The 60,948-nt window shown below is 39.1% G+C and overlaps 4 protein-coding genes across 4 annotated transcripts; 1 reads left to right on the forward strand and 3 right to left on the reverse strand.

The window, feature by feature from the left end:
- Positions 1–15,191: 15,191 nt before the first annotated feature.
- On the reverse strand, positions 15,192–15,756 carry LOC138910249 (uncharacterized). Its single transcript, XM_070201475.1, has 2 exons — positions 15,442–15,756; positions 15,192–15,344 (listed from the first exon to the last, which is right to left on the reverse strand). Exons 1-2 carry the CDS (start codon positions 15,754–15,756, stop codon positions 15,192–15,194), a joined length of 468 nt encoding a protein of 155 aa, XP_070057576.1.
- Positions 15,757–16,418: 662 nt separating this feature from the next.
- LOC138910250 (uncharacterized) lies at positions 16,419–16,766 on the reverse strand. The gene has a single exon (XM_070201477.1). The coding sequence runs from the start codon at positions 16,764–16,766 to the stop codon at positions 16,419–16,421; it is 348 nt and encodes a 115-aa protein (XP_070057578.1).
- Positions 16,767–33,499: 16,733 nt separating this feature from the next.
- LOC104103546 (O-fucosyltransferase 7-like) lies at positions 33,500–37,452 on the reverse strand. Its single transcript, XM_070200073.1, has 7 exons — positions 37,151–37,452; positions 36,944–37,072; positions 36,721–36,854; positions 36,247–36,460; positions 34,761–34,945; positions 34,586–34,681; positions 33,500–34,065 (listed from the first exon to the last, which is right to left on the reverse strand). Exons 1-7 carry the CDS (start codon positions 37,373–37,375, stop codon positions 33,903–33,905), a joined length of 1,146 nt encoding a protein of 381 aa, XP_070056174.1. The 5' UTR covers positions 37,376–37,452; the 3' UTR covers positions 33,500–33,902.
- Positions 37,453–51,707: 14,255 nt separating this feature from the next.
- Positions 51,708–53,793, forward strand: LOC138910251 (uncharacterized). The gene is made up of 3 exons (XM_070201478.1): positions 51,708–51,738; positions 52,023–52,415; positions 53,447–53,793. The coding sequence occupies exons 1-3, from the start codon at positions 51,708–51,710 to the stop codon at positions 53,791–53,793; spliced, it is 771 nt and encodes a 256-aa protein (XP_070057579.1).
- The last annotated feature ends 7,155 nt before the right edge of the window (positions 53,794–60,948 follow it).

Raw genomic sequence — 60,948 nt, forward strand, 5'->3', positions numbered from 1 at the left:
AATACCATAGTGCGTGAGTTGTCCGCGTAGCACGTGAGTTGACCGTGCGGGTCCAAGTAGTGATACCATAGCGCGTGAGTTGTCCGCGTAGCACGTGAGTTGACCGTGCGGATCCAGGTATTGATATTGATTGAGTGAGGCAGAGGGCCTGGTTGTGAGGATATTAATACCATAGCGCGTGAGTTGTCCGCGTAGCACGTGAGTTGACCGTGTGGGTCCAGGTAGTGATACCATAGCGCGTGAGTTGTCTGCGTAGCACGTGAGTTGACCGTGCGGATCCAGGTATTGATATTGATTGAGTGAGGCAGAGGGCCTGGTTGTGAGGATATTAATACCATAGCGCGTGAGTTGTCCACGTAGAACGTGAGTTGACCGTGCGGGTCCAGATATTGATACCATAGCGCGTGAGTTGTCCGTGTAGCACGTGAGTTGACCGTGCGGATCTAGGTAATGATATGATGGCACGTGAGTTGTCCGTGCTTAGCGCTTGGGCTTTGGGAGCCCCTCCGGAGTCTGTACACACCCGTAGTGAGCGCAGAGTGTTGAGTGTTTTGAGTATTGAGTGCTGAGTACGAGTGATGAGTGATGGAGTGACACTGCTGTGAGGTTGTATTTATTTGTGTTGTTGCTGCATTTAACTGTTAAACTTCTTTGTGGCATTTACTGAGTTATAGAATTTACCTGTTTATTTCCGTTTATTTTTTTAAATAGTGAAAATAAATAACTGGACTGTTTTAGTTAGCTCGTCACTATTGCTCAGTTCCTTAGTTATTTATGTTACTTGCTGAGGTGGTTGTACTCATGCTACACCCTGCACTTTATGTGCAGATTCACGTGAGTTAGAGCGCGACGATCGTTGAATTCTGTGGAGATTGCAAGGTAGCTGCTAGCATTCGCAGGACCTTGTTACGACTTTTATCATTTCTTCTTTTGGATTGTATTGACAGTTAGACAGTTTCATTTCTTAGTTCATAGATTTAGACGCTCATGACTTAGTGACCACCCGATGTTTGGGGCTCGTTTTCGTATTTCTAAAAATATATTTAGAGTTGATTTAGTTATAAGAAATTCAAGTGTTGAAATATTTTATTAAATTCTTATAATCGGGTTAGTAGAAATATTTTGGGAAGTAGGCTTGCCTTGTAACATGATAGGCACCATCATGAGCATGGTCAGATTTTGGGTCGTGACACGTACACAACTACATCAGCATCAGAAATATGCACGCAAGGTGCAGAAGTTTAGTATAAGTACAACCGACCCCGTGCACTCAATAAGTAACAAACTTAACCTTAGGTTGAAAATAGTGACGAGCTGGGACAAGGGTTAGAGTCCAACTCTAATAACTACTAACATCTCAATAATAATACAATTTAAAGCAACACAAGTAGTAAATAATAAAATGCCCAGCTCGTAAAACATTATAAACATTTTCTTTTCAATATAGCAGTAAGACTCAAATATTTTGCCGAAAGTCACTGAAAATATGAGTAAGTCTGAAATATGTGATTTTTCTCAAAAACTTTAACGACAGATAAGAAATATCATTATCAGATAGCATGAGAAAAAATACTTATTTATGCCTACTTGTCAAGTATGCATGTCTAACGCAATGCAACGCAGTGATGAACTCATCTACTCACACTCTCAGAGTACTAAATCTCATAATATTATATATGGTCAATCCATCCCATGGAAGATCCATCCCAAATATATATACATAATAACTGACATTCAGTCACTCAGTACTGTACATGGCCAATTCAGCCCAAGGAACTTCATCCCAAATATAAAGAAATAAGGCAACTCCATGTCCAAGAAACTCCATCCCAAATATAATGTATAGGACAACTCCATACCCAGGGAACTCCATCCCGATTATAATGTATAGGGCAACTCCATACCCAGGGAACTCCATCCCATAAGTGAATATATATGGCAACTCCATGCCTAGGGAACTCCATCCCAAATATATTATCCATTGCGCTCACTGTGGGGGGTGCAGACTCCGGATGGGCTCCTTCAGCCCAAGCACTATAATAAGCCAGGTCCAGGCATAAATAAATAAAAACATGTTACGGCGTGTAGCCCGATCCCATAATATCCTCACAATCAGGTCCCAGTCCTCACTTAATCATCAATCTCTCCAGTCTCTCGGGCTCACTATGTCATGAAACTAGCCAAAATAATGATATGATGTATCAATAAATAACAACAGAGACTGAGATATGATATGCAATGAATGAATATGACTGAGTTTGAAATTACAGTTTAAACATAAAATTTGACAGCAGAAATGACCTCAGTGGGTCCCAATAATACCAGCATTTGTCTAAGCATGATTTCAAACATGAGTCACAACTCAGTTTCTCTAACACATAAAAAATACATGAAAAAATACAAGTTAATTGACTACACAGCTCTACGGAATCGACTGAGTCACAATTTCTACGGTGCACGCCCACACGCCCGTCACCTAGCATATATGTCACCTCCAAACAAATCACATAACACGTATAATCAGAGTTCATACTCTCAGCTCCAAGTTTAAAAGTGTTACTTATCTCGAACAAGCCGAATTCAATGCCAGGCAAGTTAAACAATACTCCGAAAATTCCATATATACGAACACAAAGTTATCCACTAAAGTAAGAAGTTGCTAATTAATGGCGTATAGAAATAGAACGTGTGACACCTAGGTCAATAAATTAATGAACTAGTTAGAAGTATCTTGACGTTATAAATATTGTTAATAATGGAAGAGATGAAGGAATTTCTGGTGACTTTTAGCTCTGTGCAACTTCCTCTTCTGTGCATTTCCTCCCCCTTCTATATATTGCAGCTTGTATTTATTTAGTACGCAGCAGTACTGCAAGAGAAGGGTAGGTAAGAGGAGTAAAGGCTGGATAACAGAAGAAGATGCACAAGCGAAAAAAGTTCAGAAGTGCTTGTTGTGAAACTAGATGTCTACTTATATCAAACTTTTCTTGGTGTCATTTTTCTAAAGTTGGCTATTTAGTTTTACTCTATTCTGAGTTTGGAGATGACCACTTACACAGAAAAATGATGGCGGGGTGAATTTATCTTTATAAACAATAGTGACTCTGTCACTTGGCTTGAAGCAATTATATAACGACCCAAAATTCAACTAGCCGTGATGGCACCTAACCTCACCCGCTAGGTAAGCCAAATAACAACAATCTAATTTAATTAATATTTAACTGACTCTAATACATTCCCAAGGACCGATAGTACAAATCATGATATTCTAAGATTAGAATTTACAAACGTGATGTGAAATACAAATACGTCATTTGTTTGAAATATACATTAACAGATTAAAAATTCTAAAGCTACCATATATAAGAGGCAGGAATGACTGGAACGCAGGTACAACTTCAGATCCATCTCTCGTCGTACGCATCTACATCAGCATCAAAAATCTGCACGCAAGGTGCAAAAGTATAGTATGAGTACAATCGATCTTATATACTCAATAAGTAACAAAGCGAAACTTAGGTTGAAAGTAGTGACGAACTGCGACAAGGGTTAAAGTCCAACTCCAATAACTAATAATATTTCAATAATAATACAATTTAAAGCAGCACTAGTAATAACTCAATAATAAAATGCCCAGCTCGTAAAAAATTATAAACATTTTATTTTCAATATAGCTGTAAAACTCAAATCTTTTGCCGAAAGTGACCTAACATATGAGTAAGTATGAAATCTATAATTTTTCTTAAAACCTTTAACGACAGATAAGAAATCTCATTATGAGATGGCATGAGAAAAAGTACTTCTTTATGCCTACATGTCAAGTATGCATGTCTAATGCAATGCAGCGTAGTGATAAACTCATGTACTCACACTCTCAGAGTACTAAATCTCACAATACTATATATGGCCAATCCAGCCCATGGAAGATCCATCCCAAATATATATACATAATAACTGACATTCAGTCACTCGGTACTGTACAGGTCCAATCCAGCTCATAGAACTCCATCCCAAATATAAAAAAAATAAGGCAATTACATGCACATCCCAAATATAATGTATAGGACAACTCCGTACCCAGGGAACTCTATCCCGATTATAATGTATAGGGCAACCCCATGCCCAAGGAACTCCATCCCAAAAGTGAATATATATGGCAACTCCATGCCCAGGGAGCTCCATCCCAAATATATTATCCACTACGCTCACTGTGGGGGGTGCAGACTCCGGAGGGGCTCCTTTAGCCCAAGTGCTATAATAAGCCAGGTTCATGCATACATAAATAAAAATATGTTGCAGCGTGTAGCCCGATCCCATAATATCCTCACAATCAGGCCCTCGCCCTCACTCAATCATCTATCTCTCCAGTCTCGCGGGCTCACCATATCATACAACTAGCCCAAAATGATGATATGATGTATCAATAAATAACAACAGAGACTTAGATATGATATGCAATGAATGAATATGACTGAGTATGAAATTACAGTTTAAACATATAATTCGACAGCAGAAATAACCTCAGTGGGTACCAATAATACCAGCATTTGTCTAAGCATGATTTCTAACATGAGTCACAGCTCAGTTTCTCTAACACATGAAAAATACATGAAAACATACAAGTTAATTGACTACACAGCTCTACGGAAGCAACTGAGTCACAATTTCTACGGTGCACGCCCACACGCCCATCACCTTGCATATGTGTTACCTCCAAACAAATCACATAACACGTATAATCAGGGTTCATACCCTCAGCTCCAAGTTTAGAAGTGTTACTTATCTCGAACAAGCCGAATTCGATGCCGAGCAAGCTTAACAATACTCCGAAAATTACATTCTGCACGTATCAACCTCCGAACGCCTTCATATCTCCTCAACTCCAAGCCAAACTATTCGAAACTAGTCAAACAATGTGCAAATTAATCAAAATATACTCTAATGCTTATAATTTAATAATTTATAAATATTTCCAACTCCGTTAGAAAATTTGACAGTGGAGTCCACGTCTCGGATTCCAGCAAAAGTTACAAAATACGAACGTCCATTCAACCACGAGTCCAACCATACCAAATTTACAAAATTCCGACAACAATTCGGCCCTCAAATCCTCAATCTTAACCTTAGGGGATTTCAAAATTTTTCAACTTAAAACACCAATTAAATGCTAAAGATAACAATAGATTCAGGTAATTTAACCAAAATTGAGTGAAGAACTCTTACTCCAATATTTTTCTTGAAAATCGCCTCTCCCCGAGCTCCAAATCGTCAAAAATTTTAAATGAGATTAAGTTCTCTACCCAGCGATTCCTTCTTCGCAAACGCGGAAAATGCCTCGCATTCGCGAAGCACAAAATTTGCACAACTGCCAAAATCCTCTTCGCATGTGGAGATAGCCCACGCGAACGGGATGCACATTGAGCCAGACCTTCGTGAATGCATCCCCTTCTTCGTGAATGCGAAAAATGATCTCACCTACTCCCCCCAATAACCCTTCGCGAACGCAGGTCTCCCTCCGCAAACGCGAAGTTTAAAATCTCCCAGGCCAAGTTTTCCCTTTGCGAACGCGATGTTCCAATCACGAACGCATAGTTTTGCTCCCCAAATCTACGTAAACGCGTGCCCATAGTCGCGAATGTGAAGCACAAATATCCTGCAGCCAACATCCTTCTACGCGAATGTGATAACACATACGCGTTCGCGGTGAACAACACCAGAACCAGCAACAGCAGCAGCAAGACATGAAGGAATGATCCGAAACCATCCCGGAACTCACCCGAGGCCTCGGGACCTCAACCAGATACACCAACAAGTTCTAATACGAACTTAGTCGAGGTCTCAAATCACATCAAATAACCCTAAAACCACAAATCGCACCCCAATTCAAGCCTAATGAAAACTAACGAATTCCAACTTCTACATTCGATGTCCAAAACCTATCAAATCAAGTCCGATTGAGTTCAAATTTTGCCCACAAGTCATAAATGACATAACGGACCTATAAAATTTTTCAGAACTGGATTTTGACCCCGATATCAATAAAGTCAACTCCCGATCAAACTTTTAAACCTTTCATTTCCTAATTTTGTCATTTCAAGCCAAAATCAACTACGGACTTCCAAATAATTATCCTGACACACTCCTTAGTCCAAAATCACCATACGAAGCTATTGGAATCATCAAAACTCTATTCCGAAGTCGTTTGCACAAAAGTCAAATTCCGGTCAACCTTTTTCATTTAAGCTTCCTACGTGAAATTCATTCTTCCGAACTAATCCTGAAACACCTGAAAATCAAAGACGATGATTCACACACGTCCTAATACATCATATGAAGATATTCAATACTTCAAATAGTTGGAAGGAGCGTAAAGTTTCAAAACGGCAAGTCGAGTTGTTACATTCTCCCCCACTTAAACATACGTTCATCCTCGGACGTGCTAGGAGTTGTTCCTAAGCCTTCAAATTACTATGCCATCTTACCACGCACGTACCCGGGGGTGAGCCCACGTCACCCTATTCCATATAGGCCTGACAACACAAAGTAATTGAAGATCATTACTTAAATCTTAGTCCATAAACCTTGGAATTCAATTTCCAAAATTCAGAATTTCTTTTCAAGACCGAATCTCATATCTACACACTGTATATGTTTGAACAAGCTTTATTAAGCCTGAACTATAACCCCAAATGTAATCAAATAACATACTACACAACTCGCATACTCGCCGCACCATTTCTGATCACAGTAACTACTGAAAACCAACCAGTACTAGTATTAAACCCTATATCAAAGAAAACTTCATTCTCAAAACCTTCGTACACTGCCGATAATGAAAGAAACATGTGAAATCTCATAACCACTTATCAGATCAACAAGTCATGGAGCTCTCTCGCCCCAACCAGAACCATAATCGCTCTCTAAGCCGACTTTCGATATTACCCTCCCAATATATCGTAATTAAACCTGATCGTACCCATTCTAGGTCCAATGACCTTATATTATCAAACATAACTATTCCACATACATGCCACACCAATATAACTCAAGCCACAAATTGCGCAATCCGTGCACCCTAAAATAGGAAATGCCTCCAAGAAGAGAACTGTTTCGCAAGTTCAACAAGCACTACCACAACCGCAATGCTATGAGCTCATCATACATAGTAGAACCAAGACACACAAATCTAATAACGGTAACCAGCTCTTCTAAATCTCACATTAACATCAACCGCACGGATAACTCACGTGCTATAGTATCAATATTTGGACCCGCTCGGACAACTCACGTGCAAATAACATAATCCGCCCATCATGGTCATAGGCCTCCAGTCCAAGCATATCATACAGGAGCAATCAAACAAGTACACATGTATATACTAAAAGAAATAAGATTCTCATGCTCATGGACTGGTATAAATAATACGCCATAGAGTAGGCATATGCAAAGTGTGCTATCACAACTCAAATCGGTAAGTTAAAGCAGAAATAGCAACTACCAAGTTTATTCGGGGAATTACCCTTTTTGTAACCTCAAGTATGACTCAGATAGTTCTCCACAAAGGTACAAATACGAGAACATTATAACTTTAAGCTTAACAGTCAACTCTAGGTATATCATAACCTAAGCATTTTTCGACTATGAATACTTGCCCCGATGCCCGCACATGGGCTCAAACCTTACCTATATATACGCACTCGTAGCGCGTAGCTATCACAAATAATTAGCGCAACTAGTGCCTCCACTGAGTTTAAATAAAATGCTCACCTCAAACAGGCCGCAACCCTAAAACAATATGCTTCTGAGAACTTTCGGTGTCCAAATTCATAGAACACATAAATCACCGTAACTGGTCCCAACTCCAGCACTCGAATGACTAACATATCTTTCATTCACGATTATCCCACGAGGAATACTTCCATAATTCTTTTGTGACACATAGCAATAATTGGAATATCAGCAATCTATCAACCAGGAGAGTACCGCAATACCACTGAACATCCGTAAGTCAAAATATAATGCGCCTTCTGAAATACGCACCCTTCTCTGGGATTACCGAGCAGTTATAACATTCATCTAAATATCTGAAACTGACCATTCTGTCCAAAATTCGTGACCTTCCCTTCAAGACTGAACTACCACCTTGTACAAGTAAATCTTAATCCCGCACAACACACCACATCTACCGTGCCATCATGTTAAAAGTACGAGAATCTCATTATCAACTTTGAGTCACTAACAAAATACATACCCGATTTGCCCCCATCCAGGTGGAAATGACAATACACAACATATTCCTTATGCCGGTAGAAAATATCCATCTCAAACCATGGTAGAAACCATCGAGAACTCTTCGAAACCCATTTGCACATAACCAAGCTATCATAATTGAATTCCTCTAACTCGACCAAGCCACGTAGGTCACCAAACCCAAGAATATTACCACCAAAACATCTATAAAGTCTCACCACATCATAATAACCCCCATAAATACCACAATCAAAATTCCCACTCTGAAAATACCTTATGTGAATTTAAAATTATTCTTTTTACCTTTCTTATACTGGAATGTAGGATCCATAGTGATACAGAATTACCACAAGTCCCGGCACCATCAAATGCAAATCTGAGATTCTATCCACACACAAGTCCGGAAAAATTCACAATTGCTATATATAAATCTAGAAGCCATTAGAACCTTCTCGGGAGTCACCCACTTTACTAAAATCTAAATTGCACCGCCCAAACGGGCCGAAAGACACGTGCCCCATGTCGCGCCCCATTTTTTAGCGAAAGCGGATTTCGACGTGTGACAACTCTTTTAAAGAAGGTATTAAAATAGAAGAGTCGCCATCTAACGATTTTTAAGGAGCGTTAGGGCACCTATTTGCAAATAACTTTGTTTGACTAGTCTATGTCACAAAAGATCGGGTAAGGGCTCAAGTTACTTCGAAGAGAAGGTGTTAGGCATTCTTTGAAGTCCACAATTGTGGGTCCTGACCGAACTTTAAACTATGTGCATTATGTAATTAGGATAGGTGATCAAATAGACAAAGGAAAATTTTGTAGTCAAAGAGTCTTACTATAACACATGAGAATTGCTATGAATCTTAAAGATTACAAAGATATAACTACATTGGTCTATATTAAATGACTAAGTATAAATAACGAGTACATAAAGAAAAGGGGGTCCTAAGTTTTTTAGCCTAAGGGATCACCCCGTACAACATAAATAATACTTCGCAACTCCCTTAAGGTAGTGGTTGCTTATATTATTTAGCGGGCACAGAGTATCATCTCCTGCTACCCAATTACTATGTTGAAGTTGTTACTTAAAGGCTCTAATTCAGTTCTAAATCATATCCTATGCGTGCACTACCCGTCCTATACCTATGGTCCAGGAGGCTTTGGAACTACTATTTGGATAGTTTTAGACTTCTCAAATGTTGCTTAAAATGATAAAACTAGGCGACAATCAAAACAGATAGGACTTCACATAAAGACAATTAAGGGCCCAAGTAAGCCTCCACACATAAACAACAAATGCACGTGGGCAGTTTAGGCAGTACACAGTTTCAGAATCAAGACTTAAAATCTTATATGCATGGTTTCTAGGTGATTCTAAATTCCAGTATCGTATATTCATCATTATTGTTCTGAATGACTTAGGCGAGTAGACAGTAAACTATTTGCGAACTCACGATTATTAGCATTGATTTTATAGATAGGCGTCTTAGGCGAGTGACATTGTCCTATATGTATGATTTTTAAGTTGTTTTCACAATAGGCAGTGAAAGATATTAAAACTCGGACTTACCAGCGTTTGATTTTATAAACATGCTTTCTAGGCGAATAACAGTATCCTATACGCAAAATTTCTAATAGGTGGTATTTGAACTGGCTTTTATCATAATTATTCCTATAGGCATGCTATCCAGGCGGCAGTATAATAAAACAACAGAAACAATCGATTAATCAATTAGTTAAGACCATATAGTCATGGTATCTAGATGAGTATTAATAAAGGTATGTATTATTATAACCCTATAGGCATGTTATCTAATAATCATACAGAAGTAGACATGAGAGCAGGTAAAATATTTAGTCAAACAGTCATGCTTTAAATAATGTCAGGTATTATGCAAGTTGAGTGAAGTGTGTGATTTCCTATATATATATGATTTCAACTAGCGTGCAGAAGTAGAGCAAGATAACAAGATAGCAAATAAAGCACGTAGACCCTATAGGCATGTTCTCTACCCTTTATGCAAGAACAATGTACACCCATTACCCAATTTCACTAACACCCCAATTATTCGTTATTACAAGTGATAGGACCAAAATAGAATAATACAAACTCAAAGATGACAAAAATACATGCTGAAACAAGTATAGGCCCCCATCAAATATTACATGCCCGCTATAAAATAACCCAGTGAATTTCTGGGCCTTCAGCAGCCTCACCAACCAACAGACCTAAATCTCAGGCTCATAAGGACAGTAGAATCTTCCTGAATCGAATGCCTAGGTCCAACAACACATATGGCCCAACATCAGGCCAAACGAATGCCTTACTTGTATTCTCAGAAACAAAGCTAAAGGATCACAAGATTGTGAACTATTCCAAAGAGTTTCAAAAATAAAATGATTCAGGATTAGCCTAAAAGAACTTTAGACACGAGATTTAAACATGAAATCTAATAGAGTCATATGCAAGAACAAGTATAGCATAGCCTCCACATGAAAGGTTTAACATGAAGGCCTAGTGAAAATAACATAACATAATAGGTTCATGATCGAGTAGTCACTTAGTTAAGAATGAGAAAACTTTAACATGCTGAGTATCAGTTACAATAACAGAAAGACTTATAGTAAACAAAAACATGTCAACTTCAAATCAATATGACAGACAAACATTAAACCTTGTACTAGCTGGCCACATATAGGAGAAAATGCTGGTTATGAGATTTACTCTAAAGGTCTCAACTAATAATGAAGAACACGAGATTGAGCAACTCAAACAAAAGAACACAATAGGGTTACATATAGCATGGGAACATGTCATAGCTAACAGTAGAACTCCGTAAAGATAAAGTTAGGCATAGATGTCTCAACATGAATTAGAACACATTCTGGGCATGAGTTGATTATCATAATAGTACAAAACAATGTAAGAAACCAAACATTGAATAAGCAACATGTATAAGTAACCAACTACTCCTAGACATAATGATTAGATATCGTTCAGGTTGGACAAATATAATGGGCATGCATTCAGGTTAGCATATTAGGCTAAGTATTCAGATAGCATTGTCATATGACTTGCAAAGAAATAGTCCATTATGCATACATGATGCAACATGAAAAGAGCAATTTTGAGCAGGAACATAGTTTCCTAAGAGTTAATACAAAGTTCAACAACCATCACTCATGTTTCAATTACGAATCAGGCAGGCATCGTGAATCAACTTAACTATCTACATATTAGTTAAGATCAGGACTTGCATAGAATTGAAGCTATTGGAACTATAGAGGAGTACTAAAACAAACAGAATTGTATACGAAGTGGCATAACATTGAAATTAACGCAGGGAAATCCAAATAGCACTAAGGCACATAACACAAACACGAACAGAAAGAAGTAGAAGTGCGAGTGTATAGGGCACTAACAAGTTGCAGAAAAACTAAACAAAAGATGAAGAACTCAAAATTCTCAGGAATAGCTGTGATTGTTGAAGACCAGTAAAAATCTCAACTCCCTAGTGCTTTAAAGTTCACAGGAGCCTCGAAATGGACTCCGAGCAGTGCTTGCATTGGAGGAAGGTAAACAAAATCCAGTAACCTTGGCTTTCAGCCGACCAAGAGCTCAATTTCAGAATAGTATAAAATAAGTAAGAGTGAGAGAATAGTTCCTAAGGTGATTCGAGTCTCTCCAAAGGGAAAATTGGAGAGGGGTTTATATACTAGCAAAATTAAAGACACAAACAAGGAAAAATATTCAATTAAACATAAAAAAGGAAATAATAGCATGCAAAATCGATTAGAATCAATTTAAGAAGAATCAGGCAAACCCTAGTTTAAAACGAAGAAAAAATATAGTAAAAACTCTCACTGAATCGGACCCATATGGCCTGGTAGTGAGTGTATCAGGTTAGAAATATAAAGATAATATAGAATCGGAGTTGAACGAACACCAGTGATTCAGTTTCCATAAATAATTGAGTACCAAATGCTAGTAACATTTAAGAGATGGTAAGCGTCTCTCTGTGTGCAAGAAAGGAAAGGAATCATGGAAGATTTCGATGTGATTATCGGATTGGGACTGGGATTTGAGTGGGGCGGCTAGAGTTTGCAGAAGAGAGGAGAAGGTTCGCGAGAGTATAAAGGCGACTGGTTTGAGAAGTGTGGTCTTTAGATTTTCAGGGGTTTGGTTAATTAAAAGGGGTGGAGTGATCTTGGGCCGTTGATCTTAAGAGATCAACGGCCATGATTAAGGAATAGGCGGGTCGGGTTGTTAAATGGGTCGCGACCAGGTCAGTTGCAGGGGTCGTTTGGATAGGACTTTGGGGATTATTAGACTAAGGTGTGGGTGTTTGGGCCATTAAATTGGTCCGGAAGTGGCTCCAAATTTGGGTTACAAATTAAATACACAAAATTGTTTAAATAAAAATAATTAATAAATAATAAAATATTACTTATGCAATAAAATAATTGAAAATAATAACATAACATTATTAAAAATATAAAAGTGCTATTTTAGAATGAATAATGTAATAATTGTATTTATACATAGCATATAGGCTATTATTGCAAAATTATGTGAATAACTTAAAAATACAAATATATTTATATGAAATGAAGTACAAATATTATGAAACATATATGTGGATGAAAATAATAAATTAAGTCATCACAAAATAATTTAAAGAGGTAATTAATACATATTCAAGTAATTTAAATGCAAGACAATCAATTTTAAAGCTTCAAAAATTATGGAATATTATAGAAAATATTGGTGATGATGCATGAATGATATTTAAAAGCATATAAAAATATGAGGGCAAAATTGGATATCAACAGCTGCCCCTCTTTACCCATGAATGATGAAAGAGTTGTCCGGTAAAGAAAATGATGACCAATTTTGTCAGAAGTGAGTGAGGAATGATGTATTTTGGAAACAAAATGGGGGCCGAACCCTGGTTCTTGAGTTGCCTACATTTTCTTGGTGTTACGTGAATCAGTCCGTGTGTAGTTCTGGATCCAACGACGGACGAAACCGATGAAATTATTATAAAAGTGGTCGTGTGTTTCGAAAAAGGATCTTTTGGATGCGATAGTATCGTGAGTAACGAATGATTTCAGGTGGGGTTATAAATGCAAATTGAATGTTTCGGGTGTACAAGGCAGATATTTAGACGGTCATATAACAAAGGGTAATCAATTGCTGACTATCAGTTACGTTTGAAGTGATCGAAGGATGTGAACGTTGTAAACGGAAACCGGAGCTAGAATTACTCCTGTTTGTAGAACGGTTACCTCCCGAGTTACCTGTAAAACTTAAAACACGATGCATGCGAATATATATGGTTTATTGTGAACATTTAAACATGATGCAAATTCCCTTCAGACCATGAGAGTTGTCTCTGGACGACGAGGATGATGTCCTTAGACTATGATGTCCTGGGCCATGAAGTTTTTGATAAGAGATTCGCATGCCATGAAATGATGTCCTCGAACTATGAGGATGGTGCCTCTGGACTATGACGCCTTTGAATAATGATGTGCAATTTTGAGAGATCCTCAGGCCATGGCATGGTGTCTTTAGGCTATGAGGATGGTGCCTTTGGACTATGACGCCTTCGGACAATGTGGCAGTGTTTCAGCCCATGAAATGCATGTATATGGTAATATTGATCGCTTGATAAAGGAAACAGGTGATGCATAGTCATTTGCTAAAACGAGACAAGACATGGATTAGTCTTATATGAGATGAGGGTAACGCTTAGTCCGTTACGAAAAAAGGAGATAATGCTTAATCTTATGCAGTGTAGCGGAGACAGAGTTTAGTCTCATGCAAGGGAAGGCGATGCTTATCTTTATGAAATAATGGAGGCATTGCTTATCCTCGTGACAAAAAGAGAGACAATGCTTAGTCTCATGCGAGGAAGGTACTGTTTAGCCTTATGCAATAATGGAGATAGTGCTTAGTCTCATGCGCGGAAAGGCAATGCTTAGCCTTATGCAATAAAGAAAGGCAGTGTTTAGCCTTATGCAATAATAGATACAATGCTTAGTCTCATGCAAGGAAAGGCAATGCTTAGCCTTATGCAATAATGGAGGCAGTGCTTAGCCTCATGCAAGGAATGGAAACAATGCTTAGCCCCATGCAAGGAAAGGCAATGCTTAGCCTTATGCGGTAATGGATGCAGTGCTTAGCCTCATGCAAGGAATGGAGACAATGCTTAGTCTCAAAGAAAGACAGTATTTAGCCTTATGCGATGATGTAGGAAGCGCTTAGCCCTATGCAAGAAGAGTAATGTTTAAATATGAGAGGGTAAAGTATTTCTTAGCTTGACGCATTTGTGTTTGGCGACTTCTGTCGGTATGAATATAGGGATCTTGTTGTATGTATATATTTGTGGACGTTCTTGTTACGTCCATCGTGCCTGCATCCACAGAAAAATCATGAGTTTGGAGGGGGGGAAGGTTGGTTCGTGCTATCGATTCCTTGCTTTGCCTTTGCTCTTGTCTTGAGGTCCTATTTGAGTCAACACGGGTAGAGTCTGGCTACTGTAGAAAAAATAAACAAATTCGAAAAATATGCATTTGTGATAAATCATTTGTAGTTGTTTGAAATATGTGATAATGCCTGAGAGTAAACAATTTTGTCGAATTGGCGACTGTGACATGCTTTTGAGACATTTCAACCTCCTTAACCCGAAATTTTGAGGATCCTCCTCAAACTTATGCCCCAGTTTAAATGCATACTTCTGGCAATACATTCCTTGGTGATTCTAAACATGATGAGATCGGGTGAGCTCGAGATCTTTCCCCAGTTTCTGACCATAGGGGGAATGAAGATTTTATTATGATGTGACCGAACCCACAGGGCTTCCTACGTATCCCTTCTTAAATGGGAATCAGGTCAAGCGTAGTTCAGGTTACATCAAATAGAAAGTGCAAACATAATATTAAACATAATATCTCTTGACTGCATCTGAATTGATAGGTTTTGGCCATATCTCTCCATCCATCTCTGCAGGTATAAGTTCTCCTCCTGTCAGTACTCGATAAACCATGTAGGGGCTTTGCCAGTTGGGTGAGAATTTTCCCTTTGCTTCATCCTGATGTGGGAAGACCCATTTCAGTACCAATTGCCCTGGTGTGAATTGCCTTAACCTAACCTTTTTGTTGAAAGCTCTTGCCATTATGTTCTATTACAGTTGACCGTGACATTGCATTTATTCTGTTACCATCAATGAGAACTAGTTGTTCATACCGGTTCCGTACCCATTTTGCGACACCGAGCTCGACTTCTTCTATGATTCTTAAGAAAGGGATCCCCACTTTGGCAGGAATAACGGCTTCAGTACCGTAAACCAAAAGATAGGGAGTTTCCCCAATTGATGTACGAACTGTGGTTCGATACCCGAGTAAAGCAAATGGTAGCTTTTTGTGCCATTGTTTGTAGTTGTCCACCATTTTCCTCAATATCTTCTTGATGTTCTTATTGGCGGCTTCTACGGCTCCATTCATTTACGGCCTGTATGCTGTGGAATTCTGATGCTTGATCTTGAATGTTTCACACATGACTTTATTGTCAATGATGATTGACTCAGGTACTCCAAATCGACAAACAATGCAATCTCGGACAAAATCCGCTACGACCTTCTTAGTCATAGCCTTATAGGGCGCGACTTCAACCCATTTTTTAAAGTAGTCTATAGCCACCAAAATGAACATATGTTCATTTAAAGCAGTGGGTTCGATTGGTCCGATGATATCCATGCCCCAAGAAGAGAAAGGCCAGGGAAAACTCATTGTATTGAGTTCATTGGGTGGCACTCATATCATATCAGCATGTATCTGGCATTGGTGACACTTTTGAACATATTTTATGCAATTTGTTTCCATAGCCAACTAGAAATACCCTCCTCTTAATATCTTCTGGCCAAAACAAAATCATTCATGTGAGGTCCGTAAGTTCCAACATGTATTTCTTCAAGCAATCCAGATGCCTCCTTGGCATTGACACATCACAATAATCCCAAATTAGGAGTCCTTCTATACAAAATTCCTCTAGTTTGAAAGAAATGATTGGCCAATCTTCGGAGCGTACACTTCTAAGTATGTGTAGCATTCTCTGGATATTTTCCCCTTTTCAAGTACTCCTTGATGTCGCGGAACCACGGATTTTTTTAAAATGCTTCTTCAACATGAGCACAATAAGCTGGCTGCTTATGAATTCCTTTTGGGATAGGATCGATGAAATTCTTGTCTGGATGTTGTATCATGGAAGACAAGGTGGCTAATGCATCTGCAAATTCATTCTGAATCCTTGGATCATGCTTGAATTCTATTTTCGTGAATCTCTTGATCAACTCTTGTACACAATGCAAGTATGGCAATATCTTGGTATTATTAGTAGCCCATTCTCCTAGAACCTGGTGCACCAATAGATCTGAATCTCCGATTACCAGCAACTCCTGAATGTCCATGTCGATGGATAACTTGAGTCCCAAGATGCAGGCCTCATATTCTGCCATATTGTTAGTGTGCGGGAACCTGAGTTTTGCGGATACCGGGTAATGTTGACCAGTTTCTGATACTAAGACAGCTCTGATGCCCACTCCCTTAAAGTTTGCTACTCCGTCAAAGAACATCCTCCAACCGTCGTATGCTTCGGTATTATCTTCGCCTACAAATGATCCTCTTCATCGGGAAAATACGTCTTCAATGGTTCGTATTCTCCGTCTATGGGATTTTATGCCAAATAATATGCCAATTCTTTCCCTTTGACTGCCTTCTGAGTTAAATGGATGATCTCAAACTCACTCAGCAATATCTGCCACTTTGCTAACTTACCCGTAGGCATGAGCTTCTGAAAGATGTATTTTGGCGGATCCATCCTTGATATGAGATATGTAGTATACGCATAGAAATAATGTCTCAACTTCTGGGCTATTCATGTCAAAGCATAGTAGGTGCGTTCCAACAAAGAGTACTTCACTTCGTAAGGCATGAACTTCTTGCTCAGATAATATATCGACTGATCCTTCCTCCTAGTTTCATCATGTTGTCCTAGAACACAACTAAAGGTCCCATCCAACATAGACATATAAAGTAGCATAGGTCTTCCTGGTTCTGGTGGGACCATCACGGGTGGTTTAGACAAATTCTCCTTGATTTTGTCGAAGGCTTTCTGGCACTCTTCAGTCTAGCTTGTGGGAGCATCTTTCCTCAGCATTTTGAATATTGGCTCACATATCACCGTTGATTGTGCTATAATATGGCTAATATAATTGTGGCGCCCTAGAAAACTCATCACATCTTACTTATTCTTTGGTGGTGGCAAGTCCTGGATAGCTTTGATTTTTGACGGGTGTAGCTCAATACCTCAGCGGATGACGATGAAACCTAACAATTTTCCAGCAGGGACTCTGAAGGCACATTTTGCAGGGTTCAACTTCAAGTTGTATTTTCGAAGTCGATCGAAAAATTTCTTCAGGTCTGATATGTGATCCGAACTCCTTTTAGATTTGATGATAACATCATCCACATACACCACTATTTCCTTGTGTATCGTATCATGGAAGATAGTCATCATGGCCCTCATGTAGGTGCCCCCAGCATTCTTCAAACCAAACGACATCATTTTGTAATAATATATCCCTCGTGGTGTGATAAAGGTGGTTCTTTCGGCATCCTCTTCATCCATCCAAATCTGATGGTATCCTGTGAAGCAATCCACAAAGGATTGGAGTTCATGTTTGGCGCAGTTGTCAATCAGTATGTGTATGTTAGGCAGCGAAAAATCATCCTTCGGACTTTCTCTGTTCAGATCTCGGTAATCGACACATACTGTAACTTTCCCATCTTTCTTTGGAACCGGCACAATGTTGGCTAACCAGGTTGGGTATTCGACCACTCGGAGAACCTTGGCTTTAATTTGTTTGGTGACCTCCTCTTTTATCTTCAAACTCATATCCAGTTTGAACTTTCTGAGCTTCTGTTTTATCGGTGGACACATGGGATCTGTAGGTAGCTTGTGAGCTACTATGGATGTGCTCAACCTAATCATATCGTCATAGGACCATGCGAAAATATCCTCATATTCTTTTAGAAACCTGACTTACTCTTCCTTTTCTATCGACGATTGATGGATGCTTATGCGAGTTTCCTTGACTGTTTCAGAATCTCCTAAGTTAATGGCCTCAGTTTTCTCCAAATTAGACTTCGGTTTGTTTTCAAAATTCTCTACTTCTTTGACAATTTCCTTAGGTATTACATCATCCTCTAGATCTTCCGAATAACTATGCTTATGTAGCATTGTCTCAATACATGTCACAGTCGTAGGTTCATCAGGATATGTAATAATTATGCTGAAAAGAATGTAGAAAGATAATAATAAATATAAAAAGTAATAATGCATTAACAAAAAATTTTAAAATGTCAACAAGTACGACTCGATGACTCGAGTAATTATTTTCAAAACAAAATACTGAAAAATGTCTTAAATGCTCAAAACAATTTGAAAATAAGTCATGCTAATTTGCCAGGCTACCCAGGAACGCGGCGAGCCGGGGATGGTGCATCGGTCCAATTCTTGAGAACAACTCCTTCCATTGTCTGAATGGTAAGGTCTTCCTCCTCGACAATTGCACTGCAACCCATGTTGTTTTCATCTAGAAACAGCTTCATCATGCCAGCCAAAATCTCATCTTTCTCAGATCCCCACATTATGTCAGCCTGATGGAATGTCTGGTGTAGAGGTGGTATGGGTTGTTCCAGCGGATAATAAGGGGCGCGCCATGATTTGTCCAATCCTGATATTCTTGCACGGTATATTCATACCCCAGTCCAAAGGTCGTGCCATGATACTATGGTTGTATGGGTTTGGTGATCCCCTGAAGCTTTTTACCAAGACCCTTGCCTGGTTCATATCTAGTCCACAGCAATATGCGTTCTATCTTGTTGCTCCACCATCGATCCTTTTCAATTTCATTAACTCGTTCAATGAGATGATATGTTTCTCCGCCCAACTTCCTCCTATTTTTGATGACTGGGATGGAATGATTGGTGTAAATGGGGTTGCTTCCATCTTCATGAATGATCACCTTCTGATGATTCCACTCGAACATCAAAACCTGGTACTAAGTAAAAGTCACTGCCCCATCCACATGTATCCATGACCGTCCCAACAATAGGTTGTAGTTAGCCGATATATCTAGCACTTGGAAATCAACATCAAACCAAGTCGGACCCATCTGTAGATCAAGGTTGATTTCTCCGATAGTGGCTCTCTGAGATCCATCGAATACCTTTACATTCATGCTTCCCATTCATATCTCGTGCAGGAACTTACCTAATCTCTTCAGAGTGGTCAGTGGACATATGTTTAGAATCGAACCTCCATCTATCAGGACCCTGGCAATGAACTTGTCCTCAAATTGCACTGTGATGTGAAACGTCTTGTTGTGACTCATTCCTTATGGTGGTAACTCATCTTCGTGAAAAGTGATTTTGTGCCTCTCTAATACTTGTCTGACCATGTTAGCCATCTATCCATTAGTGATGTCGGTGGATACATAAGCTTTACTTAACACCTTCATCAAATCATTCTTGTGCGCATCTGAGTTTTGGAATAATGATAAGATGGATATCTGAGCAGGAGTCTTATTCAGGTAGTCAACAACATAGTATTCCCTTGCTTGTATCTTCCTCCAAAGATCATCAGTGCCAGTCTCAACAACGGGCGACTTAGGTGTAGCTTCCTTTCTTTTTCCTCCTAGATTCTCAGGTGTGTAAACTCTGTCAGTTCTAGTCATACCTTGTGCAACACCTGTTTCTTCCATTTTGGCTTTTCCTTTTCTTCCTACTCCCACAACATAATCCCATGTGATGACATCAGGCTTGTAAGATGGTGTGGGAGCTACCATTACAGTGAAGGGTGTAGCTACCTCAACTTCAAATGGTACTTTTGTTTGTACCACAACTGGCGTGAGGGTGTACAGAGATGTTTTAGGAGCGTATCCCTCTCGAATAAGTCCAATGGACCCTTCTTGATCCCACTCTTCATTAGGTTCTATCACGTTCACTCCCTCACTTTTGTGATCCGGGAGAGGGTTGTTGCGGACGTTTGGTGCAGTTTTCTTTGCTTGTATAACCTTAGTGTCGATCAACGTCTGAATCTTGTATTTCAACGTACGACATTCTCAATGGTATGACTCTTCGTGCCTAAATGATAAGCACATGTTTTGTTAGGGTTGATCCATTGGGAAGGATTTTCCACAACAACAACATGAATATGGGTGACATAACCAACGAGCTTTATCCTTTCATACAGTTGTGCTATGGGTTCAGCAATTGGGGTGTATTGTCTAGAAGGTCTGCGGTCGAAATTTGGACGTGGCTTTGGGTAGCTTTGGCGGGCGGGTGGAGGTGAATAGTAATATGCAGGTTGATTATAGGTATGGTAGGTGGTGGCAGGGTATTGGTATTTTAGGGGTGAGGGTTGATATGTAGATGGAGGTGTTTGGTATGTGAGGGGAGATTTAGGGCCCTGGGCTACCATCATGGCACCCACTTCTTTCTTCTTTGAAATACCTCCTGATTGCAAAGCTTTATTCGTGTCCTGCAGCATCTCGAAATTAGTTACCATCCCACTTTTGATTCCTTTTTCTATTCTTTCCCCTAACTTGATGATGTCTGAGAACTTGTGATTTTCGATGACCATCAACCATTCATAATATTGCGGATCTTGTGCTCTAACAATGAACTTGTTCATTTGTTCCTCTTCAAATGCTGGCCTTACTTTTGTAGCCTCTGATCTCTAATGAGTAGCATACTCGTGGAAGGTTTCTGTCAGCTTCTTGTTAATGTTTTGAATGTAGAAACTGTCAGGCGCATTTTCGTGTTGAACCTAAATCTGTCCATGAAATATTGTTCCATACTTACCTAACTAACCCACTTCTTTGGATTTTGACTGATATACCAAGATAAAGCATCTCCTGTAAGGCTTCGCATGGACAGTTTCATGCAGATTTGTTCATTCTTACCCACTTCTATAAGCTTATCACAATATGTTCTTAGATGCACCTTCGGATCACTAGTGCCTTCAAACATTGGAGGTTTGTAACCCTCTGGCAGTTCCACATCTGGCTTAATACACATATATTCATAATTCAGATCTTCAACGACTTTCCTACCTTCAACAATCTGGACTCTCCCTGTAAGTTTCTTGAGTTCCTCTGCTATGTTTCTAATGAGCAGGTCCTTCTCAATCGGTTTGGGTAGGTATAGGGTTTGCTGTGGGGTATGGGGGTAAGGTTTCTATATATATCAGATTGCTTTGATGAGTCCCTGAACTTGGGTATATGGGTGATTGTTGGTCGAGTTTTGAGGATCAGGAGTAGGTTGTGGTGCATTTTGGGGAGTGTGATATGTAGTGGTTTACGGGTATTGAATTGGATGATAGTGATGTTGTTGAGGGGTTTGCACTGGTGGTAGGTTAAGGTTCTGGGGAAGTGCAATATTATGATACTAGTGTTGTGCGGGAGGATTCAGAGCTATGGGTGGTGGATTCTGAGTTTTGTGTGTTTTGTGGTGGTGTTCTGTTTTGGGTAGTCATGTTTTGCTGGTTGATGTCGGGAACATTGAGAGTAAGGGAAAGGTTTGCCATATTTCAGACCTGCTCGAGTTTGCCCTGTAGTTCTAGGATTTTCTGCTCCAAACGAAAGACCAACTCGTTCCGCCACAGCAACATCATCTTACCGGATACCACGTAAATCATCCATTTTCTCTTTGCCCTTGCTTTTGCCTTTCGGATCGCTAGGTAGAAGAGGAGGTGGAGGACCTCTGGATCTAGTGTGGTATGATGATGATATCAGTATGCACGAACCAACCTTTGGTAATAGGAGTAATCAGAAAGAAAGAAAAGCAAAAGGTAACCAAGTCAGTAAGGTGAAATAAAAGAGTGTTCGCAATATTTAAGCATGTTTTACAAAGTCATACAATAATTCGAGTCCTAATTTGGGGTCCTTATTGTGCCTGAGGTAGGCCTAAGCGACACATAGACTTGGAAAAAATTGGTGCCAACGTTTGCTTCATTTCATTAATGCGAAAGTGAGCCAAAACAATCTTTTACCAAATCGACAATAATATAATAAAGTTACTAATGGAATTTAACCTTATTACATTGAAATATAATCTAAGCTAGAAAGAAATAAAGAACATCATCTCCTAATCTACTTGGTCCCTGAAGGACCTTCTCCATGATTGGCTCTTTTGACCCCATCAATCATGTTTCCCAGATCGCGCATATCTAGCAATATGTAAGCCTTTGCCAGATTTCCTCCTTCATTGTCATCCATGCCTTGACAATCCGAAAGTCTCTTTCCCATCTTCCCTTCTAGCTCCATCAGTCCTTGTTCTAGGTATTCCAATCTTTTTGTTGACTTAGTGGCAATCTCTTTCCATTCTTTTATCGCCTCCATGTTCATTTTGTGCTGCTCCAGATGTTTAGCTTCCGCCTCGAACACCCTTTTGCGTAGCCTCTTGTACTTCATATGTGACTCAACCACTTCATCTATGATTCTATCCTTCAGATTGACTCCTGATTTGACGTCCCCAACTACGTCATCTTCCATCCATAATAAATAGTAGTACATATGACATGCGCGATACCTATTTGGCTTAATAGTTTCCCCTTCCACAATGATCTTTTGGTTCCACATATGTTGCGCTTCGAACTTAAATGGGATGACATCTCCCTTGAAATTTGCCTTGTACTGGACCATATTGGAAACCCGAGGTATGACTTGTTTTCTTCCAGCTTGCCTCATTACCCTTATAGGAGCGTAAGGGTAGATGCCTCGCAGCCCGATCAGAACCAAGTGAGTAGTTCCTTTTGATCTGATGATGAACTCTCTACTAGAAAACTATTCAAACATCCAATGCACTTGCTCGTCTATCAGATTGCTGAAGAAAAGCACCCAACTTACAGTATTTCCAGGCTTTGCAAACCTGTATGGAATAAATGTCATTTTCTTAGGGAGATGGTTGGCTATGTAGTCATTTAGTGGCCTTCGCAAAAGCTGTTGGCGATATTCCACCCTCTGAAAGTGTTCCAGTAGCCAGACTTGTAGCAATAGATTGCAACCCTCAAATTGTACAAACACATGCTTGCACCGATCTAGAGCACCGTACGTCTCAGCTAAGATCATTGGAATGATAGTATAAGTTTTCCCTTCGATACCATCCATTAAGGTCCTGGCGACCATGGCTAAACGAGTATGAATTCTTCCTACTTTTATTTGAAAGATCAACAGCCCCAGGAAGTAGATAATGAAAACATAAACCCGGCGATGCACCCATCCCAAAGAAGTAATGGCTAGTTCATTATGATGAAGACAATATGACTTGTTATGCCCATAACGCTCGTAAAGAAACTCAAAAGGGATGTATGATTTCTTTAGACATAGCAGTTCATCATTCCTCTTTAAACCCAACATTTTCAAAAAACTGCAAGGAGTGCAATTCTCTGGTACTAGCAGTCCCAGAATATCCCATGGTAACATGGCGAAACCCCTTATTTCTTTTAAGAGAGGAGTCATTTATATATTACCAAATCGAAAAACAACTCTTTTCTCCTACCAGAACATGGTAGCGGCCTCAATCAATTCTCTATTTGGTTGAATGCTCAGCAAAGATGGCAGGTCGAAAAGTACTCTCCTTACATGATTTTTTTCACAAGGTGTAAGGTCTTTACACCAGTCAAGTAGAAAAGGAGGGATGTTCTGGACCATACCGAACCTGGGGATTTCGTGCTTCATTTCTGCAAAACAATAAAGTTAACCCTTTTTTCCCCTCCAGATTCGGCTAGTTACGTAATAATGATCAACATTTTGGCGTATTTTCTCCATGTAATGCACATAACATGAGAGTGTCCTTTGGGATTATGGAAATCCCATCGGACTTTGGACAAGGTTTATCTAAGCGAGTTATTACGTTAATAACCTTCAACCCATACTAGGTTTAGCATGATGCATGTAAATTTAAAATTGGAGTGGGGTTTCTAAAAGGGTCTAGACTGGTACTCCCAAGTGAACAACTTGAGAGGGAAAGGCACGAGACCGTCGACTGCACCGCTGATCGACTAGTCTGCCGCAAATAAGCCTTTTCGATTTAAAAAGGGTAATTTCAGGAAAGAGCGGACACTCATCAAGTGCAGCTATGTTGATAACTGGCACGAGTGAAGTATGATGCGGAGCATGCTTTATGCAGGAATAATAACATATTGCCAAGTATTTGCATGATAAAATTACGTAAAAGTAGTAAATAATATAGCAAAGGTGAACATGAAAAGAAGAGAAAAGAAAAGAAAGACAAAAGAGAGAAGTCAGTTTAGCTCATGAAAATGTGTGAGAACGTAAAGAAGCAGGTAGAGAAATAGGGATGGGAGAGTCATAATATAGCAGTCTTAGGCAAGATGAAAGAGATGGAGAGAGGTCATACATGTCATAGCAAATAAAGGAGAATAAGGGAAGGGATGTGCATGTCATAGCATTTTAAAACAAATAAAGGTGAATAATGAAAGGGATGTGCATGTCATAGCAGTTAAAACAAATAAGGGATAATAAGGGAAGGGGTGTGCATGTCATAGTACTTTAAAAAAAAAAAAGAAAGTAATCCACATAAATCAAGTTCGTCATGGTAAGAGCCTAAGTACATGGGATATCCCCAGCATAGTCGCTATGCCTTCGCGCCCCGTTTTCTCGCGAAAGCAGGTTTCGACGTGTGACAACTCTTTAAAGGAAGGTATTAAAAGAGAAGATTCGCCACCTAACGATTTTTAAGGTGTGTTAGGGCACCTATTTGCAAATAACTCTGTTTGACTAGTCCGTGTCACCAAAGATCGGGTAAGGGCTCAAGTTACTTTGAAGAGGAGGTGTTAGGCATTCTTCGAAGTCCACAACTGTGGGTCCAGGACAAACTTTAAACTATGTGGATTATGTGATTAGGCTAGGTGATCAAATAGACAAAGAGAAATTTAGAAGTCGAAGAGTCTTACTATAACACATGAGAATCGGTTATATTACAAGGATATAACTACATTGGTCTATATTAAATGACTAAGCGTAAATAACGAGTATATAAAGAAAGGGGGGTCCTAAATTTTTTAGCCTAAAGGATCACCCCGTGCAATATAAACAATACTTCACAACACCATTAAGGCAGGGGTTGCTCATATAATTCAGCAGGCACAGACTATCATCTCTTGCTATCCAATTACTATATTGAAGTTGTTACTTAAAGGCTCTCTAATTCAGTTTAAAATCGTATCCTATGCGTTCACTACCCGTCCCAGACCTATGGTCCAGGAGGGTTTGAACCTACTATTTATACAGTTCTAGACTTCTCCTAGGTTGCTTAAAATGATAAAACTAAGAGACATTCAAAATAGATAGGACTTCACATAAAGACAATTAAAGGCCTAAGTTAGCCTCCACACATAAACAACAAATGCACGCGGGCAGTTAAGGCAGCACACAATTTCAGAATCAAGACTTAAAATCATATAGGCATGGTTTCTAGGTAATTTTAAATTCCAGTATCGTATATTCATCATTATTATTCTAAATGACTTAGACGAGGAGGTAGTAAACTATTTGCGAACTCACAATTATTAGCACTGATATTATAGATAGACGTCTTAGGGGAGTGACACTGTCCTATATGTATGATTTCTAAGTTGTTTGCACAATAGGCGGTGAAAGATAATAAAACTCCGAATTACCAGCGTTTGATTCTATAGACATATTTTCTAAGCGAATAGCAGTATCCTATACCCAAGATTTCTAATAGGCGGTATTTGAACTCGCTTTTATCATAGTTATTCCTATAGGCATTCTATCTAGGCGACAGTGTAATAAAACAACAGAAACAATCAATTAATCAATTAGTTAAGACCCTATAGTCATGGTATCTAGATGTGTATTAATAAAGGTATGTATTATTATAACCCTATAGGCGTGCTATCTAATAATCATACAGAAGTAGACATGAGAGCAGGTAAAATATTTAGTCAAACAATCATGCTTTGAATAATGTCAGGTATTAGGCAAGTTGAGTGAAGTGTGTAATTTTCTATATGCATGATTTCGACTAGCGTGCAGAAGTAGAGTAAGATAACAAGATAGCAAATAAAGCACGTAGACTCTATAGGCATGTTCTCTATCCTTTATGCAAGAACAACATACACCCATTACCCAATTTAACTAATACCCCAATTATTCGTTATTACAAGTTATAGGACCAAAATGGAATAATACAAACTCAAATATGACAAAAATACAGGCTGAAACAAGTACATGCCCCCATCAAATAGTACATGCCCGCTATAAAATAACCCAGTGAATTTCTGGGCCTTCAGCAGCCTCACTAACAAACAGACCCAAATATCAGGCTCATAAGGACAGTAGAATCTTCCTGAATCGAATGCCTAGGTTCAACAACACATATGGCCAAACATCAGGCCCAACGAATGACATACTTAGCCAAATGGATGCCAAACTTAACCAAACAGGTGACAGACCACTCGTGGAATTAATTAATTAACTCCTAAAACTATAAGTAATCAACAGTTCTAGCCAAAGCATATAGACAAGATCACAAGAAATACTGACAAGTTTACAAGGAAGGTTCATGCCTGTATTCTCAGAAACAAAGCTAAAGGATCACAGGATAGTGAACTATTCCAAAGAGTTTCAAAAATAAAATGATTCAGGATTAGCCTAAAAGAACTTTAGACACGAGATTTAAACATGAAATCTAATAGAATCATATATAAGAACAAGTAGAGCATAGACTTCACATGAAAGGTTTAACATGAAGGCCTAGTGAAAACAACATAACATAACATGTTCATGATCGAGCAGTAACTTAGTTGAGAATGAGAAAACATTAACATGTTGAGTATCAGTTACAATAACATAAAGACTTATAGTAAACAATAACATGTCAACTTCACATCAATAGGACAGACAAGCATTAAACTTTGTACTAGCTGGCCACATATAGGAGAAAATGCTGGTTATGAGATTTACTCTAAAGGTCTCAACTAATAATGAAGAACATAGGATTGAGCAAGTCAAACAAAAGCACACAATAGGGTTACATATAGCATGGAATAAGTCATAGCTAACAGTAGAACTCCAGAAAGATAAAGTTGGGTATGGATGTCTCAGTAGGAATTAGAACACATTCTTGGCATGAGTTGATTATCATAATAGTACAGAACAAGGTAAGAAACCAAACTTAGAATAAGCAATAGGTATAAGTAACCAACTACTCCTATACATATTTATTAGAAATCGTTCAGGTTGGATACACATAATGGGTATGCATTCAGGATAGCATATTAAGCCAAGTATTCAGATAGCATTGTCATATGACTTGTAGAGAAATAGTCCATTATGAATACAAGATTCAACATGAAAAGAGAAATTTTGAGTAGGAACAAAGTTTCCTAAGGGTTTTAGTACAAAGTTCAACAACTATCACTCAGGTTTCAATTACGAATCACGCAGGCATCATGAATCAACTTAACTATCAACATATGAGTTAAGATCAGGACTTGCATAGAATTGAAGCTAGTGGAACTACAGAGTAGTACTAAAACAAATGGAATTGTATACAAAAGGGCATAACATTCAAATTAACTCATGGAAATCCAAATAGCACTAATGCACATAACACAAACACAAACAGAAAGAAGTATAAGTGAGAAAGTATAGAGCACTAACCAGTTATAGACAAACTAAATAAAGGATGAAGAACTAAAAAATCTCAAGAATAACTGTGATTATTGAAGACCAACAAAAATCTCAACTCCAGTACTTCAGAATTCATAGAAGCCTCGAAATGGACTCCTAGCAGTGCTTTCACTGGAGGAAGGTGAATAAAATCTGGTGGCCTTGGCTTTTAGCCGGCCAAGAGCTCAATTTCAGAATAGTATAGAATAAGTGAGAGTGAGAGAATAGTTCCTAAGGTGATTAGAGTCTCTCCAAAGGGGAAATTGTGGAGGGGTTTATATAGTAGCAAAATTAAAGACACAAATAAGGAAAACATAGTCAATTAAACATAAAAAGGAAAGAATAGCATGCAAAATCGATTAGAATCGGACCCATAGGGCCTGGTAGTGAGTGTATCAGGTCAAAAACATGAAGATAATACAGAATCGGAGTTGAACGAATACCAGTGATTCGATTTCCATAAATAATCGAGTACCAAATGCTTGTAATGTTTAAGAGATGGTAAGCGTCTTAGTGTGTACAAGAAAGGAAAGGAATCATGGAATATTTCCATATGATTATCGGATTGGGACTAGGATTTGAGTGGGGCGGCTAGGGTTTGTAGAAGAGAGGTGAAGGTTAGAGAGAGTATATGTAACGACCCGACCGGTCGTTTTGAGCTCTAGCATGTCATTCAGCGGTTTGAGGCATTGAGTAGCTTCACTTCATGTATTATCACTTGTATGTGTGGTCGAAATTGAATTTCGGGAAGTTCAGAATTGATTTTGAAGAAAATTCTCACTTCGGAAGCTTTAAGTTGGAAGAGTTGACTAAGGTTTGACTTTTGAGTAAACGACCTCGGAATTGAGAATTGAAAGTTCTAATAGGTTCGTATGATGATTTAGGACTTGGGCATATGTACGGAGAGCATTTTGGTGCTTATTATGGAAAGTTAGCATATTGGAAGAATTTTATAAATTTGGGTTGAAGTGTATCTTGATGTTATCGATGTCTGTTTGGGGTTCCAAGCCTGAGAATAGCTCCATATGGTGATTGTGGTTTTAGGGCGCATTCGGATGTGGATTTGGGGTCTGTAGGTCATTTCGGGGTCATTTGGTGCAACATTGGAATTTGGAGGTTTTTGGGAAGTTTGACCGGGAGTGGACTTTTTTATATCGAGTTTGAATTCCTATTCCGAAAGTTGAAGTAGGCCCGTAAAGTCAATTATGACTTGTGTGCAAAATTTGAGGTCAATCGGACTTGATTTGATAGGTTTCGGTGTCGAATGTAGAAGTTTGATGTTCAAAAGTTCACTAAGCTTGAATTGGGGTGCGATTCATGTTTTTAGCATTGTTCGATGCGATTGAGGCCTCGAGCAGATTCATGTCATGTATTGGGACTGGTTGGTAAGATTGGGGGGGAGGGGTCTCGGGGGGGCCTCGGGTGAGTTTCGGGGTGGTTTCAGATCAATTCTCCTTGTTTTGTCACTAATGTGTTGGTGTCTGGTTTCCTCCTTCGCGATTGCGAAGGGTCTCATGCGTTTGTGAAGAGGAATTTTGGGGCTACTGGGAATTGGCCATCGTGAACCCGATTAAGGAGACGCGGATGCGAGGCAGAAGCTAGGAAGCCTACACGAACGAGAGCTGGAGGCCGCGAATGCGAAGAGGAAGGGAGAGCTGGGGGCTGCCAGGCATTAAGCCTTCGTGAACGTGGCTAGTGGCCCACGAACGTGAAGGGTAGTGGTCACAAGGCTTCGCGAATGTGATGGCCTTTCTGTGAATGCAAAGAGGAGAAGTCTTGGGCAAACTGGTTTTAAAATGAGGTTTGGGTTCATTTCATCCATTTTCCACACGACTTGGGCGATTGTTGGAGCTCTTCAAGGGGGTATTTTCATCATCTAATACAAGGTAAGTGACTCCCACATTATGTTAGTGAAATACTTGGATTATATATAGACTTTAACATGGAAATTCATGGAAAATAAGTGGAAATTTGTGATTTTGAAGAAAAACCTAGAAATTGATATTTTAGAAATTTGACCACGAAATTGGACATGAAATTTGGAATAAATTATATATTTGTGTTTGTGGTGTTATGGGTAAAGTTTATATTTGAATATTTTTGGAATCCGGGCACGTGGGCCTGATGGTTGACTTTATTGAGTTTTCGAGCGGAGTTGGGAATTTGTTTAAATTGTTTTATTATGGGTATTAGAGTATATTTTGATTGGTTTGCACCTTGTTTGACTAGTTTTAGATCGACGGGCATCAGTTTAAGGTGTTAGAGAGGTTTTGGAGCCGATTATGGAACTTCGGAGCGAGGTAAGTCTCGTGCTATAATTGACCACGAAAGTCTGTACGTAGCTAAATTCATGCTATTTTCCGGGGATACTTAGGTTATCACCATGCTATAATCGTACTATAGGGGTTATTTTTGCTCGTTTAATTCCTTTATTTCGCATTACGACTTGAGAACGGACTTGCGTAGAGTGATAGACTTGCTTTTGTAGAGATTTAACGGGCTTCATGACTAGCCATGGAATAATTGTACTCCTTATACGAATTTCTCCCACACTATGTGTTTTCATTGAAAGGTTTTCCTTAAATATTTATAACTCACACGTCTATTCGTGAGTGGGGTCAATGGCCCATTAAAGCTTCTTATTCTAATGGGATCGGGTCATTCGCCTCGGCAGGATTATGTACCACACTTTCATTGGAGCGAGCCATTCGCCTCGGTAGTATAATAGATGCATCTATGGTTCGTGTCGTTCGACCCTCGTCAGTGCACAGATTATGACAGGATCGGGTCGTACGCCTCGACATTTATGTAAAATACTCTCATGGAATCGTGCATAATAATTGACAAGAAGTCAGTGTATCTATGAGTCTTCCCGGTCTGAATTAAGATGACCTATCTGGTGAGGTCCATTATATATTTATCCTCCGGTTGAGGAGGTGATTTCTAGTTGAGAGCTTGAGCTTATCGTAGAGAGGATGATCGTATCACGTATTTACACTTGTTTATTTCGTTTGTTTACTCTGCCCCATATCTGTTTACTTCTTACTATAACTGTCTTATTGGACCACTAGTAAGTGTCGATATCGACCCCTCGTCACTACTTCTCTGGGGTTAGGCTAGATACTTACTGGGTACGCATTGATTTACGTACTCATGCTACACTTGCTGCATATTTTTGTGCAGGTACATATATGTCTGGTGGTCTTTTGGGCGTAGAGACGCGGATGGTGCGGGGACTTACCGTGAGCTGCATTTCATGTTATGATCCGTAGCCTGCAGAGTCTTCATCAGAGCTATTTATATTATCCTGTCTAATTTGTATTCCAGACAGATGTTGTATTTTATTACATTTCCTTGTTGATACTCATGCACTTGTGAAACCGGGTTTGAGGGTTCCTTATAAGGGTGGTTCATCATTGTAATTCGCCTAAATCTCATCATTTACCCTGTAAGTTCTATTTCATACTATTTAATTAAATGTTCTCTTGGGTCTCACGAGTCATAAGCAAGTCTAGTAGAGTCTTACGGATCGGTACAGAGACGTATGTACTTATCTTCAAGAGGCTACAGGCTGTTAGGAGCACTTCCCTTCTTGATTCATCATTGTGAGATTTGATTCCTTCGAGGCTTATGCCTTATTTCCTTCCTATTCATTCTTGTATGGTATTGAGCAATCGTGTGAATTGGGCATCGAGGAGTTGCAGTGGTACTACATACATGGAGCAGGATGTTTCTCCCTACGCATTCGAGCAAGTTATTATCGTCTTCTTACAGAAGGATGTTCTGTCATTTCAGCTCAGTAGCTGTATTTTCAATGGGATCTAGGCTACGCACAGATTGCTATGATGTTCATACGTTATTATCGCACAATGTTGGTGCAATGGTAGGGTGTTTGTTTATGTGTCGAGGCAATGAATAACTTGAAAGGAGGATTTCTCAGCACATGATTTAGAGGTTCAACATTTATTTCCAGCAAAGGAAAGGCAATCTGTTACAACCCAAATTCGCATACCATAGATCACGCCATAAGTTAGTCGACGTAAATCCAAGAAGAGATTATCTTTGAGATGATAAGAAGTTAATCCTATTGGTCTTAAACGATACAAGAGTGTATAAGAGTGGTTAACAAGTATTAGAAGTTAAACGAATTAAGGATGTTGTAACCCGTATTTTCGAGTAACACTAGAGGTGATTAACTGTCCCAAGAGGTCTTGTTTTAATTTATTTGAATCATATAATATCCGTATCATAAGTCTTGAAGTCAAGCGAGTTATGAAACAAAAGTCGATAAAAGTTGTCGCAACTTAGGTTTATAAATTTACTTAAACTTTAGGTCAAATGTTACTGCATTTTTCTCCCAATGTGCTTGGAATTATGGGGTGATCTACCTATCAAATTGAAGATCTATGAGTCTAGTTTCCAACGCATTAAACCGTTTGTCGATACGATCTCGGAATAGAGAGATATTCGTATTTTCGCGAGAGTGCGCCAAGCTGCTCTCTATGGGGCCCACAAAGGCGGTTTAAGACATATGGACATATATAAGATACCTCAACCCCGTTTAAATCATTATTTTTCAGTATATTCAGATTTTTATAACCCTAAAAACAGTCTCTCAAGGTTCTCTCATGATCCAAGACCCAAACAAAGGGCAAACAACACAAATCAAATGTGGGGAATCCCGTGGCGCTAGTAAGTTTCTTGTTCTTCTTGTTGTTGCTGATTTTTGTGTTATTCCAGCTCGTGTGGGAGGTTGTTTTAAGTGTTTTATGTTCTGTAAATACACCTTCAAGTTTTTAATATCAACCCTAGGTGATTTCAAGTCTTCTAAAGTAATTCTAGTGCCGAAAAACCCGAATTAATTGCTAGTTTCGTTTCCTTGTTCTTGTGGCAGAATTGAAGGGATATTTCATGGAAAATTAAGCAAATTGCTACTATACCAGATATAGATAATCTTCTAACGGGGGTGATGCTTATCCATAACGGAGTACCAAAAGGATAAGCTCATTGTACCAGATATAGATATTCTTCTAGCGGAAGTGATGTTTATCCATAACAGAGTACCGAAAGAATAAATTTCTTCAGGTGGCTTATTTTCAATAGAGTACTAATTAGATAAACATATTTACGGCGGAGTCTCATATAAATAAGCTTCTTGAGGAAGCTTATTTACAACGGATTATTAAATGAACATCCATAATATAATATATTTATAACAAGTTAGTACTGAAATTTCCATTTTATAAAATATTTTCCAATCACACCAAGCACCTTACCGAGTAATATATTGTATCAACTGACAATAGATATAAAATGCCTCTTCTTCGTTCTTAAGTAATACATGCATCGAGGCCTCTCTACATCCAGGACTGGTAGATAAGAAGCGAGAGTATACCAAGAAAGGACAATTTTTCCCAATAGCAAGTTAAGCATTTACAAGAAGAAGATGTAAATGAGAAGATGCATTTTGGGGGAGGATTGAATTGATTTGCTTTCTTTTGTTGAGAATGTCAATAATAATAAATAGACACACCAAAAGAAAAAGAAAGAGCTAAATGTAAATGAGAAAAAAAGTATCTCCACTCTCCACAATGAGCTTGTTGTCCATCTGTACAAATTTGACATGTTTTACACTTCTCTTGACTTGATCAACTTCCCCTTCATGGGAAGCCTCATCTCAATGGAGAAATCTATTTTCTTCAATCATCTACACCTATGAGTCACTTAGAACAATCTAATCTCATCGTATATGCACATTCCGCATGCTAGTCGGCTTGTGCCTGCTCCAGCTTCAATAAATAAGACTGAAACAGCATCACTAATACAATGTTTGGGCACATTTTCTCCGAAAAACATTGGTCTTGTGCTTCATCTGAACTGCCTGATACTATGAGAATTGTTCGTGTATGACGATACCTTTTGACATAAACAGTCTGGCAAAGGATTTACATAAAATGCCTCCTCCGAGCGGAACCTATCCGTTCCCTTTGTACCTGCAATTGGCCCTTTCCTCTTTCTAGGCGATCCTTGCCTGCATAATCGAAGTAAACCAATGAGATCATATTACCAATTTGTGCCGTTCTTGGTTAAAATACCCATATCTGCAATCTAATAACATAAGCAAAGGATTCCATAATGCGGACAGAACAGCATACTAGAACCAAAATCCAAGATGCACTGTTTTTGTCACAGGAGTTCAAGAGAACCTATACAAAGTAGGTAAGAGCACAACAGAACTCAAATTTGCAATTTCAGTCATCGGCTTAAAAGTGGAAGTCACATAGATATCACTTGTTATTGGCCGATGCTAGGGCAAACTTCTAAGAGCATACAAGGGCAGACCTTTGCCCAAACACACCACAAAGAAAGTGCATCATCACTCCAGAAAGATAGGACGAGCATAATTGCAAGCATATAACTGTTAGAATTCTTATAGAAATCTAGCCACTATATTGACATTTAACATGACCATCTAAACAATGGCATCAAGACTGTCATCAGCACCCTGATTATATTTTGCAAACAGATAAAATATCTCTACATCAGCATACCGTCTTCTGTGGATTTCGATAATGCGATTGGACAGATTTTTCCCCTCTTTCATCCTACCCTGGTCAATTTTGTCAAAAATCCGGACAAGAGTTCTCCTGATGATCACAAGGAAAGTATTAGTAGGAGGTAATTATAATCCTCCAAGCAGACTAGATATTAGAAATGAGGTCTTGCCTATCAGGGGAGATTGTTTTTCTATGCCCCAGAAATCGACGATGTCCCTCAACTGCTCTTGCCATATTTCCGGAGTATGAAGGAATGAATATGTCACTCTCAACAGACACAATATAGTCCAGGGCCGCCAATTGAGACGAGTGATTGATGAATGGCTCAAGCTCTTCAACAGAAGCCAACTTCTCCTGCAAGAGGGAGAATACGCAAATCACTCTTCAAGCATGCGGGAACCTATAAATCAGACTATTTGGTTTTTAAGATTATATGGCTTTGGTAGACTGAGTAGCGATACTGAGATTCAGTTAAATATCATAAGGAACAGAGGTAATAAGGGTAATTCATTCATGTCAACTGCAGATTCAGCATCTGGAAAGACTAACCAAATCAGTTCTGTTTGAGATCTCAAGAAGCATCAAAATAAGAAATTGGACATCAGAATAGCTCAAGTGTTTAAAGACCTTGCTCATCTCAATGGGGACATCACAACCGCCATTTCAAGTATTGACAAAGCTTAAAAGGATATACCAATGACCGACACCCCCCCCCCCCCCCTTTTTTTTTTAAAATCATGCATTCCAGTTAAAATTTACAAATCTGTCAAAAGACCCAAGACAATTTCTATTCATTTTTCTTTTATAATCATGGTGTCTGGCCCAACTTGCGTGCACCTCGACTAACTCCATGAGATACCCGTTACTTCCCACCAGCAACATATACAAGGTACCTCTGTCCACCAAGAAATTCTATTCATTTTTTTCGGTTCTCTTCTATCCAAGTATACTTGCTATAAAGAATGACAATATCAATATTTGGCAAAATTTGTGGATGATTATCTTCATCATTCACTAAAAGGAAATGTTCAAATTATTATGCTAGCTGGACCAAATTAAGTTGGAGCAGCTATGATATTCAGACGCATATGCAGACATTGAGACCAAGAGTTGAGCACATTGAGGTTTTGAATTAGTTTATCGTGAGCCCCACGCTTGTCTTTGTGGAACTATCTCCATCTTCTGTGTTAGTTTAATTTGAATGTAAAACCACTCTAGAGGTATACTCAATGTACTTACAGTCCGGTCTTGGATATCCATAATTATGTTTAAGTTGTGGAGACACTATTGCTTGTATAAACATAGCTGAACTAGTTAATTAGACATGGGTTCATTCAATCGGATGAGTCCATCAGGTTCTGGTCATGGCTCCAATTTGGATGATGACATGATGTGTTTGATAACACCCATGACAAAACTATTTCATCGTGTTTATCGACTTAGAAACTTTCTACTGGCCCATTTTGCTCTGTAAAAGATTCTTCAATCTTTCATCACTAATCTGACCTTCTGAGTTCATGGGCATGCACATTCATACAAATTCACCAACAGTTAACTCACATTCATACAAATCCACAATCAAGTGAGATATCTAACTCACAAAAATCACCCAAGACATTAAGAAACAATGCAAGGAAGGCTTGCAGACCATATACCTTGTTCATTAATAAGGGGTAACGCGACAATAGATCAGACATACGGGAATCACCCCCATATATCTCTCCAGCAGCAATATATATCGGCGTGTTTGATGGAAATCCAAGAGCGGAAAGGAATACTCCAACTTCTCTTGGATTTAAGGGACAATAGCCTTTAGTTCTTTGTTCTACAGGGTCAATCTCTTTCACCTTCCACCATGTGGTGTTTTCCCTGCAAACGATCAAGATAATGAATAAAAATCACCAGATTACGAGTGTCAAACAATCTAGTCAATGAGCATGCTACTAATGCATATAAAAGTGCAATGCGTTTGATTTTAGCAAATTTCATTTGGAGACGGCTGATGTTTGACCTGTTAAAAAGTGTTCTTAGCAGACAATCTATTCTTTGAAGAGGTTAGTTTTTAGCCAACAACAAACTACATGCGCATGCTCTGACTATCAGATAACTATATGTCATAACAAATCTACCTAATTGTCTTCAGTTCCTCAGCTTCTTCTGCGGATAGATCATGTGTGCATCCACTAAAAGCAAGCATGTCCTTTTCAAATCGCAAATGTAAAGCAATATAGGGGCCATAAGATCTCATCCGATCAACCAACATCTGCAAATAGAAGTTGAATTAATGAAAAAGCTTGGGCAAAGAAACAGTTAAAACGTGTTCTTTGAACTAAGCATCAACAAAATGTTCACCTTTCCCATTGCTTCAATCTTGGGAGCAAATCGAAGGGCTTGATAACAAGCTCGGCAGCGCAACTTCTGAATATCAGGAGGCAGGTTATTATTTGCCAACCTTGAATCGGACTTGGCAGCTCGAATGATCTAAAAAAGATAAGATCACATCCATTAGTTACAAATAAATATTTTTGCTTTCCCGGCATGCAGATTCGTTTTATGTACCTGGTATTCATCCCATAGTCGTGCAATCTCTTCCTCATAGTAATCTACACCGGACCAACTCCTAAAATGCTTAACTGCTTTAGTTGCAGATGCCAGTTCCTTCGGTAGCTTTTTGACAACCTTTACATCATTTTCCAAAGAACTAATAAAATGGTCTTCATCAAAGACATCGGAGAAATTGCTGCAATTCAGGCATAGAAGAGTAAATTTCACCACTTTATACATAAATTACTCTGTACATTCAATCCATAAGGATGAAAAGGATGCTGGTCCCCTTGCAAACAACAGTTCAAAATGAGCTTGAAACCCCAAAAGAAAGGAATTTCTCGCTAGAAGGACATCAATTTAAGTCATTTTCTGAAAAGTCAACCAAAAGTTAATGTGGGGACCACTTTTCACAATCCGGCTAAAAATCACGAAATCCGGACACCCGTTCTGATACGAGTTCAACCATACTAAAATTATCGAATTCCGACATCGGATTGTCTTTCAAATCCTAATTTTCGTTTTTGAAAAGTTTTACAAAAATTTCAATTTCTTCCATCTAAATCTGAAATAAACGATGAATATAAATATGGATTTATGAAATATAATCACTTACACAACAGCTTGCAGAAGCAACTTACACTAGGGGTGGGCGTCGGTCGGTTCGGTCGGTTATTATGAAAGTACGGTTCGATTTATCGGTTTTCAATTTTGTAATATTAATAACCAAATCAAACCAAAGCTTTTACGGTTCGGTGCGGTTTTTTCAAAGTTCGGTTCGGTTATTTCCGGTTTATTTTTTCAATTTTAAACGGTTGTAGGAACAACAAGTATTTACGGTTTGTAGGAACATCAATAAACAAGGCTCGAATTTATTTGCTTTTCGTCCAGCCCAACAGCAAATTATCATTTTGACTTTTGAGAAAGACAACCCAGCAAATTGTCATTTAGTTGTTGTTTGTCCAGCCCAGCAGCAGAGAAAGACAGTGGTAGACGACAGTCTAACACAAGTTTTGCTGCCAATAACACTCTAATTTGAAACTACACTATAAATGAAACCGAGAATAGACTATAGAGAACAAGTACACAGAGAGCAGGGAGGCCTTCAGTGGCATCAGTGCAAACAGAACACCTAAGTAGCAAAATACCGCATAGTTCAGCACTGGCAAACTAGTCCAAAACAGTTTAACACAGTGGCAAATCTAGCAACTACCAAAGTCCAAAATAAGTCTAGAAATACCATCACCAAACAACAAAATAGTGGCAAACTAGTTACAAGCCACAAGCCACAAAGTAAGTCTAGAAAATGATACTTAAAGCCTTAAATACGAATCACTGGATGAGGCATGAGACACTTCTTAAAAAAATTTCCAAAAGGCTAACTTCCACAATAGGCGTCGAAACGCTCCCGGGTCATCCAAAACTCGATCCGGACATACGCCCAAGTCCATAATCATCATACGAATCTATTGGAACCTTCAATTCTCGATTTCGAGGTTAGTTACTCAAAATCAACCCTTGGTCAGATTCTTCCAACTTCAAACTTTCGAAATGAGAATTCTCTTTCCAAATCCACTTCGAACTTTCCGAATTTTAATTCCGACCACGCTTACAAGTCATAATACCTGAATTGAAGCTTCTCATAGCCTCAAACCGTCAAACAACGTGCTAGAACTCAAAATAACCGATCGGATCGTTATAATCATGATAAGGACGTAATTCTGGCTTTTTGACCTCGTAGCTACCTAGCAATTGATTGATCACTAACTTAGAGTCTCCAAAAATATGTAATTGGAGTTGTCTCATATCAACGACCATCTCAAGCCCAAGTATGAGTGCTTGATATTCTGCAATGTTGTTGGTGCAATGTTGTGTTAAGGTGAAGGAATATGGCAAGACTTCTCCTTGAGAAGTGACAAACACAACACCTGCACCAGCTCCTTCACGATGTGAGGCACCATCAAAATACATTTTCCATGGTGGTTGCACTTCGATGAACATTGCATCCTCATCAGGTAGTTCATCAATCAACTCTCAATCATCAGGTATTGGATGATCTGCCATACCAAAGCTTGTCCTTTCACAGCTTTTTGTAGGATGTACACAATCTCGAATTGTTGGAATTGGAGGTACCACCTTTCTAATCGATCATTGAGGATGGGTTTTGACATAACAAACTTGATCGGGTTTGCCCTTGAGGCGAGACGGATGACAAGAGCTTGAAAGTAGTGCTTCAACTTTTGAATTATGAAAACCAATGCAGACACAACTTTTCGATCGGAGAATACTTCAGCTCATTTGGGGTTATCATCCTACTCAAGAAGTAGAGGGAATTTTCTTTACTTTCACCTTTTTCTTGGGCCAAAAGGGCTCCAACTAACCTTTCTTGGGCTGCAATTAATAGAATCAATAGCTTTCCTGGTATAGGGGCTGCCAGAACCGGAGGTTTCATCAAGTAGGATTTTATGCTTTGGAATGCGTTGCTACGAGCTTGGTCCCATTCAAAAGGTACACCCTTCTTCATGAGACTGCTAAAAGGCTGGCACTTCCCTGCTTAGATTTGAGATGAATCTTCTAAGGTACGCCAATTTTCCTTGTAGACTTTTTAGTTCATGTACATTTCTGGGCTCGGGCATCTTCAAGATTGCATCAACTTTGGCTTGATCTATCTCAATCCCTCGATGTCGAACAATGAAGCCAAGAAATTTTCCAGAAGTAACTCCAAAGGCACATTTCAACGGGTTCATTCTAAGTTGATATCTCTGGAGTCGTTTGAACACCATTCTTAAGTCTTGCAAGTGGTCTCCTCCCTTTCTTGATTTCACCACTAAATCATCCATATAGCATTCCACATTCTTATAGAGGATGTCGTCAAAGATATTCTGCATTGCCCTTTGATATATGGCGCCGACATTCTTCAAGCCAAAAGGTATTACTTTGTAGCAATAAATGCCTTTAGGAGTGTGAAATGCAGTAAGCTCTTCATCTTTCGGTGCCATACGTATTTGATTGTAGCCAGATGATCCATCCATGAAAGACATCGCCTCATATCCGGTGGTGGAATCAATCATAAGCTCTGGGATGGGTAGCGGAAATTCGTCCTTAGGGCATGCATTATTGAGATCTCTAAAATCGACACAAATCGAATTTGGCCATTCTTCTTCTTAATAGGAACAATGCTTGAAATCCATGTAGGATATTTAACCTCTCGAATGAAACCAGCTTCGATGAGTTTATTGACCTCAGTTTTGATTGATGGAATAAATTCTAGCCTGAAGCTTCTTTGGGCTTGCTTAATAGGACGAGCTCCTTTCTTGACCACGAGATGATGAACTGATACTTTAGGATATAAACGAGGCATCTCTTTGTATCTCTAAGCAAAGACATCTCTATATTCTTTGAGTAGCTCCACATAAGTGCTTTCTTCATCTGTGGTTATTAGGGTACTTACATAGGTGGGCCTGGAGTCTTCTGCAGTGCCAAGGTTGACTTCCTTCAATGCATCAACTGTTATTTTAAATCCTTCTTCTAGTTTCGGAGGAGCATCCTCGACATCTTCGTCTTCTTGGGGATCACTGTCATTAAAAGATATATGGCCACACCAAGAGGCATCTCCCAAATTTTCGTCGACCTTCCTTAGAAATGAAGTGTATTTCTCCTCATTCGCAGTAATATGATATGAAGATCCTACACTTTCTTCATCTTCGTCATGCTCTCTAGTGTGGACCACTGTGCGAGTCTTTACTTTGAGTACCTCTCCGCATGAAATCAAAAGTTCTAATTGTCGCCTCATTCTGGAAGGGATCAAGGTTTGACACTCTTTGGAGATACTTTGGACTCTAGATGGCAAAGGTCTTCTTATTTTTTTCATAATTTCTTTGGGGCTTGTTCTTCTTCCTTTTCAATGGCCCCAACTTCTCGAATACAGAAGTTCTTGTAGTTGGTTCTCCAAGTCGATCAAAGAGAAAATGCCTTTTATTAGGATCAACGGGTTCATCTTCCATCGTGATATAGTTACTACTTTCGGTTGTTTGTAACCCAGACCCTCACGTGATTACTTCGCCACATGCTCCTTATTCTTCATCGTGTTTGCTTTTCTAGTAGCTTCAGGTGGGAGATTCCCTAGCTTATATGGTTTGTTGGTATCATATCCAGCCTTTGCGAACAACCTGTAAGCATTCAGATCAGAACCTTCATTTGTGCGTTTCGTGGGGTGTGCCTTATTTTGAGGTATGTTAGGGGCCACAAACTTTTCCAGTAGCTTTGAAGATAACTTTATAGTATCAATCTTCTTGATATGAAGGGTTAATTCTCTTAGTGCATCTTTTTGGAGGCTTGATGAATCTCCTTCATCTTTCTTCACTTTTGGGATGTAACGAAATAAAGGAGCTATTTTCTTGCCTGCAGTTGCAGCATTCTGTTTGTGAGCTTTTGAAACTTGGTATGCTTCTATTGTAACTTTATCTTCACCAAAAGCTACTTCAGCCCTTTTGGACACGATATTATCACCTTTAGCCTTTGTGATATCATCAACCTTTACTCCCTTCACGATGTAGTTCTTCAAGTAGAACTTTGCATCAGCGAAGTATGCCTCGGCTTTAACGAACGGTTTGTCATCAACAACTATCTTCTTTTCGACTCCATATTTATTATATTTAAAACATTAGTAGTAAGTTGATGGGATAACTTTGTTCTCGTGTATCCACGGCCTGCCAAGCAACAAATTGTATGAAGTCTTTGCATCAATGACATGCATCCATGCAGTTAATTGCATATCTCCCATGGTGATTTCCAATTTGATAGCTCCTATGGCCCTTTGTCCCCCTTGATTGAAACCTTGAATCATCAGTCGGCTTTCAGAAAGTTCTTCAGTTGAGATACCGAGTTCTTTCATTATGCGAATGGGAAGAATGTTAACTGTAGATCCGTCATCTATCAAGATTCTGTTTATCCTCCACTCGAGCACATAACCCACCATAAACAAAGGGCGATTGTGTAGTGTCTTACCAAGTAGGAGATCGTCTTCAGTGAAGATGATTTTTGCATTACAAACATCTGCTTATTGGTAGGAGGACTCAACAAGACTATTAGACAGTGATGGAGACGGTGTTGGTGTGACATCGTTCTTTTCCTCTTCTTATTTATCAGCATTACAACACAAGGCCTTGTCATCATCGTCAGATATCCTCATGCGAAACCAACTGGGCAAGAATTCTCCCAAAGTCACTGGGTGGCGTGGCTTTTGGTGATGGTGTGTCTCTATCTCCACTTTCTTTGGGTTCTTAACCATTAGTTGCTTCTTTGGTCTTCTCACCGCCTTATTCATCGTAGGTTGCTTCGTTGATCCTTTTTGCAGACTCAATTAACGGCATCTTCGACGAGTCACCAGGGTCCAACCTTCTTCATCAGGTTGCTCAACTCGGACTTTGTCATCCTCCAACAATTCTTCATCTTTATTCCCTTCACAGGTGCATATCTCAATCAGATCGAATGAGCCAAAGGCAATTGACACCTGGTTTGTACTCGCCTTTTCGTCTTCAAGCTCGATCTTCTTTTGACGAGCCAAATCCATAATTTGTCCTTGAAGACAAAGCACTTCTCAAAAGGGTGACCTACAAGCCGATGGTATTTGCACTAATTCGGGTCATTGCTTTTTCCAGCTTCATCTGGCCGCTTCATCTCTGACAACTCAATAAGCTTTAGCTCGAGGAGTTCTTCAAATGTTGTAGGCATATCAGAGTCTAGAAATGGGTACTCCTTTTCTTGCATCTCTTTGAGAGTCAACTTTCGATTTGCATTGTCTTGAGAGAAAGTTGTTTTCATACTCTGTTTCTTGCTTACCTTGGTAGTAAACTTCAAAGGAGAGGCATTGATGTTCATGGATTCTTTGCTTTCATTCTTGGGTACGAACTTGCTCTATTTCTTGACTTCTTGCTTGTCTCTTCCCTTGCGAGGTTCGTAGATGGGCAGCCCTTCATTTCCCACAGAAGCCATGCTCAACTCCATATCATGAGCATGGGTGGCAAGTTCTTCAAATGTCTTGGGCTTAATTCCTTGCAAGATATAATGAAGTCCCCAATGCATCCCTTGGATGTACATCTCTATGCCAGAAGCTTCGCTTAGTCTATCTTTGCAATTAAGGCTTGCATTTCTCCATCGATTGATAAAGTCAATAACTGGTTCATCTTTTTGTTGGCGAGTGTTCGTAAGTTCCACCATGCTCACAATACGCCTAGTGCTATAAAAGCGATTGAGAAACTCTTGCTCCAATTGGTCCCAACTATCAATGGATACAACCTCGAGGTTGGTGTACCAATCAAAATCATTCACTTTTAGTGAGAGGACGAATTGCTTGACAAGGTAACCTCCATAAGTCCCTGCATTATTGCATGTCTCAACAAAGTGCGCAACATGTTGCTTTGGATTACCCTTGCCATCGAACTGCTGAAATTTGGGAGGTTGATAGCCAGCAGGAATCTTCAAGCTATCGATTCTAGCAGTATACGACTTTGCGTACGTGAGAGAAGACTTTGAAGCGACCTCATACTTATCTTTGATAGTTCCCACAATGAATTCCTTCAATTGTTCGATAGGAATTGATCCTTCGGAGGAGACATGAAGTTCTTTGGCGGATGACACTTATTTTGTTGGGGGATCAGCCTTCTCATGGACTTCATGGAGCTTTCCAGGTGCATGATTTTATTCTCCATCCATCATACTTTCAACTATGCCTGTCAATTTTGCGATACAGACATCTTGATCTTGAGCATACTTTGTTAAGACATCAATCGCCTTTGTCAGGTTTGCGAGTTGATCCTCTATTGACGAAGTGTTAGTCATCATTGCCTCCATGATTATTGCAGATGATGAATAATAGCCGAGACCTTCCCACGGATTGAACTCAGTTTGGAACATGTCATGCGGTGAGATTGGCATTGAGCCAACACTTAAAACCTCATCATCAGGTTGGGTAAGTTGATCTTGGTATTATATAAAGTAAGTTGAGCAAGAGCTTTCTCCACAACTTCTGTAATATTATCTCCTCTCTCTGATTTCCTAGCAGAGGACCTTTCTTCTTCGGATGATGAAGATCTCAAAGCAAGCATTGGTGCATACGATACTTGGAGTGCTTGTTGTCCCAAGACGTTAGCCTTGCTTCGGATGATTGGCCCAAGACTCTCCATAGTAGCGTTCAGGATACTTTCAACGTCAGAAGAAAACTTGGAGTCAACAATTTTTGAGTCGATCTTCTTTGAAGCCATCTTAGTGATCTTGAATGTTGAGAGTTGAGAAGAAATGAGAGGTAGAGATGGTCCCACTGGGCGTGCCAAAATTTGTAACAACTAAATTTCATTCTCTGATATAGAATAATTAAGACAAGAAATATAGCGACAAATATTATATTCAATTTTAAGTGATGGGATTACAATCTCTAGAATATCTCGAATCTAAAGAGATGCGGTCCTCTGATTCTTCTCCTCACGAATGATGGTTCAAGAGTTTGAGAGCTTGATCTTGAACTTGACGGATTTCAAATTTGCGGTGCGTCGCGAATAACTTAAAGCTCGTCACGAACCAAGATTTGTTGTTGGGTTATCACGAACGGAAGATTTGAAGTCGCCCGCTTATGATTTGAGTTTGCCTTTGGAATTTGACCACAGATGACGATTGCAGATATGGATGGAGACCTTGATGCTATTCTTGAGAGCTTCTTTAGCCTTTCCTTCTGTTTACTTGCTTGTGGCTTAGCTTTCTCCTTTGACCCCATTATATAGGTGTGGGGTGGAGTAGTCTCCAAGAAAACCCTAGTGGATCATTGGGCTTGAGGTTTATGGGCCGACCTATTTGATAGAAGACCAATTGATGGGCTAGCCCAATAATACATTGGACTTTTATTTAAATCAATTCATTTTAGATTTAAATAATTGACCTGATTATACTAGCCCATAGTATTATTTGGACTAATATGTATTTAATACATGATGAAATCTAAATTACTTGTGGATTTAAATTTAATAAAATTTTGTTTGTCTACGGCTAATCGAAGCGTTTGGAAAAACTCATGAAGATAATCAAGTGCAAGATCCACAAAGCAAATTGCTATACAAAAATGAGTTAGAAATCTACTATATTTAAGACCCAAATTTATTTATTTATTTGCTTCTTTGTGATTTTATGGATGATTTCTTTGTTAAATTTGGGGAGACAACATGTTTTATTTTGATGATTGAAGAGATTAAATTTAAACTTAACGCGTAATTCTTTTATGGTTACATATTTGGAATTTGCAAGAATAAAGTGGTTTGTGTAAATTATATTGTGGAGGAGATCATAAGCAAGTAACAACGTTAAAGAGTACTATCCTATCCTATATATCTATCCTTGAATCCGCAAACGTGTAGAAATAGTAATTAATCCTTTGACTTTCTCTTAGTTTTAGATTTGTTGTTGTTTGGCATTCAATATTTTGTTCATTATTTGAAATTACTTATCCTCTTTCTTTCTTTCTTTCTTTCTTATTTTTGATATTTTGAATTTTTTTGTTTGAAAATACTTTTTATTTTTTTAGCTTAGTCTTTAACAAAATATTTAAGTTCCGTTTATTATGTTATGAAAGTATGTTATATAGTTTTGGATGCTTTCAATTCCAACTATAATAGTTTGGGTATGAAAAGTTTAGTATGTTATCAACTAATATTTTAGTTGTTATTAATATTATTATTTTGCATTTATTTCAACAAATGACAACTCCTTGTTTATATATTAAGTTATTTATTGTAAAAAAATTAAATTAATATTAGTCATGTTGGACTTTATATTGTCGCTAATCAAGTTTTTAGAGATAGCTGAATGAGATTAATATTCACTATAATTCACGCACATCTGTGTTTATTAAAATTATATATTCATTTGTGATGACCCAATATGTCATTTTTAAATTTAATATTTATTTCGTTATTCTGAGACCTCAAATAGCACCATTCATCTTTCCTCGACTTGCATGCGCAGTCCGTATAATTTTTCGGAAAGTTTTTATGTGAAAAATGGATTAAAATATGAAATAGAGCTTTAAAACTTAATTGAGTTGACTTCGATCAACATTTTGAGTAAACAGACCCAGATCAGTATTTTGACAGTTTTAGTAGGTCCGTATAGTAATTTGGGACTTGGGCATATGCCCGGAATCGAATTCGAAAGTCTATATCTTGAATTATCGCCATTTGACGAAAACAAAAAGCTTAAAGGCTAAAAGATTTTAAAGTTTGACCACAAATTGATTTCTCTTGATATCGGGGTCGGAATTCAGTTTTAAAAAATTTTCATAGGTCCGTCATATCATTTATGACTTGAGTGAAAAATTTGAGGTCAATCGGACTTAATTTGATAGGTTTCAGCATCAAATGTAGAAGTTAAAAATTATTAAGTTCCTTAAGCTTGAATTGGGGTATAATTCGTGGTTTTAGTATTGTTTGATATGATTTGAGGTCTCAACTAAGTTCGTATGATATTTTAGGACTTGTTGGTGTATTTGGACGAGGTTCCGAGGGGCTCGAGTGAGTTTCGGACGTGTTTCGGATTATTTTTGTAAAAATTAACAGGTCTGGTTCTGGTGTTTCGCACCTGCGACTGTAGGAGCGCAGGTGCGGCCCTGCTTCTGCGGTGAGTCTCGTCGCTCCTGCGAATTTGGGGCCTGGGCAGCAAACTCGCTTCTACGAGAAAATGGTCGCAGATGCGACCACCGCTTCTGCGGTTTTTCAATCGCAAATGCGGAAGGTACCGCTTCTGCGGCTCCTTCATGTGCTTCTGCGCAGTCGCAAATGCGGCCCAATTTTCGCAGATGCGGACACCAGCTTGGCAAGCCATTTTGCAGATGAGAGATTATTCTCACAAATGCGAGCTCGCAGATGCGGCACTTGTGCCCGCAGATACAAAAAAGCCTGGGCAGAACCCATAAAATCGGGAGTTAGCCATTTTTACTCATTTGAGTTTTGAGTCTCGGATTTGGGAGATTTCAAAGGAGTTTTTCACGATTTCGGCTTGGGTAAGTGTTCTATACCCAAAAGTGATTATATTTCATAAATCCATGCTTATATTCATCGTTTATTTCGGATTTAGATGGAAGAAAATTAAAATTTTTGTAAAACTTCCCAAAAACAAAATTTAAGATTTGAAAGTCCATTTGACATCGGAATTTGATAATTTTTATATGGTTAGACTCGTCTCGGAATGGGCCTCACTGTGAAATTTTGAGATGAATTTCAGATTTTAATTCGAAAAATTAGTAAATTCATATGGAATTAATTCCTACGATTTGTGTTGAGTATATTGAATTATTGTGACTAGATTTGAAACTTTCGGATACGAATTCGCGAGGCAAAGGTTTATTAGAGTCTTAAAATTGGTTACGAAGCGAGGTAAGTGTCGTGGTTAATCTTGACTTGAGGGAATAGAACCCTTAAATTATTTGTTAAGTGAATTTCATGTGTAATGACGTATAGGCGAGGTGACGAGTGCCTATACGTCGTCAAATTGATTGTTTGCATAATTATATGAAAATCATAATTTATTTTAAATCATGAATTAATTATTACATTAATTATTTCTCTCAAATTCCTTGTTCAATATTATGTCTTAAATCCATAATTTATTTTAGTAATTGACTTTCGTTTAATATAATTTATTTAAAAATAGTTAAGATTATTCTAACGTTGGCTTTCCTAGCAAGTGAAATGTTAGGCGCTATTACGGTTCCGAAGGTGGGGATTTCTGGTCGTGACATCATTGATATAGATACATGTGCATCATATGTACCTAAAGACTAGCCAATTTTAAGCCCGTTATTTAAAATATATTCATAATTTACAATATATTTAAAGATTAACCAATTCATCCAAACTTTCAGGACTAAGTATCCTGAATTTGAAAATTCAAGACTTAGTGTCCTGAAGTTTTGAGCTGCTAATTTAAAATTCATGACTAAATGTCCTGAATTTTTGAACTACTAATTTAAAATTCAGGACATAAGATTCAAACTTCTAGAAATAATTTTTGAACTTTAGGACACGACGTCCTGAAATTTGAACTTTGAGATTTAAACTCTAGAACGTCATGTCCTGAAGTTTGAACGAAATTGACTAATTTTTAAATACATTATAAACTGTATATATATATTTTAAACAATATGCTTAAAAGTGGAGGGGCCTCGTCCTCTTGTATTGTAACGCCCCTTCTCTCTTTTCTCTAATGCTTTCCAATCTAAGTGGGCGTTTGGACATAAGAATTGTAAAATTACAAAAAAAGTAATTAAAAAAAAATCAAGTAAAAATGGTATTTGAAAATTAGAGTTGTGTTTGGACATGAATATAATTTTGGGTTGTTTTTGAAGTTTTGTGAGTAATCTGAGTGAAAATTTTGAAAAATAATTTTTTTGAGTTTTTCAAAATTTTGAAAAATTTCAAAATACATCTTCAAATGAAAATTGAAAATTTTATGAACAAACGCTGATTTCGAAAAAAAGTGAATTTTTTTTGAAAATAATAAAAAATAAATTATGTCCAAACGGGCTGTAAATTTATACAACTCTCGTTTAGTTCCTAAACTTTGTGCAGAGTTAAATTAACATGCCTTTTTACTGACGCATATGAAGCTGTTTTTATGGCTCCTTAATTTTTGTTTGGCTTTAATTGAAACTTTTTGTTAGGGGTGTATATTGACCGGGTTGGTTCGGGTTTTTCAATTACTAAATCAAACTAATTGTTTCGGGTTATTAAATCTAAAAACCAAGCCAAAGCAATAAAAGTCGAGTTTCTTAATCGCGGTTTTTCTCGGGTTCTCAAATTCTTTTCATAAAATCTTCATTGCACAAAATATAGAATTTATGCTCCAAATATTTTGTATTAATCCAAGTTAGCCCGAACTATATAAGGTGTTTTTCAACAAAATAACATATAAAATATGAGATGATTTGTGACATTGTAATAAAATACTCAATAATAAAGATAATAAAATCACATAAAAATATTATTAATAAGCCATAATAAAAATAAACATAATCTAAATACAAAGTTGCTAAAATAAGTACGAATAATAAGTACTATTATTTACATGACTAAACACTAAAAAAAAAAAAGTTATGCATTTTGTCTAAACCATAGAAAAATTAAAAATAGATATCGAATATTATAATCATTCCTAGTATAATTGAATTGAATATCTTTTATTAGCATTAATATTGATTTGATTTTGGTTTGGACTTCATTTGAGTTACTAACATTTATAGAGTATAAAACTTATTGGAGCATTCAAAATAAGTCCAAACTTGAAAAGTTGAAATAATACGTTAAAAAATAAAATTATAAAATTTTTAAAGAAATATTTGTAAATGACACTACAATAAATATTTTTATATATTAAATATATTTAAAACTTCTATACATGTAATGTCGGGTTGATTTGGTTGCGGTTTGACTTTTTTTAGTTAAAACCAAACCAAACCAATTATGGTCGGATTTTTTTTTCCAACACCAAACTAATCAAACTGAACCATAATCGATTTTTTTTTCTGGTTTGACTCGGATTATCGATTTGGTGCGGTTTATCGATTTTCTTTGTGCACCCCTACATCTTGTAAAGGTCACGTTCAATAGTAAAGAATCATGGGATTAATTATTTGAATTCCGCAATGTGTTATTTTTTGAAAATATTGGGCATGAAGATGTAACTCAAATAAAGAAAAGAAAAGTAAAGAGGGGTAGGGAAATTGATGTAGTCCGCATTAATGAACTAAGTTTCGATCATTTATTTATGTTCAAGTGTCTTTTAAGAAAAAGCTTAATTAGAAGAAAGACAGAAGCGATCATGAGATGAATCTTTCAACATTTTTAGGATTGACTTTTTGATTTCTTTGTTTCACTAACCATGGTGGTCTTTAATAAATTAATATTAGTCATTGATTATCTATTTGTGTAAAGAATGATTGTTTCCTCTATCTTAAACTTAATGAGATTAGGTTGAAGGTCTACGTATCGCGACCTCTGTTTTTCTTTTTTTCTCGTATAGTAAGATTCAATCACCTTGATGGCTTTTTAATTTAAAAAAAACGGTTCCCCATAAATTAGTTAAATAAGAACTAAAAATAACAGTATATTGCTTAGGATGTGTGTTACAATGTGTGCAATGAATTATCAGACCCCTTTATATAGTAGAGGAGTCCTACTCTAGGTACATATCTATTAAAGGTAAAAATCTCTTGATTTGCTAATTGTTGGCTCCTTGCCGATGTGCGCCGAGATTTTCGCCGTAATATCCACCCGGTCGCGGATATTTCGGTCTTCCCTTTGTTATTTCCGAGCTCGCTCGAGGCTAAGGTTGAGACCGGACTCAACGTTCCTCGAGGGCAGGTCTTCCGACCTCAGGTTCTAGCTTGGTGAGACTCGAGATCAATCTCCAGTCCGTGGTCGCCACGTTCCAAGCCAAATCTACCAAGTTGTAGTTGAGCTCGATTTCGACCGTATACCGATAGTCCCCTTATTTTTCAGAGAGTAAATGACGAGAAATGACATGAACTTCCGATCCTGACCTCGATATTTTGCGACAGAAACGACAAAACAGTCAAAACATCTCGTCACTCAAGTTTTAATGGCATTAAATGCATGTCAGTCGCCGGTCGGCCATTTCCGGATATGAGCAGTCGCTGAGACACTATAAATACCCCATCATTAGCTCATTCAAAACTTTACTTTCAAACCTTCTACCCTCGTGCCTTAAAAATCTCAATATTTCCAAACATCAATTTTCTGATTATTCTGAAATCCTTTTATAAGAACTTGTGTTCTTTATCCCAAATTATTAAGCATATTCTTTTAACTTCCTCTTTTTCCTTAATTTTCCAAAGAAATGGAGAAAGCCTCAAAGTCCGTTCCCCAAAAAGAAACTCCCTCTGCCTCGCGACCGGTCGAAGAGGAAAATGTTTCGTTTGTTGCTACTAAGAAAACAGCATCGGAGCCCCCCTCTCCCCTTGAAGATGCTCGCTCCTGCGGGATGCCCGACCGGTGCTGATTTCAAGGTCGAGAAAACCTCCTCGGTACCGGGTCAGTGTGAGCCGGTCTCGAGATATATATGCTCAGTCACCAATAGCTTCCTCTCCAAGGTCAAAGAGGATTGCAACTAGGTTGGTAAGCATATGGTGGTGCCTACCCCCGAGGAAGCGATTACTACATATGTGGGGTTTTTTTTTTTAAGTGTATACACTTATCCCTTCACGTTGGACCCCTTGGATCCGGCCATCATCGTCTTCTGTAAGAGGTACGAGGTGACCCTCGATCAAATCCATCCCTCTTTCTGGAGGATAGTAATTCTCCTCCGCTTCTTCGTAAACAAAATCGAGGGGTGTACCTTTACCATCGATCATCTCATATGTCTGTATAGTCCCCGACTCTAGCGAGGGGGATTAATAAAACTTGCCCGTCGGGCTAGTAAGGCTCCATTCTCGAGCATCGACGAGGATCGGAACCGAGGTTGGTTGGGTCAGTTCGTTCGAGTGAAGACCTCGAATTTAATTCCGGTTGAGGATATGCTATTTCCTGAGAAATGGAACATGAAATGTAAGTATAACCTTGCCTTAAAGATTTTGTTTATAGCTTTTCCTTTTCCTCCCTTATTATCGATGTTTTGTGGTGGTGCAGCTATTGCTCGGATGCTAGATGCAATTCCTCGACTCAAGGAATGGGTCGAGAGCATCGTATCACAGAAGCCATATTCCGAGCGCGCGTGACGCAAACTTTCGAAGGGCCGGTGGGAGGACCGTTCCCATGGTGAGGTTCCTCTCTCGAGTGGATAACACTTAGTTTTCCTGTTGCGCTCGTTATTACTTATTTTTCCTTTGCAGATCTTCCCAAAGATGTTGTAATGAGGCCTCCGTCCGGTGATGAAGACATCTTCCCCGAACCACCTGCTCCAAGGCAGGATAAAGAGAAGAAAAGAAAAGAGGCTCAGAGTTCTTCGAACTCGGAGAAGAAAAAACTAAAAAGGAGGCTGGTGCACAAATCCAAGAAAAGTACCAGCGCTCAGAGGATCCCACCAGACTCACTCAATCGACTCAGGGATGAGTTCGAAGAAGAAGAAGAAGAAACTTCCGAGCTGGTGACCCATGTGAGAAGTGGTACCGAACTGCCTCAAACCAAGGAGGCCGATGAAGAGGCAGTGGCTGAGGCCTCAGAACCGGGGAGGGACGAGCCCATTTTGCCCCGAGCTGGGGAGGCCGACAAAGAAACCACGGCCGGTACTTCTCGGCAAAGGAAAATGTCTTGAAGGATTCACATGGTGTGATAGATCTCTCTGGGTCGCCTTCATTCACTGACTCCATGATCAACGAGGCCCGGATGCTGAAAGGACGCCCAAATGAGGGACCTCAAGGGGCGACAAATTCTTTCAATAACTTCTTCTATGGCTTAGATTCTACCGTCTTAGAGGACGTCACCGGGTTAGGTGACTTACCATTACCAAAGAAGATACCATCTTCGAGAGCCAGCGGACCTTCTTCAAGTCCGAGATTAGTAGACCGGTTTCTAGCTCCGAGTGCAGATCCTAACCGGAAGCGGTCAATCATTATGTCTATCTCGGAGGATGCCCGGGTTCTTTCCGTCCCTATAGGGGTTGCCATCTATCTTCGGTGTCTGGTGACCGAAGAGGATCAGGCCAAGATGGACGAGGTGGAAGCGCCCCGCCTTGCCTTTTTAACGAAGCTCAACAGGCATTAAATCGGGTAACTTTGAATGCCTCTTTATTATGTACTTAGATTAAGTTGCAAACAATCGTAACATTTCTCTTTGTGTTTGCATGCCTCGGTGCTTCATCATGAAGCTTTTCTCCGATATCGGGAAGAGTTAAGCCATCACAAGGCCGAGACTCGGGAGCTTACTGAGAAGAGGGATGCTTACAAGTTTCGCAGTGAGAAAATCGAGGCTAAGCTAGAAGCGGCTCGGAGGGAGCATGCCGACCTGGTCGAGCACGTAAGAAGATTATTTGAAGTTAGTGACGATGAGTCAGACACAGTGGCTAATGATCCAAACCCGTAGGATCAAAAGAAACTTGACCAGATCGAGCAGGTCCAGGCGGAGGTGGATACGGTAAAAGCTGAGGCCGAAGAATAGAAAAGAAACATGGACCACCTGGCCTCGGAAAAGGAGATTGCTGGGGCACAATTGGCTTCGACTGAGGTCCAGCTCCGGGCTACAAAGGAAAAGGCCTCGGTATAGACCAAAAAGATCGAGGAGCTCTAGACTCAGTTAAGCTCGGTGGTCTTCGGTCAAGAAAATTTGGCCAAGGAACTTGAGGCGGCCAAGTCTAAGGTTGTCCTGGTCAAGGCCGAGGCTGATGAGAGGGTGGCCCAGCACAAGGCTGATGCCGAGGCAGCTCTGGACCAAGTGAGAAATATGGTGGAGCATATGAAGTGGAAATCCCGAAGGGAGGCCCTCAAGGGAGTTCATGCTCTGGGTTTTGACATGTTTGCTAAAATCGAGAATGCCAATGTATTCGAGGCCAAGTCCAGAAAGTTAGCTTTCCCCAAGGAGGAAGATTCTGAGGGGTCTGAAGATTCGGGTGAGTCCGAAGGTGATGGAGACCCCGAAGGTGATGATGCGGCCCCCGGCGAAGACTAGGCCACTTAGGATCCTTTTTGACATTTTGGTCTTTTTCTTTTTGATTCCATTTGGCCGTTGTAAAATTTTGTATCAGGGCTATTTGGCCCTTGTAAAATATTTTTGGATATGAATATATAAGGCTTTCTTCCCTTTCACAGCTTTTGAATTTTTTTCTTTGCTTTATTATTTGTATTCACAAAGATCGAAATGCCTTAGCATGAAATAATTAGGTTATGTTCGAAGGTTCAAACAAATCTTGCCTTTACATTATTCTATTTTAAGGCATCCTGGGAGTTTGGTTTTAGCGATCTCCCAAAGTAAGCAATTTAGATTATAGTTTGTCGAGAGTAGCCTATAGAACCGGTTATGAATTATTTTTTTGAAAGATTTGTTTTTGTTATGGGTCTCGGACTTCTCCGAGCCTTGTTAATATGGCTGTAGCCTTTGAAATTCGGGGGTTGCCTTGTAGGTCTTATGCTCCCGAGGTCAAATAGCTTGGATCGTCTGAGTTTGTTTTCGGACGACAGTTCCCGAGTGATTGTTCGAACTCGGGTTAAGGCGGCCCTTGGGCTCGAAACCTTTAGGGGATCGGAAGTAGGGAATTCCTTAAGAAATGCAAAGAAAATTTTTTAAAGGACAAGATGTTTGCAAGGAAAAGACTTCTCTTTATTCTTGTGTGTAATAGTAATACATATGTACATGCTTTGTGTCAGGGTTCGAGCAGTCTATGTGGGCACAATTTATTTTACTGTTTGGCCCTTACATTGAATCCTATCGATCGAGATCCTTCAATCCTGAAGTCTCTTTCCATGCTAAAGTCGATGTAAGAGGGTAACGCCCCCTAGTGTTCGGGGTTAATAGAAGAGAGGCCTCGAATGCTATTGTGATCATCGTCACCGGTTCATTACCGGCCTTCGAATCTAAGTTAGCACGATTTACTTGTTGTCTAGTTAAAAACCTTGCCGTAAAACCCATTTGGGACAAAATCGGTTCAAGGAAAAAAGAGTGTAACGTGTACTTTCAGACCTAAAATTTCGTATCGTCCCTTGTTGACTACCTGCAAACGTTAGTTTAAGATGTAAATAAAAGAAAGAACGGGGTCGTATCTTAGAAGTAATATCACTTTAAGTGATTTATATTCCAGTTGTTCGATAATTGCTCGCCGCTCATTGTTCCGAGTTTGTAGGATCCTTTTTCGGTGATCTCGATAATTTGATACGGTACTTCCCGGTTCGGTCCCAATTTCCCTTCGTTCGGGTTCCAGGTATTTAATGTGACCTTTCTTAGTACTAAGTACCCGGTATTGAAGTGTTGAAGGTTGGCCCTTCGATTGTAATACCTTTTGATCAGCTATTTTTGTGCGGCCAACCGGACAAGGGTGACTTCGCGCCTTTCATCTAATAGATCCAAGCTCGTACTCATAGCCTCGTCATTTGATTCCTTTGTTGCATATCAGAATCTAATACTTGGTTCTCCGACCTCGACCGGTATCAAAGCTTCGGCGCCGTAAACCAAAGAGAATGGGGTAGCCCCGGTACTGGACTTCGAGGTCGTACGGTATGCCCATAGGACTTCGAGTAGTACTTCCTTGCATCTTCTTTGGAATTGGCTAACCTCTTTTTGAGGTTTTGGAGTATGGTTTTGTTAGTAGATTCATCTTGTCCATTACCACTAGGGTGATAAGGCGTTGATAGGATCCTTTTGATCTTGTGGTCTTCAAGGAATTTGGTTACTTTGTTACCGGCGAATTATTTCCCATCATCGTATATAATTTTGGCTGGCATTCCGAATCGGCATATGATGTGGTCCCAAATGAAATCGATGACTTCCTTCTCCCTGACCTGCTCATACGCCTGGGCTTTCACCCATTTAGAAAAATAGTCAGTCATAAACAATATAAATTGAGCCGTATCGGGTGCCTATGGGAGGGGGCCAATGATTTCCATTCCCCACTTCATGAACGGCCTTGGCGACAAAATTGAATGCAGCAGCTCCCCGGGTTAATGAATCATCGGAGCGTGTCTTTGGAATTCATCACATTTTCGAACAAACCCCTTCGCATCTTTTTCCATGTCGATCCAGTAGTAACCGGCTCTGACTATTTTTCAGACCAGCGATTTGGCGCCCGAGTGATTTCCACAGGTACCTTCATGGATTTCTCTCAAAACGTACTCAGTATCCCCCGACCCTAGACATATTGCAAATGATACATTGAATGTTCTTCTGAACAGAGTTCTATCTTCGGACAGGCTAAATCGGGTTACCTTTGTACGCAGGGCCCTCGATTCTTTTGGATCCGAGGAAAGTTTACTGGTCCTGAGATATTTCACGTACTTATTCCTCCAGTCCCAAGTTAATCTCGTTGAGTTAATCACGGTGTGGCCTTCTTCTACTACTGATCTCATACTTTGTACGACTTCTCACGAGTTGAACTCGTCATCTTCGACCGACGACCCCAAGTTAGCAAGAGCATCGGCCTCGCTGTTTTGATCTGAAGGTACATGTTGCAGAGACCATTCTTTGAACCGATGTAATGTCACCTGTAACTTGTCGAAGTATCTTTGCATTCGTTCTTCTCTGACCTCAAATGTTCCATTTACTTGGTTTACCACGAGGAGGGGAATCGCACTTTGCTTCAATCACATCTGCCCCCAAGCTTTTGGCTAGTTCAAGGCCTGCAATCATGGCCTCATATTCGGCCTCGTTGTTAGTCAATTTCACAGTCTTAATAGATTGTCTAATTATATTACATGTTGGTGACTTTAGTATAATGCCAAGTCCGGACCCTTTTGCATTTGAGGCGTTGTCACGCCTCGAACTCGGGGAGCGTGACCGGCGCTCAACCGGGTGAACCCGGCCGAGTAAGCTTATTAGATTTCCTTCAACCCAAACTTATTCATGAATAAATAGGAGATGCACTCCATTAATCAAACACTGAAAAGATTTTATTAACAACTCCCATTTCATTCCATTAGCAGCTTCGTTCATAATTTCCAAAATATTACAAGTTTATAGATATAATGAAAAATATGTTTGCCAATACCAATATTTCTAGTTCAGTTCCCCACATCAAACACTACCCACAACCTGTCTACGGAGCCTCTAGGTACAACAGAAGAGTAATATGGAAATGCCCGCAATAAGGCCCCGGCTATACTTCAAAACACAAAGTACAACATCAAATGATATCAGGACCGGAATAGAGTAGGGCTCACCAAAACCTGCTGAATAGGGAATAACTACTAATGAGGACCAAAGTTGCTCGCTGATGAATCACCTGCATCCATTGAAGATACAGCGCCCCTAAAAAAATGGACGTTAGTACATATGGAATAGTACTAGTATGTAAAGCTAATTGTCCTCTTTCAAAATAGAATGCCAATTTAAGAAAGGGAAATCCATAGAAACAGCAAATCACAATCAACAATATCAAAATGTCCAGTTAAAACATAACTGTCACGACCCAAAATCCGACTAGTCATGATGGCACCTAACCCACCCGCTAGGTAAGCCACTTAACCACTAACCAATTTCAATAACAATTAATAAAGCAATTTAAGTAAATAATTATCTTAACCGTATATATTCCCCAAGAACTGGTAGTATAAATCATGAGCTTCTAAGAGTAGAGTTTACAAAGCTGATATGAAATAAATAATCATCTGTTTGAAAAGTACATAAACAGAGTTTTATGAATCTAAGGCTACCATGAATAAGAGGCAGCTAAAACCGGAATGCAGATACGTCTTCAGGTCCATCTCCCAACGAACACAACAACATCAGCAGCCAATATCTGCACACAAGGTACAGAAGTGTAGTATGAGTACAACCGACCACATGTACTCAATAAGTAACAAACCTAACCTTAGGTTAAAAGTAGTGACCAGCTTTTATCCAGGTCGGGTCCAAAACCAATAGTCCACAAAAGTCCACAATAGTCCATAATAACGTAAAGCAATAATACGAGAAGTAACTCAGAGATAAAATGCTCAGCTAAATCATGATTTCTAAACCCAAATCGTTTACCGAAATTGCCAAAAATATGAGTAAGTTTGAAAACAATAATTTTCCCAAAAATCCTTTCAATAATAAAAGAGATGTTTCATTTTCTTTTCTGATAACCCGTGTAAAACAAATGCTATCTATCAACATGTGTGAGAAATCATGAATGATGTAATGTTGTACAGCATGAGAAAAATATATCTATATGCATGTATGACATATGTGCATGTCAATGCGATGCAACTCAGTGATAAAATCATATGCATACTCTCAGAGTATCATTTCACTCAGTCCTCCCAGTCACTCAGTCCTCACAGTCACTCAATCCTCCCAATCGCTCGGTAGTCACACTTAGTATGTACTTGCGCTCACTGGGGTGTGTACAGACTCCAGAGGGGCTCCTTCAGCCCAAGCGCTATAATCTGCATGGATAACTCATATATTGTACGGACAACTCACGTGCTATAGTATCAATATTTGTATTCGCACGGACAACTCACGTGCTATAATAAGCCAATCTGGCCTGCTGCGGCGTACAGCCCGATCCCATAATAATAAAGTATATAAAGCCAATATGGCTTGCTGCGGCGTGTAGTCCGATCCCATAATTATCCTTACAATCAGGCCCTCGCCCTCACTTAGTCATAAATCTCTCCAGTCTCTCTCTCATGGGCTCACAATTTCATAAAAATAGCCCGAAAATGATGATATAATGTATCAATAAATAACAACAGAGACTGAGATATGATATGTAATAACATGAATATGACTGAGTATGAATTTTTAATTTAAAATAAATAATTCACAACAATATGACCTCTGTGAGTCCCAATAATACTAGCACATAGCCTCAACATAATTTTTAATATGATTCTCAGCTCAATTTCTTTAGCACATAAAACTACATAGAAAATGCCAAGATTATTTGACTACAAAATTTTACGGAGATAATTATGTCACAATTTCCATGGTGCACACCCATATGCCCGTTACCTAGCATGTGCGTCACCTCCCAACAATTCACATAATACATATATTCAGGGTTCATACCCTCAGCTCCAAGATTAGAAGAGTGACTTACTTCGAACAAGACGAATCCAATTCCGAGCAAGATCAAAATGCTCCAAAAATTCGATTCTGCGTGTATCAACTCCTGAACAGCTCGAATCTAGTCACAATTAATTTGATTCATTCCACACAATTTTACAACAAGAGGGGTTGCTCTGATGGTAAGCAACCTCCACTTCCAACCAAGAGGTTGTGAGTTCCAGTCACCCCAAGAGTAAGGTGGGGAGTTCTTGGAAGGAAGGATGCCGAGGGTCTATTGGAAACAGCCTCTCTACCTCATGGTAGGGGTAAGGTCTGCGTACACACTACCCTCCCCATACCCCAACAGTGGGATTATACTGGGTTGTTGTTTATTCCACACAAAGAATTAATCCCATATCAAAATACTAATTTTTCTACAAAATTCAAAATTACACTCAAAAATCTCATCTTGGAACCAACAAAAGTTATAAAATATGAACGCCCATTTAACCACGAGTCCAACCATATAAATTTTACTCAAATCCGACATCAACTCGACCCTCAAATCTTCAAATTAAACCAAGAGGGTTTTCACAATTTTCCAACTTAATTCACCAATTAAATGTTAAAAATAACTATGGATTCGGGTAATTTAACCAATATTGAGTTAGGAACACTTACCCCATTGTTTTCCTTGAAGATCTCCAGAAAATCCTCTCTCTCCGAGCTCCAAATCGGTAAAAAGGAAAATGGGACGTCCCATTTTCACAACTTAAAACTCTCTGTCCAGTCATTTGCTCTACGCGATCGCGGACAATCTCAACCGATCGCGAAGCACAATTTTTCCACTACCCAGAAAAGACCCTACGTGATCGCAGTTGACTTCACGCGATCGCAATGCAAAAGATTCTAGCTCTACGCGATAGCATCCCTCTTCACGCGATCGCATAGAGCAAATGCGTGGCCCAGATTCCTCTCAAGTTCCCTTATGCGAAAGCGGCCTCTCCCACGCGTTCGCGTAGCACATATTGGCCCAAACTACGCGATCACGGTTGACCTCACACGATCGCGAAGAACAAAATCAACACTGCCTTAACTAGCTAACGTGATCGCGTCCCCATCTTCGCGATCGCGAAGAAGGTTTGAAACACGAGCAAACAGCAGCTACTGGCAGTGCCAAAATGAAGTAAAATAATCCGAATACCATGATAATATTTACAAAGAAGTAAAGTGATTGTTCAAACCATATGAGTCACGTGTACAGGACAAAAAAACTAGCTCAAGAAAGATATCGGCACTAGGCTGCCTTACATTAGATTCGATATCCCGTAGACAAACATTATGGTAGCGCGTGCACAAGTACAAGTGAGCAGATGTTATCCATTTGAATCAAAAGGTTCATGTAAGAAATTCATCAGTTATAGTCCCTTGTTGAGAATTTAGGGAAGCAGTGGGAAGTATTAACCTACGGTCATAACTCATCCCAAGGAAATCATTATAGAACTCAATTCCTCAAGAGGTTGTACATAAGAGAATTTGTGATAAAGTGGCTTTACGAATAATGCGTCTCGTTCAAAGAGTAGGTACATGCAATGTTTTGTGATCTAGCGTCTTGTTAAGACCATGTTTATGAAGGCTCTTCAATATAGATGTTCATATACAACAAGGAAAATAATGTGGTGTTTATAATGATGTACTAAGGAGTAAATTACTTGGTGATTTTAGGTTGATAGGGCAGTACCTTAACTGATGCCCCTCGACTCCACATCCATAACATACATTATTACCATAGTGACATACCCTAAATGACATACTCCTACACTTCACACAACGAGGATGAGGTGCGTTAAACTGACTCGCCCCACCGACCTGATATTTACCCTTTTTGCATACATTATAAGCATTCACCATATCCTTCCTCCAGGACCACGTGATGGGATTAACAATCTCTGTAACAGCTCATTGTATGGACTTTTGGAATTTCCCAAATCTACCACCCCTAACACGCTTCTGAGCATGCTCACAACATGATGCAAAATACTCCTGCCGCATATCAGGCAAATCGGGATGGGTGTATACAACCTAAGGGCATGTGTTCTTCTTGTGCCCCCTCTTTCCAAAACCATAACATATTCCAAGAAA

The sequence above is a fragment of the Nicotiana tomentosiformis genome, chromosome 4, assembly GCF_000390325.3.
Source record: "Nicotiana tomentosiformis chromosome 4, ASM39032v3, whole genome shotgun sequence".
NCBI classification, from domain to species: Eukaryota; Viridiplantae; Streptophyta; class Magnoliopsida; order Solanales; family Solanaceae; genus Nicotiana; species Nicotiana tomentosiformis.

Excerpts from the sequence above, each read along its gene's own strand:
- LOC138910249 (XM_070201475.1), bottom strand. The coding sequence starts at position 15,756 with ATGAATGGAGCCGTAGAAGCCGCCAATAAGAACATCAAGAAGATATTG. Across the intron at positions 15,345-15,441 it reads ATGCAATGTCACGGTCAACT|GATGAAGCAAAGGGAAAATT; the intron begins GTAATAGAACAT and ends TTCCCACATCAG.
- LOC138910250 (XM_070201477.1), bottom strand. The coding sequence starts at position 16,766 with ATGGCAGAATATGAGGCCTGCATCTTGGGACTCAAGTTATCCATCGAC.
- LOC104103546 (XM_070200073.1), bottom strand. The coding sequence starts at position 37,375 with ATGTATAAAGTGGTGAAATTTACTCTTCTATGCCTGAATTGCAGCAAT. Across the intron at positions 36,461-36,720 it reads GAGGAACTGAAGACAATTAG|GGAAAACACCACATGGTGGA; the intron begins GTAGATTTGTTA and ends GATCGTTTGCAG. Across the intron at positions 34,946-36,246 it reads ACCCCTTATTAATGAACAAG|GAGAAGTTGGCTTCTGTTGA; the intron begins GTATATGGTCTG and ends TCCCTCTTGCAG.
- LOC138910251 (XM_070201478.1), top strand. The coding sequence starts at position 51,708 with ATGCTATTTCCTGAGAAATGGAACATGAAAT. Across the intron at positions 51,739-52,022 it reads TGAGAAATGGAACATGAAAT|ATCTTCCCAAAGATGTTGTA; the intron begins GTAAGTATAACC and ends TTTCCTTTGCAG. Across the intron at positions 52,416-53,446 it reads CGACAAAGAAACCACGGCCG|AAAATTTGGCCAAGGAACTT; the intron begins GTACTTCTCGGC and ends TCTTCGGTCAAG.